At 41.0% G+C, this 72089-nt stretch overlaps 2 protein-coding genes and 1 long non-coding RNA gene across 3 annotated transcripts in view; 1 reads left to right on the plus strand and 2 right to left on the minus strand.

Moving 5' to 3' along the window:
• Positions 1 to 17887: 17887 nt before the first annotated feature.
• LOC113887022 lies at positions 17888 to 49414 on the minus strand. The gene is made up of 4 exons (XR_003509633.1): positions 48361 to 49414; positions 24697 to 24845; positions 22504 to 22581; positions 17888 to 18954 (listed from the first exon to the last, which is right to left on the minus strand). It is a non-coding gene; the product is annotated as an uncharacterized LOC113887022 (long non-coding RNA).
• On the plus strand, positions 31372 to 39087 carry ARL13A (ADP ribosylation factor like GTPase 13A). Its single transcript, XM_027533808.1, has 6 exons — positions 31372 to 31515; positions 31886 to 31956; positions 35748 to 36003; positions 36862 to 36967; positions 37468 to 37652; positions 38533 to 39087. The coding sequence occupies exons 1-6, from the start codon at positions 31457 to 31459 to the stop codon at positions 39065 to 39067; spliced, it is 1212 nt and encodes a 403-aa protein (XP_027389609.1). The 5' UTR covers positions 31372 to 31456; the 3' UTR covers positions 39068 to 39087.
• Positions 49415 to 60714: 11300 nt separating the features above from the next.
• Positions 60715 to 72089, minus strand: part of TRMT2B (tRNA methyltransferase 2 homolog B) — a 53000-nt gene continuing 41625 nt past the window's right edge. The window contains 1 exon segment of the mRNA XM_027535431.1: positions 60715 to 61651. Within this exon segment, the coding sequence (XP_027391232.1) occupies positions 61474 to 61651 (178 nt within the window). The 3' untranslated portion in view covers positions 60715 to 61473.

The raw sequence follows: 72089 nt of genomic DNA on the forward strand, positions 1-72089 counted from the left end.
ACACTGAGCAACACCAGACACTAGAAGAGACCCACAACACTGAGCCACACACACAATGAGACAGAGACACACACATGGAGATAGAGACACACTGGGAGACACAAACAGAAACACTGTGAGAGTCACAGTGAGTAACACACAGAGACACACACACTGAAAGGGACACACACACACTGAGAGTTAGTAATGCACACTGAGATAGACAAACACACACACACACTGAGAAAGACACACATGAGAAAGATACACTGTGAAAGAGTGAACACACAACATACAGAGAAACACACACTGAGAGACACACACTGAGAGACACAAACACTCAGAGATATACACATAGAGATAGACACACACACACACACTCTAAGAACCAGACACACACACAAAGAGGGAGACACACACACTGAGAAAGACACACACACTGAGAGATAGAAAAAAAAATCACACTGAGGGACACACATACTGAGAGACACACACAGAGACAAATAGTGACAGGCAGACTAGAGGCACACACACACTGAGGGAGACAGCCTCATCCAGAAAGAGACACACACTCCTGAGAGCAAGATCTACACACCCACACTGAGGGAGAGAAACTTAAACAAGGATAGCAAGACACACACTCACACACTCAGACACACAAACACTGAGAGAGAGACACACACTGAGAGAGACACACACTGAGAGACAAAAGTACACAGAGAGACACACACAGAGACACACAGAGACATGCAAACTGAGAGGGACACACACACTGAGAGACATACACATACGGAGACAGACACATACACAAAGAACCAGATACGCTCACAATGACAGTGACACACTGAGAGAGAGAGAAAAACACAGTGAGAGACACACATATTGAGAGACACACTCAGAGACACACAGACACATTCAAACTGAAAGGGACACACACACTGAGAGAGACACCCTCATCCAGGAAGAGACACACACGCTTGAGAGCGAGATACACACACACACTGAGGCAGAGAAACTTAAACAAGGAGAGCGAGTCACACACTGAGAGAGACACTAACACTGAGAGAGACACACACACTAACAGAGAGACAAGAATATAAGGAGAGACACAGAAAGAGACACACAGAGACATGCAAATTGAGGACACACACACTGAGACAGACACACTCATCCAAGAAGAGACACACATTCCTGAGAGTGAGATAGATAGATAGATAGATGTATACACACACACACACACACACACACTGAGGGAGAGAAACTTAAACAAGGAGAGCGAGACCCACACTCACACACTGAGAGAGACACACAAACACTGAGAGACAGAGACACACACAACTTAGAGGGAGAGACACACACACTGAGAAACACACAGACACTAGAAGACACCCACAACACTGAGGCACACAAACAGTGAGACAGAAAGACACACATGGAGATAGAGACACACTGGGAGACACAAACAGAAACACCGTGAGAGTCACAGTTTGTAACAGACACACAGAGACACACACACTGAAAGGGACACACACACACTGAGAGTTAGCCATGCACACTGAGAGAGACAAACACACACACACACTGAGAAAGACACACACATGAGAAAGACACACACTGTGAAAGAGTGAACACACAACTTACAGAGAAACACACACTGAGAGAGACACACACGGAGAGAGAGACAAAAACACACTGAGAGACACACACAGAGACACAGAGACATGCAAACTGAGAGGGACACACACACCGAGAGATACACACACTGAGACATACATACAGAGACAGACACACACACACGCTAAGAACCAGATACACTCACAATGAGAGAGACACACACTGAGACAGACACACATACTGAGACATAAAAACACACTGAGAGACACACATACTAAGACACACACACAGAGACACACAGAGACAGGCAGACTAGAGGGACACACACACTGAGAGAGACAACCTCATCCAGGAAGAGACACACACTCCTGAGAGTTAGACACAAACACACACACTGAGGGAGACAAACTGAAACAAGGAGAGCGAGACACACATTCACACACTGAGAGAGACACACAAACACTGAGAGACAGACACACACAAGTTAGAGGGAGACACACACATTGAGGAACACACAGACACTACGAAAGAGATCCACTCCACTGATGCAGACACACAATGAGACAGAAACAAACACATGGAGAGTGAGACACACTGGGAGACACACGAACAGAGACACTGTGAGAGTCACAGAGAGACACACACACGCACATACACACACACTGAAAGGGACAGACAGACACTGAGAGTTAGCCACGCACACTGAGAGGGACAGACAAACACACACACACACAGTGAGAAATATAAACACATGAGATAGACACACACATGAGAAAGACACACACTGAGAAAGACTGAACACACAACATACAGAGAAACACAAACACACTGAGAGACACACACACTGAGACAGAGACAAAAACACATTGAGAGACACACAGAGACACATAGAGACATGCAAACTGAGAGGGACACACACACTGAGAGACACAAACACTGAGAGATATACATATACAGAGAGAGAGACACACACACACGCTAAGAACCAGACACACTCACAATGAGAGAGACACAGACTGAGAGAGACACACACACTGAGAGATAGAAAAAAACACACTGAAAGACACACATATTGAGAGACACACACAGAGACAAACAGAGACAGGCAGTCTAGAGGCATACACACACGGAAGGTGACACCCTCATTCAGGAAGAGACACACACTCCTGAGAGCGAGATCTACACACACACACTGAGGGAGAGAAACTTAAACAAGGAGAGCGAGACACACACTCACACACTCAGAGAGACACACACACACTGAGAGAGAGACACACACTGAGAGAGAGACAAAAGTACACAGAGAGACACACACAGAGACACACACAGACATGCAAAATGACAGGGACACACACACTCAGAGATATACACATACGGAGACAGACATATACACAAAGAACCAGATACACTCACAATGATAGTGACACACTGAGAGAGACACACACTGAGAGAGAGAGATAAACACAGTGAGAGACACACACACAGAGAGAGAAAAACACACTGAGAGACACACATATTGAGAGACACACTCAGAGACACACAGACACATTCAAACTGAAAGGGACACACACTGAGAGAGACACCCTCATCCAGGAAGAGACACACATGCCTGAGAGCGAGATACACACACACTAACCAGAGAAACTTAAACAAGGAGAGCGAGTCACACGCTGAGAGAGACACTAACACTGAGAGAGACACACACACTAACAGAGAGACTAGAATATAAGGAGAGACACAGAAAGAGACACACAGAGACATGCAAACTGAGAGGGACACACACACTGAGACAGACATCCTCATCCAAGAAGAGACACACACTCCTGAGAGTGAGATATATATATATATATATATATATATATATATATATATATATATATATACACACACATACACACACTGAGGGAGAGAAACTTAAAAAAGGAGAGCGAGACCCACACTCACACACTCAGAGAGACACACATACACTGAGAGAGAGACAAAAGTACATGGAGAGACACACACAGAGACATGCAAACTGACAGGGACACACACACTCAGAGACATACACATACGGAGAGAGACACATACACAAAGAACCAGATACACTCACAATGATAGTGACACACTGAGAGAGACACACACTGAGAGAGAGTGAAAAACACAGTGAGAGACACATACAGAAAGAGAGAGAAAAACACACAGAGAGACACACATATTGAGAGACACACTCAGAGACACACAGACACATTCAAACTGAAAGGGACACACACACTGAAACAGACACCCTCATCCAGGAAGAGACACACACTCCTGAGAGCTAGAACACACACACACACACACACTGAGGGAGAGAAACGTAAACAAGGAGAGTGAGACACACACTCACACCCTGAGAGAGACACACAAACACTGAGAGACAGCCACACACACAACTTAGAGGGAGACAAACACACATTGACCTACACACAGACACTAAGAAGAGACGCACAACACTCAGGCAGACACACAATGAGACAGAAACACAAATGGAGAGAGAGACACACTGGGAGACACACAAACAGAGACACTGTGAGAGTCACAGAGAGAAACACACACACAGAGACACACACACTGAAATGAACACACACACACTGACAGTTAGCCATGCACACTGAGACAGACAAACACACACACACACTGAGAAAGAAACACACATGAGAAAGACACACACTGTGAAAGAGTGAACACACAACATACAGAGAGACACATACTGAGAGAGAGACAAAAACACAGAGTGACACACACAGAGACACACAGAGACATGCTGAGAGGGACACACACACAGAGACACACACACTGAGAGACACACATACTGAGACACATACACATACAGAGAGAGACACACACACAAGCTAAGAATCAGACACACTCACAATGAGAGAGACACACAGACTGAGAGAGACTCACACTGAGAGAGAGAAAAAAACACAGGGAGAGACACACATATTGAGAGACACACACAAAGACAAACAGAGACAGGCAGACTAGAGGCTCACACACACTGAGGGAAACACCCTCATCCAGGAAGAGACACACACTCCTGAGAGCGAGATATAGATATATAGATAGATAGATAGATAGATAGATATACATACACACACACACAAACACACACACACACACTGAGGCAGAGAAACTTAAACAAGGAGAGCGAGACACACACTCACACACTGAGAGAGGCACACAAAACTGAGAGAGATACACACACTGAGAGAGAGACAAAAGTACATGGAGAGACACAGACAGAGACACACAGAGACATGCAAACTGAGAGGGACACACACACTGAGAGAGACACCCTCATCCAGGAAGAGACACACACTCCTGAGAGCGACATATAAATATACACACACACTGAGGGAGAGAAACTTTTTTTTTTTAATTTTGTTTTATTTTTAAACTTTACAAATTGTATTAGTTTTGCCAAATACCAAAATGAATCCACCACAGGTATACATGTGTTCCCCATCCTGAACCCTCCTCCCTCCTCCCCCCTCCCTCCGAATACCATCCCTCTGGGTCGTCCCAGTACACCAGCCCCAAGCATCCAGTATCGTGCATCGAACCTGGACTGGCAACTCGTTTCATACATGGTATTACACATGTTTCAATGCCATTCTCCCAAATCTTCCTACCCTCTTCCTCTGCAACAGAGTCCACAAGACTGTTCTATACATCAGTGTCTCTTTTGCTGTCTCGTACACAGGGTTATTGTTAGCATCTTTCTAAATTCCATATATATGCGTTAGTATATTGTATTCGTGTTTTTCTTTCTGGCTTATTTCACTCTGTATAATAGGCTCCATTTTCATCCACCTCATTAGAACTGATTCAAATGTATTCTTCCTAATGGCTGAGTAATACTCCATAAACAAGGAGAGTGAGACCCACACTCACACAGTGAGAGAAACACACAAACACTGAGAGACAGAGAGACACACAACCTAGAAGGAGAGACACACACACTGAGCAACACACAGACACTAGAAGAGACCAACAACACTGAGCCACACACACAATGAGACAGAAACACACACATGGAGATACAGACACACTGGGAGACACAAACAGAAACACTGTGAGAGTCACAGTGAGTAACACACACACAGAGACACACACACTGAAAGGGACACACACACACACTGAGAGTTAGTAATGCACACTGAGAGAGACAGACACACACACACACACACTGAGAAAGACACACACATGAGAGAGACACACACTGTGAAAGAGTGAACACACAACATACAGAGAAACACACACTGAGAGACACACACGGAGAGAGAGACAAAAACACACTGAGAGATACACACAGAGACACACAGAGAGAGGCAACCTGAGAGGGACACACACACTGAGAGACACACACTGAGAGACACAAACACTGAGAGATATACATATACAGAGAGAGAAACACACACACACACTAAGAACCAGACACACTCACAATGAGAGAGACACACACACTGAGAGAGACACACACACTGAGAGAGAAAAAAATATACTGAGAGACACACATATTGAGAGACACACACAGAGACAAACAGAGACAGGGAGACTAGAGGCACACACACACTGAGGGAGACACCCTCATCCAGGAAGAGACACACACTCCTGAGAGTGACATATAAATATACACACACACACTGAGGGAGAGAAACTTAAACAAGGAGAGCGAGACACACACTCACACACTCAGAGAGACACACAAACACTGAGAGAGAGACACACAAACACTGAGAGAGAGACACACACTGAGAGAGAGACAAAAGTACACGGAGAGATACACACCGAGACACACAGAGACATGCAAACTGAGAGGGACACACACACACACAGACATACACATACAGAGACAGACACATACACACAGAACCAGATACACTCACAATGACAGTGACACACTGAGACACACACACAGAGAAAAACACAGTGAGAGACACACACAAAAAGAGAGAGAAAAACACACTGAGAGACACACATATTGAGAGACACACACAGAGACACACAGACACATTCAAACTGAAAGGGACACACACACTGAGAGAGACACCCTCATCCATGAAGAGACACACAGTCCTGAGAGCTAGACACACACACACACAAACTGAGGGAGAGAAACGTAAACAAGGAGAGTGAGACACACACTCACACCCTGAGAGAGACACACAAACACTGAGAGAGAGACACACACACACAACTTAGAGGGAGAGAAACATACATTGATCTACACACAGACACTAAGAAGAGACGCACAGCACTCAGGCAGACACACAATGAGACAGAAACACAAATGGAGAGAGAGACACACTGGGAGACACACAAACAGAGCCACTGTGAGAGTCACAGAGAGAAACACACACACAGAGACACACACTGAAAGGGACACACACACACACTGAGAGTTAGCCATGCACACTGAGACAGACAGACAAACACAGACACACACTGAGAAAGACACACATTGTGAAAGAGTGAACACACAACATACAGAGAAACACACACACTGAGAGACACACATACTGAGAGACAACACACTGAGAGACATACACATACAGAGAGAGACACAGACACACACAAGCTAAGAACCAGACACACTCACAATGAGAGAGACACACAGACTGAGAGAGATTCACACTGAGATAGAAAAAAACACACTGAGAGACCCACATATTGAGAGACACACACAGAGACAAACAGAAACAGGCAGACTAGAGGCACACACACACTGAGGGAGACACCCTAATCCAGGAAGAGACACACACTCCTGGGAGTGAGCTACACACACACACTAAGGCAGAGAAACTTAAACAAGGAGAGCGAGACACACATTCACACACTGAGAGAGAGACAAAAATATAAGGAGAGACACAGACAGAGACACACAGAGACATGCAAACTGAGAGGGACACACACGCTGAGAGAGACACCCTAATCCAGGAAGAGACACACACTCCTGGGAGTGAGATACACACACACACTAAGGCAGAGAAACTTAAACAAGGAGAGCGAGACACACATTCACACACTGAGAGAGAGACAAAAATATAAGGAGAGACACAGACAGAGACACACAGAGACATGCAAACTGAGAGGGACACACACACTGAGAGAGACACCCTCATCCAGGAAGAGACACACACTCCTGATAGCGCTCTCTCTCTCTCTCTCTCTCTCTCTCTCCCCCTCTCTCTCTCTCCCCCTCTATATATACATATATATATATACACACACACACGCACACACACACACTCAGGGAGAGAAACTTAAACAAGGAGAGCGAGACCCACACTCACACACTGAGAGAGACACACAAACACTGAGAGACAGAGAGACACACAACTTAGAGGGAGAGACACACACGTTGAGCAACACACAGACACTATGAAAGAGACCCACAACGCTGAGGCACACACGCAATGAGACAGAAAAAACACATGGAGATAGAGACACACTGGGAGACACAAACAGAAACACTGTGAGAGTCACAGTGAGTAATATACACACAGAAACACACACACTGAAAGGGACACACACACACTGAGAGTTAGCCATGCACACTGAGAGAGACAGACAAACACACACACACACTGAGAAAGACATACACGTGAGAAATACACACACTGTGAAAGAGTGAACACACAACATACAGAGAAACACAGACTGAGAGAGAGACAAAATCACACTGAGAGACACACACAGAGACATGCAAACTGAGAGGGACACACACCGAGAGACACACACACTGAGAGACATACACATACAGAGAGAGACACACATACACACCAAGAACCAGACACCCTCACAATGAGAGAAACACACACACTGAGACAGACACACATACTGAGACACAGAAACACACTGAGAGACACACATACTGAGAGACACACAGAGAGACACACAGAGACAGGCAGACTAGAGGGACACACACACTGAGAGACACAAACACTGAGAGATATACATATACAGAGAGAGACACACACACACACGCTAAGAACCAGACACACTCACAATGAGAGAGACACACAGACTGAGAGAGACACGCACACTGAGAGAGAGAAAAAAACACTGAGAGACACACATATGAGAGACACACACAGAGACAAACAGAGACAGGCAGACTAGAGGCACACACACACTGAGGGAGACACCCTCATCCAGGAAGAGACACACACTCCTGAGAGCGAGATCTACACACACACACTGAGGGAGAGAAACTTAAACAAGGAGAGCGAGACACACACTCACACACTGAGAGAGACACAAACACTGAGAGAGAGACACACACTGAGAGAGAGAGAAAAACACAGAGACACACACACACTGAGAGACACACACACACCAAGAGAGAGAAAAAAACACTGAGAGACACACATATGAGAGACACACACAGAGACACACACAGAAACAGGCAGACTAGAGGAACACACACATTGAGAGAGACACCCTCATCCAGGAAGAGACACACACTCCTGAGAGCATGAGATATACATATACACACACACACACACACACACACACACACACACACTGCGGCAGAGAAATTTAAACAAGGAGAGCGAGACACACACTCACACACTGAGAGAGGCACACAAAACTGAGAGAGAGACAGACACTGAGAGAGAGACAAAAGTACATGGAGAGACACAGACAGAGACACACAGAGACATGCAAACTGAGAGGGACACACACACTGAGAGAGACACCCTCATCCAGGAAGAGACACACACTCCTGAGAGCTAGACACACACACACGCACACACACACACACACACTGAGGGAGGGAAACTTAAACACAGTGAACGAGACAAACATTCACACACTGAGAGATACACACAAACACTGAGAGAGAGACACACACAACTTAGAGGGAGAGACACACACAACTTAGAGGGAGAGACACACACATTGAGCAACACACACAGACACCACAGAAGAGACCCACTACACAGAGGCAGACACACAATGAGACAGAAGCACACACATGGAGAGAGAGACACACTGGGAGATACACAAACAGAGACACTGTGAGAGTCACAGAGAGAAACACACACACAGGGACACACACACACTGAGAGTTAGCCCCGCACACGCAGAGAGACAAACACACACACATTGAGAAAGACACACACATGAGAAGACACACACTGTGAAAGAGTGAACACACAACCTAAAGACACCACCAGAAAATTACTAGAGCTAATCAATGAATATAGTAAAGTTGCAGGATATAAAATTAACACACAGAAATCCCTTGCATTTTTATATACTAACAATGAGAAAGCAGGAAGAGAAATTAAGGAAACAATCCCATTCACCATTGCAACAAAAAGAATAAAATACTTAGGAATAAATATACCTAAAGAAATAAAAGACCTATGTATAGAAAACCATAAAACACTGATAAAAAAAAAAACAAAAATGACACAAATAGATGGAGAAATATACCATGTTCATGGATAGGAAGAATCAATATAGCAAAATATTAATATAATATTAATATACTACCCAAAGCAATCTATAGATTCAATGCAATCCCTATCAAGCTACCAATGGTATTTTTTACAGAACTAAAACAAATAATTTCACAATTTGTATGGAAAAAAAAAAAAAACCTTGAATAGCCAAAGCAATCTTGAGAAAGAAGAATGGAACTGGAGGACTCAACCTGCCTGACTTCAGACTATACTACAAAGATACAGTCATTAAGACAGTATGGTACTGGCACAAAAAAGATCAATGGAACAAAATAGAAAGCCCAGAGATAAATCCATGCACCTATGGACATCTTATTTTTGACAAAGGAGGCAAAAATAAACAGTGGAGAAAAGACAATCTCTTTAACAAGTGGTGCTGGAAAAACTGGTCAACCACTTGTAAAAGAATGACACTAGAACATTTTCTAACACCATACACAAAAATAAATTCTAAATGGATTAAAGATCTAAATGTAAGACCAGAAACTATAAAATTCCTAGAGTAAAACATAGGCAAAACACTCTCTGATGTAAATCATAGCAGGATCCTCTATGACCCACCTCCCAGAGTAATGGAAATAAAAGCAAAAATAAACAAATGGGACCTAATTAAAATTAAAAGCTTTTGCACAATGAAGGACACTATAAGCAAGGTGAAAAGACAGCCTTCAGAATGGGGGAAAATAACAGCAAATGAAGCAATGGACAAAGAATTAATCTCAAAAATATACAAGCAGCTCCTACAGCTCAATTCCAGAAAAATAAATGACCCAATCAAAAAATTGGCCAAAGAACTAAACAGACATTTCTCCAAAGAAGACATACAGATGACTAACAAACACATGAAAAGATACTCAACATCACTTGTTATCAGAGAAATGCAAATCAAAACCACAATGAGGTACCATCTCATGCCAGTCAGAATGGTTGCTATCAAAAAGTCTACAAACAATAAATGCTAGAGAGGGTGTGGAGAAAAGGGAACACTCTTACACTGTTGGTGGGAATGAAAACTAGTATAGTCACTATGAGGAACAGTGTGGAGATTCCTTAAAAAACTGGGAATAGAACTGCCATATGACCCAGCAATCCCACTGCTGGGCATACACACTGAGGAAATCAGAATTGAAAGAGACACGTATATCCTAATGTTCACCGCAGCACAGTTTACAATAGCTTGGACATGGAAGCAACCTAGATGCCCATCGGCAGACGAATGGATAAGAAATCTGTGGTACATATACACAATGGAAAATTACTCAGCTATTAAAAAGAATGCATTTGAATTAGTTCTAATGAGGTGGATGAAACTGGAGCCTATTATACAGAGTAAATTAAGTCAGAAAGAAAAACACCAATACAGTATATTAATGCATATTGGGGGCAAGAGGAGAAGGGGACAACAGAGGATGAGATGGCTGGATGGCATCACTGACTCGATGGACGTGAGTCTCAGTGAACTCCGGGAGTTGGTGATGGACAGGGAGGCCTGGCGTGCTGCGATTCATGGGGTCGCAAAGAGTCAGACACAACTGAGTGACTGATCTGATCTGATCTGATCTGATCTGATGGAATTTATAAAGGTGGTAATGATGACCCCATATGCGAGACAGCAAAAGAGACACAGATGTAAAAACAGACTTTTGGACTCTGTGGGAGAAAGCAAGGGTGGGATGATTTGAGAAAATAGCATTGAAACATGTATATTACCATATGTAAAACAGATCGCCAGTCCAGGTTCAATGCATGAGACAGGGTGCTCAGGGCTGGTGCACTGGGATGACCCTGAGGGATGGGTTAGGGAGGGAGGTGGGAGGGAGATTCAGGATGGGGAACACATGTACATCCATGGCTGATTCATATCAATGTATGGCAAAAACCACTACAATAGAGTCGCCAGTCCAGGTTCGATGCATGGTACTGGATGCTTGGGGCTGGTGCACTGGGACGACCCAGAGGGAGGGTGGGGGGGGGAGGAGGTAGGAGGGTTCAGGATGGGGAGCGCGGGTATACCTGTGGCAGATTCATTTCGATGTTTGGCAAAACTAATACAATATTGTAAAGTTTAAAAATAAAACAAAATTTAAAAAAAATAGTCAATATTAGCACATATAGTACTTTAAAAAAAAAACCACTACAATATTATAAAGTAATTAGCCTCCAATTGAAATTAATTAATTAATTTAAAAAATCTATACACGTGTTAAAATTGCCCAGAATTTTATGGACAACTGGATATCCACCTGCAAAAGAATGAATTGGACCACTTGCTCATACCATTCATGAAAATTAATTTTAAATGTTTGAACCTAAGTATAAGGGATGAAATTATACATTCTTCTAAGAAAATAGGCATAAATCTTCATGAACTTGGATTAAGCAGTGGTTTCTTAGATAAGATACCCAAAGCACAAAAAAACAAAAGGAATAACAGATAAATGGACTTCATCTACTTTTTAAAATTTTGCTGCAAAGGACACCATTAAGCAAGTAAAAACATGACTCATATGATGGGAGAAAATTTTGCAAGTCACATACCTGATAAAGTTCTTGAATCAGAAATGTATAAATAACTCTTACCACTAAACAATAAAAAGACAAGCAAACAAACTTTTAAAATTGATGGAAGATTTGAATAGATACTTCTCCAAAGAAGATATACAAATGGCCTATAAGTACATAAAAAGATGCCCAACATCATCAGACATCAGAGAAATGTAAATCAAAACCACAATGAGATATCTCATCACACACCACAGGATGGCTATAATCAGAAGGATAGATAATAAAAATACTATCAAAGAGTGGCAATGGTGGAACTTTCATACACTGATGGTGGAATTATAAATGGTGTAACTGCTTTGAGAAATAATCTGGCAGTTCCTTAACAATTTGTTTCCCATATAACTCAGCAATTCCATGCCTAGGTGTATGATTAAGAGAAATAAAAGATAGGCCCATACAAAATTTTGAACATCATGTCATCACAGCAGTATTCCTAAGAGCCAAAAAAATAAAAACAACCCAAAATCTGCATCAGCTGACAAATGGATAAACAAATGTTGCATATTCAATGCAATTAAATATTATTTAGCAATAAAAAGAAATGAAATACTAATACATGCTACAACATGGATGAGTCTTCCAAATATTATGCTAAGTGTAAGAAGCCTTTCACAAGAGATTACATATTATATGATTCCATTTACATTAAATGTACAGAATAGGCAATCAATAGAAAGTAAATTAGTGGTCACCTAAGACTAGGGGTAGGAAGGAAAGATGAGTGAATTCCAACAAGGAATGCTCTACACAGCAAACTTTAGATTAGAATTGAAGGAGAGATTCAAAATTTTCTAGACAAGCAAAAGGTAAAGGAGCTCATCAGCACTAGATCAGCCTGATAAAAAAATGTTTAAGAGACTTCTTTAAGCCAAAACAAAAGGGCACCAATTAGTAACAGGAAAACATATGAAAGAAAAATTTCATTGGTAAGGGTAAATATATAGTAAAATTCATAAAATCTAATATTGTAAAGGGGCTGGATTAATCACTTATAAAGCTAGTATGAAGGTTAAAAGACGTAGTAAAAATAACTATAGCCATAATAATTTGTCAATGGATACACAAGACAAAAAGATGGAAATTGTGACATCATGAACATGGGGAGGGAAGTAAAAATATAGAGTTCTGGAATAAATTCATACTTAAGTTGTGATCATATTAAAATAGTTTGCTATAGGACTCAGGGAACTCAAACCAAGGCTCTGTAACAACCCAGAGGGGTGGAATGGGGAGGGGGAGGGAGATTTAAGAGAAAGGGGACATATGTAGACCTAAAGCTGATTCATGTTGATATTTGGAAGAAACCAACACAATACTGTAAAGCAATTATCCTTCAATTAAAAATAAATTTAAAAAGACAGTTATAAGTTATTATATGTAAACCTCATGGTAACCACAAAGCAGAAACTTATACACAAAACATATAGAGAAAGGGTGACAGAAAATCATCAAATCACAAAGGAAGAGAGCAAGAGAAGAGGAACTACAGTCAGCCAGGGAAAACAATGAACAAATCTGCAATAAGTACACACCTACCAAAATTACTTTAAATGTACATGCACTAAATTCTCCAGTCAAAAGACACAGAGTGGTTTGAATGTACATATACAAAAAAAAAGACCCATATATATGCTGCGTGCATCACACTGAAACTGAAAGATGGGGAAATATATTCCATGCAAATGAAAACCAAAAGAAAACTAGAATAACTATACTTATATCAGACAATATAGACTTTAAGATAAAGACTGTAAAAGGAGAAAAAGTCATTATATCATGATAAAAGGGTCAACCCATGAAGGGGATATAACATTTATAAATATTTATGCACCTAACATAAGAGCATCTAAATAGATAAAGCAAATAATAACAGACCTAAAGTGAGAAACAACAACAACACAAGAGAAGACTCTACACATGGACATCACCAGATGGTCAACACCGAAATCAGGTTGATTATATCCTTTGTAGCCAAAGATGGAGAAGCTTTATACAATCAGCAAAAACAAGACCAGGAGCTGACTGTGGCTCAGATCATGAACTCCTTATTGCCAAATTCAGACTTACATTGAAAAAAGCAGGGAAAACCACTAGACCATTCAGGTATGACCTAAATCAAATCCCTTATGATTACACAGTGGAAGTGAGAAATAGATTCAAGGGATTGAATCTGACAGAGTGCCTGAAGAACTATGGACAGAGGTTCATGACATTGTTCAGGAGGCAGGGATCAAGACCATCCCCAAGAAAAAGAAATGTAAAAAGGCAAAATGGTTGTCTGAGGAGGCCTTACAAATAGCTGTTAAAAGGAGAGAAGCAAAAGGCAAAGGAGAAAAGGAAAGATGTATCAATTTGAATGCATATTTCCAAAGAATGGCAGGGAGAGATAAGAAAGCCTTCCTCAGCGATCAATGCAAAGAAATAGAGGAAAACAACAGAATGGGAAAGACTAGAGATCTCTTCAAGACAATTAGAGATACCAAGGGAACATTTCATGCAAAGATGAGCTCAATAAAGGACAGAAATGGTATGGACCTAACAGAAGCAGAAGATATTAAGAAGAGGTGGCAAGAATACACAGAAGAACTGTACAAAAAAGATATTCATGACCCAGATAATCATGATGGTATGATCACTCACCTAGAGCCAGACAACCTGGAATGAGAAGTCAAGTGGGCCTTAGGAAGCATCATGACATACAAAGCTAGTGGAGGTGATGGAATTCCAGTTGGGCTATTTCAAATCCTAAAAGATGATGCTGTGGAAGCGCTGCACTCAATAGACCAGAAAATTCAGAAAACGCAGCAGTGGCCACAGGACTGGAAAAGGTCAGTTTACATTCCAATCCCCAAAAAAGGCAATGCCAAGAATGCTCAAACTATTGCACAATTGTACTCATCTCACACACTAGTAATGTAATGCTCAAAATTCTCCAAGCCAGGCTTCAACAATATGTGAACTGTGAACTTCCAGATGTTCAAGCTCATTTTAGAAAAGGGAGAGCAACCAGAGGTCAAATTTCCAACATCTGTTGGATCATCAAAAAAGCAAGAGAGTTCCAGAAAAACACCTACTTCAGTTTTACTGACTATGCCAAAGCCTTTGACTGTGTGGATCAGAACAAACCGTGGACAATTCTTAAAGAGATGGGAATACCAGAGCACCTTACCTGACTCCTGAGAAATCTGTATGCAGGTCAGGAAGAAACAGTTAGAACTTGACATGGAACAATAGAATGGTTTCAATTAGGGAAAGGAGTATGTCAAGGCTGTATATTGTCACCCTGCTTAGTTAACTTATATGCACAGTACATCATGAGAAACGCTGGGCTAGAAGAAGCACAAGATGGAATCAAGATTGCTGGGAGAAATATCAATAACCTCAGATAGGCAGATGACACCACCCTTTTGGCAGAAAAGGAAGAACTAAAGAATCTCTTGATGAAAGTGAAAGAGGAGAGTGAAAAAGTTGGCTTAAAGCTCAACATTCATAAAACTAAAATCATGGCATCTGGTCCCATCACTTCATGGCAAATAGATGGGGAAACAGTGTCAGACTTTATTTTTTGGGGCTCCAAAATCACTGCAGATGGTGACTGCAGCCATGAAATTAAAAGATGCTTGCTCCTTGGAAGAAAAGTTATGACCAACCCCTAGACAACCTATTTAAAAAGCACAGACATTACTTTGCCAACGGAGGTCCATCTAGTCAAGGCTATGGTTTTTCCAGTAGTCATGTATGGATGTGAGAGTTGGACTATAAAGAAAGCTGAGCGCTAAAGAATTGATGCTTTTGAACTGTGGTGTTAGAGAAGATTCTTGAGAGTCCCTTGGACTGCAAGGAGATCAAACCAGTCCATCCTAAAGGAAATCAGTCCTGAATATTCATTGGAAGGACTGATGCTGAAACTGACACTCCAATACTTTGGCCACCTGATGCAAAGAACTGACTCATCTGAAAAGACCCTGATGCTGGGAAAGATTGAAGGTGGGTGGAGAAGGGGACGACAGAGGATGAGATGGTTGGATGGCATCAATGACTCAATGGACATGAGTTTGTAAACACCGGGAGTTGTTGATGGACAAGGAGGCCTGGCGTGCTGCAGTCCATGGGGTCACAAAGAGTTGGACATGACCAAGCGACTGAACTGAACTGAAAGTGAGAAACAGACAACAATACAACAATTTTAGGGGACTTTAATACCCCAGTTTTACCAATGGCTATATCATCCAGACAGAAAATCAATAAGAAAACAATGGCCTTAAACAACACATTAGACCAGATGGGCTTATATATGCACACACACACACACACACACACACACACACAATGGAATATTAATCAGACATAAAAAATGAACATTTGACACATGCAATAATGTGGATGTCCCTGGACCTGATGGCTCAGCAGGTAAAGAATCCACCTTCAGTGCAGGAGATGCAGAAGACATAGATTCAATCCCTGGGTCAGGAAGATCCTCTGGAGGAGGGAATGGCAACCCACTCCAGTATTCTTGCCTGAAAAATCACATGGACAGAGGAACCTTGCAGGCTACAGTCCAAAGAGTCCCAAAGAGTTAGACACGACTGAGAAGCTGAGCATGCATACGCAGATGGACCTGGAGAGTATTATGCTTAGTGAAATAAGTCAGACAGAGAAAGACAAATACTGTATTGCATCAGTTACATGTAGAATCTAAAAAAAAAAAAATAGTGAATATAACAAAAAAGAAATAGACTCACAGATATAGAGAACAAACTAGTGTTCCCAGTGAGGAGAGGGAAGGGGGGATGAGCAAGAGATGGGTAGGGAATTAAGAAGTACAAACTACTATGCATAAAATAAGGTACAACAATATATTGTACAGCACAGGGAAAATAGTCAATATTTTATAACAACTATAAATGGAATATAATCTAGAAAAATTTTGAATCACCATGTTGTACAACTGGAATTAATATAATATTATACATCATGTCCGATTCTTTGTGACCTCATGGACTGTAGCCTGTCAGGCTCCTCTGTCCATGGGATTTTCCAGGCAAGAATACTGGAGTGGGTTGCCATTTCCTTCTCCAGGGGATCTTCCTGACCCAAGGATCAAACCTGGGTCTCCTGCATTGCAGCCAGAGTCATTACCATCTGAACCACCAGGGAACCACATTATACATCAACTACACCTCAATTTTAAAATATAATTAAATAAACATCCAAACTATTAAACAAAATCCTGAATATAAATGTTTATTCTAGCTCTATTTGAGTAATCCAAATGCTACTCAAAAGATAGAATAAATATACTGTGGTACATCCACACAATGGAATACTATTTAGCAATAAAGAGAAACCAAGTATTTAATAAACACAAGTACTTGGATGCATTTCGATGGCATTAGGCTGATACTAAAAAAGCCAGTTTTAATCACAAATGTATGATTCCATATATATAACATTCTCCAAATGACAAAACTATAATGACAGAGAACAGATTATTAGTTGCCAGAGGTTAGTGGTAGGGGGGAGGTTGAGGTAGAGGTGAAACTATAAAGGGATAACAACAGAGAGTTTTTTGGGGTGACAGAACTATTCTGTATATAGATGGTGGTGGTGGATACATCAATCTATGTGTCTTAAAACTGTATAGATGCAGGTTTTTAAAGTTTATGTTAATGTATGATGAACTTTAAAAAGAGAAGAAAAAAGAAAGGAATAGAACATAAACATGTAGATTAAATAAGATAATGGTTACTAGGGTGTTCACTTTATAGTAACGCTTTAAGCTAAGTTTTGTGTAGTTTTCTGTATCTTTACTTTAATTAAATGTTTAAAATAAAAATAAAAGGGATGAAAGGGGAAAGGAGAACAGCCTGAGTTAGGGAAGGCTTCTTTTGAGGAGGTGACAAGAAGACGAGAGAATTGAGAGATGACAATAAAGCATGAAAGTGAACAATGGGAGGAGAGTATTTGAGGCAGAGAACGGAGGCAAGAGATAAGAGATAATATAGAAGGAGGTCCTGCTGCAAGAACAGATAGCTGTTCTATCCCAGCAATAGGATATCTGTGTGTGTGTGTGTGTGTGTTTAGATTTATTACAAGGTATTGGTTTATACATTTATACAGTCTGGCAAGCCCCAAGATCAGCAGGATGAATTGGCAGGCTAGAGATCCAGAAGAGTCAATTGTTTAGTTCCAGGAGGAGTCCTAAGGCCTGAGAACCAGAACAGCAGATGGTGTAGTTCCAGTCCAAAGACCAGCAGGCTCACAATCCAGGAAGATCCATTGTTTCACTTTGAGTCTGTAGGCAGGAAAGAAGTCAATGATCCAGTTCAAAAGCAGTCAGACTTCTGCCTGACATTTTCCTCTCTTACTTGGTGAAGGGTCAGCTTTTTTGATTTTAGTCATGCCTCCAACTGATTTTTAGTAGCTCAATCATGTCCAACTCTTTGCAACCCAGTGGACTATAGCCCACCAGGCTCCTGTGTCTGTGGAATTCTCCAGGCAAGAATACTGGAGTGTGTAGCCAATCCCTTCTCCAGGAGCTCTCCCCTACCCAGGGATCAAACCCAGGTCTCCTTCATTGCAAACAGAATCTTTATCATATGAGCCACTGAGGATGAGGTCAAATTAGGGAGGGCAATTTGCTTTCCTGAGTCCCAAAAATAAATAAATAAATAAATAAAAGTTGCTACTGCTGCTGCTGCTAAGTTGCTTTAGTCGTGTCCGACTCTGTGCAACCCCATGGACGGCAGCCCACCAGGCTCCTCCGTCCATGGGATTTTCCAGGCAAGAGTATTGGAGTGGGGTGCCATTGCCTTCTCTGCTATTTAAAAGTTAATCTCACCTAAAAACACTCACAGAAACACCCAAAATTATGTTTGGCCAAATATCTGGGCACACCGCAGCCCTGTCAAGTTGACACACAAAATTAACTTATTACAGAATGTGTATTATGAATGTACAAAACAACTTCATTGAAGGAGGCAGGGTTAAGAGTGTTGACCCAACTAACTTTGGAAGTAAGTGGAGTCTGGGACACTAATGGCAAAAGCAACTTCACTAAGGAAATGTGACTGAGGTATGTTCTTTAGTTAGTAATAATGTATCAATTCATTAGAAAAGACTGATGCTGCAAAAGATAGAAGGCAAAAGGAGATGGGGCAGCAGAGGATGAGATGGTTAGATAGTATCACTGACTCAACCGACACATCAATTTGAGCAAACTGACGGAGAAGGCAATGGCACCCCACTCCAGTACTCTTGCCTGGAAAATCCCATGGACGGAGGAGCCTGGTAGGCTCCAGTCCATGGGGTTGCTAAGAGTCGGACACGACTGAGCAACTTCACTTTCACTTTTCACTTTCATGCACTGGAGAAGGAAATGGCAACACACTCCAGTGTTCTTGCCTGGAGAATCCCAGGGACAGAGGAGCCTAGTGGGCTGCCGTCTGTGGGGTAGCACAGAGTCGGACACGACTGAAGCAACTTAGCAGCAGCAGCAGCAGCTGAAGATACTATAGCACAGGGAAGCTTGGCGTGCTGCACTCCATGGGGTCACAAAGAGTCAGACACGACTTAGCAGCTGCACAACAACAGCAACAACAATGCATCGATTCTGGTTCTTTAATTTTAACAAATGTACCATACTAGTGTGAGATGTTACAGAAATGAATAACAGAAACCTCAAATAAAAAAGTCAACAAGTCAGAGGAGGAGCTCTCACATCTTAGGACAATAGCAGCCCGGAACAGGAAGAAGAAAGAAAAACTTCATTGTTTCGCCTGGCAAGAGTTTAGCCAATGAGAGATTGCCACAACTCAGCCAATAAAAAGCCACTATACTTGGAACTCTCAATTCATCCAATGATCTGTCTGCTTATTAGACTTTGCAACTTCCTTTCCGTAACAGTCTTTTTCGGCTGAGGCGGAGGGCTTTGTTTGTGGCAGCCATAGTTGGAGACCCTAGGGTATAATTGTTTGCTGATTCTGAGTAAATCGGTTTTTACTGGAGAAGTAACTGGCAAACTGTTTAAGGTGAACATTTTGGTGTCCAGTGCAGGGATTCAGAGAAGACCCCACAACGACTCTGAGGCCAGTAAGCAGATAGGTAAGTTACCTAAAAAGTCCACTGAAATTTTTTTTTTTCAATCACCAGCTCTGAGGCTTGAGGGTAAATTTTTCTCCTGGAGGTTTATTCGGATTAAAGCCTTATTCTGTCTGTGAGTTAAGCACTTTGGCCTGCTATTCCAAATGAAACTATGCTAGCCTTTAGCTGAATTTCTTTTGGAACAGGAGCTGTTTCATTGAAACTGTGCTGTTCAGTCTTCAGCCTGCCTCGTTCAGGATTAGGCTGTGCTGAGCAGCCTTTGTCCTGGCTCCTTTAAAACTAAACTGTTCCCTTAGAACTTGCTGATACAGGCCTGCAGGGTGTTTGAGTCCATTTAAGCTGTTTAGGCTGTTTGAAAATTACTGTTTTACTCTAAAGAAAAACCTCTGAGAAATGTGATTCCAATTAGCTAAATACTTTGAGGGTGCCCTTACAAGAATTCTGACTGATTTTATGTTTAAAAATCTGTAGTCCTTCCTCATTCACATTTCTAAGTAAATGGACCAACCTAACCAAAGGCAATTGAGAACATGAATGGGGATTATGGAGAAATACTGAAATCCCAAACTTACTTTTCTTAAAACAAAATTGGACAGCCATATCTGTAAAATTTCCAAAACTGAATGGAATGCCTATTTCTATATTTCATTATTTCCTGATAATGCATTATCAGGAGCCTAAAATTTCATCTCTGCAATGTAAGATTTTAAGATCAACTGAAGCAAGCAAAGACAAAATGGCTGCCAAAGCCTCATGTTCCTTGTCCCTGGCTTCTGTATCTCGGATACTGTCTCCAGTGTCATCTTGTTCCTTTCCTCTGACTCTGCCTCTGGCATCATCCTCCTTCTTCCCTTGAGAGTCTCTTGGACTGCAAGGAGATCCAACCAGTCCATTCGAAGGAGATCAGCCCTGGGATTTCTTTGGAAGGAATGATGCTAAAGCTGAAACTCCAGTACTTTGGCCACCTCATGCGGAGAGTTGACTCATTGGAAAAGACTCTGATGCTGGGAGGGACTGGGGGCAGGAGGAGAAGGGGACGACAGAGGATGAGATGGCTGAATGGCATCACTGACTTGATGGACGTGAGTCTGAGTGAACTCCAGGAGTTGGTGATGGACAGGGAGGCCTGGCGTGCTGAGATTCATGGGGTCACAAAGAGTCGGACACAACTGAGCGACTGATCTGATCTGATCTGATCTGATACCTCATCTATAACTCTCAGTTCCCCCATACTAATTCTCTTGCCAAACTTTCCCTTTTCTCTGAAACTCCCCTGTGCCATTTCCTCTGAACTTATCAGAACCCGTCTCTTTAAAATTAAGCCTTCAGAGGATCCAGAGGCTATACTCTTAATTATTTTACATCTCCTGGACTAAAGTGGAACTGCAAAGCCATAGTCAAAGATTTTCCCAAAGTAACTGAAATCCTTACAGATTTGGTGAGGAATATAATATAGTTATTCAAACTTATCGACTCTGACTTAGATTAGTTAGTTCATATGCCTGTCAGTGAAGACCAGGCCTAAATTTGGATGAAAATTCACAACTGGGGAAATCCTGAGAGCTCTCTAGAATTATAACTGGGAGATTAGGCGATCACTAAGTGATTTCCAAGAGCAATTCATAAGGCTTTCTGAAAGCCTGTTAACTAGAACAAAATTCAGACTTGCACACAAAAATCTGATGAACCTATTCATGAGTATTATGATCAACTTCAGAATGTATTTAAAGAAAATTCTTACCTTCCTTCAGATGTTGATTCCACTTGGGTAGCTTGCAACTGTATTTTTATTAGTGGGCTAAAACAGGATCTTTCTCTTCTAGTAAAAAGGAACAAGATTGAATGGGAAACTTTGTCCACTCCAGATTTAGTTAATCTGGCAACCCAGGTCTCTCACACTCTAGCTTAGTCATGTAAAAGGAAAACTGCTAAAATTCTTAATGTTCAATTCAAGCAAATGGAGGTCCCTAAACAAAAACAAAACCCTCCTAGTTTCTGCTATTATTGCAAAGAGCCAGGATATTAGAAAAGAGATTGTTACCAATTTTCACACTTTGGGTGCCTGCAGCCTTCTAAGTTGTCTTTCCAACATCCCCCTAATTCTCAATAACAAGAGTCAAAGGAACTATAAGAGCTATTCCCAATCCCTCCCTTTTGATTATCTTGAATAACATTTCTCCATATTAAGGGTAAATTTTTTCCAGTCCTAAGTGACACCAGAGCCACATTCTTTGGTGTTCAATTCCACTACAATAAACAGTCTCTGCCTTGGAGTACTAAGATAGTTCAAATACTAGGGTTCTCTAATGAACTTCCAAAGGTTCCTATCTCTGAAGCCATTCTTTTCTCTAGGCCCTTTGAGAAACACACAACATTTTCTCCTCAGTTCCTCCACCCCTACCTATTTATTTGACCAAGACTTCTTAGGGAAGTATCATGCCAGAATTTTTCTCTCCCATGAGGAGGAAATAATTCTACAACTTGACAGTAGTCATCAAAGCAGTCAATCAGGTAAATTAAATGACCCTTTGACATATTTTATTTCTTCTGTCTTTGATGGTACTACAGCTGATTCTGGACACACTGATCATTTGTTCCTACTGGGTCAGATACCACCCTCCTTATGGGCAAAATCTCCAACTGATATTGGTAAAATTCACAGTGCACATCCCATCAAGATCCAAATAAATACCCCCAAATTTCTCTCCAGAATGAATCAACACCCTGTAAGGAAAGAAGGCCTTCGAGATAAAAAGCCTATAATAGAAGATAACAAGTCATCATTATCCCTATACTAATCCCTATAATCCCCTGATTTTACCATCGAGAAACCTAAGGGCTGAGGGTGGAAGTTTGTCCAGGATTTCTGAGCAATAAACAAGACTCTTATCCCTCAACACCCTTTATTCCTAACTCACACACTACTAACATCCATTTCCAACAGAAGCAAATTCTTTACTATAATTGATGTATGTGGTGCATTCTAACCAATACCTTTTTGGCCTCATTTGGAAAACAAAACAATGCATCCGTACAGTAATGCCTTGGGGTTTTACTGAGAGCCTTTATTTCTCAGAAATCCTGAAGGCTGATCTGGATGATACAAAGTTCCTTAGGGGTTCTGCTTTGGTGCATTTTGTGGATGATTTGCTTCTTTGTTCTCCTTCTCAAGCCTTCTCACAGGAAAGCAGCATCCACTTGCTAAAGTTATTAGCCTTAGAGGGACATACGGTTGCCAAGGGAAGATTGCAGTTTTCCCAAACCACTTCAATATTTAGGACACCTGATACCAGAAAAAGGGCTATACCTGAATCCAGAAGGCTTCATAATGTCCTAAGCTTCCAAAAATCCAAAATGAAGTGCCAAATGTGAGGTTCTCTCGGGCTAGTTGGATATTACTCAAACTGGATTCCAAATTTCTCTCTTATGGCCAAATCTCTGTATATTTTACTAAAGAGCAACCTCAACCCAATTTTATGGGAAGAACCAGACAAAATAGTCTTTAAGGCCTTAAAGGAGAGTTTGATGCACCTACACACTCTTGGGCATCCAATGATCAGGTTCTCTTTTCCGGTTTTATATATGAAAAGGAATATAATGCGTTTGGGATACTCACCCAAAAACATGAGAACCACCATCTATCCACAGAGTATCAAAGCCAGCAACTGTACACTGTGGCACAGGTCTACCCTGCTATTATTGCAAAGAGCCAGGATATTAGAAAAAAGATTGTTACCAATTAAGCACCTTGGGTGCCTGCAGCCTTCTAAGTTGTCTTTCTAACTTGCCTTAGAGCCATTACTGCCACTGCCTTTTTGGTTAAGGTCATCAAAAAGATTGAGGTGGGATTCCTTTCAACCATTTTTGTACCTCATGCAGTAGAAGCCCTTCTGAATTCTCACCACACTCAATATTTCTCAGTCAGCCACCTCACCTCCTAAGAAGTCCTTTTGTTAAGTTCCTCACGTAACTCTTTTAGGTTGTAATAACCTTAATCCTGCTGCTCTTCTGCCCTCCATCACCAGTGACGTCTCTCACCACTACTTAATGCTGATGGATCATATCCTGATGCCTTGTGATGACCTGCAAGAAAATAATTTGGGTAATGCTGACTTCTCAAAGTTCACTGATAGTTCTTATCTAAAAGGTGATCATGGTAAATACTGTGCTGGGTATGCTATAGCAACTCCTTTCATTGTTTTTGAGGCAGCATCTTTACCAATGGCTACTTCAGCCCCAAAGTCTGAATTATGTGATCTTACACAAGCTCATACTTTACCCAAGTACAAAACTGCCAGAATTTATACTGATAGTAGATATGGTTTCGGAGAAGCTCATGATTTGGGAATGTTGTGGAAGCAACATGGCTTCCTAACTTTCAGTAGAGATAAAATTTAAAATGGCTCCTATGTTCAAACATTAGTGAATGCAGTACTTTTACCTGCCACTTAAGCTTAAAATTCCAGGGCATTTTTATCTTGACTCCCTGGAAGCTAAAGGAAATTACCTTGCTGACAGTTCCATAAGGAACGCTGCACTTAAAGGAATCAAAAGCAGTCAAACTTCTGTCATGATACAAAGGGGTATTTCCCCAAATGATAACTTAGAAAAACTGGCTGGAGAAGCCCAACAATTGGTCTCAAAAAAGAAAAAAGACTGGAAATTCAACTCTTGGTTTGATAAAAAGAGAAAGCTCTGATTCAGATCAAATAACAACTCAGTCCTACTAGAGATTGCAAAATTTATACTCCTAACCGTTGTACATGCATTAGATCATTGGTCTACTGACAAAATTCCATCTTTCATGAATCAATATTGGTGGGGAAACATTTACAAAGTTGCAAAAATTGCCTACCTCACTTGCCCCACTAACCCAAAGGACAACCCAGGGAAGCCTGTTCTTACTGCTTCCAAACATTTTAAACTGTCTTAACGGACCATGCAAGGTCTGGCAATTGGATTTAATACCACTTTCCCCATCTCAGGGATATAAATATATTTTGGTCATGGTGTGAATATTTTCACACTGGACTTAAGCCTTCCCTTGCAGACAGGCTACTGCTTTTTCTATGGCTGGTCTTTCTGGAAAATATTATCCCTACCTGGGGAAATCCTCCCACAATTCATAACGATCAAGGGACCCATTTTACTGGTCAGATATTTTGATACCTGTGCTGTTTGGCCAGTTTTACAACACTTTTACTGCATTTAGCATCCTCAATCCTCTGGTTTAGTCAAATGCACTAATGGAATTATTAAAACTCAATTGGCAAAATTTGTATGGGCCCTCCAAATATATTGGCCAAAAGCACTGCCACTGATCCTTCTAAATCTTATATCCATCCCTTGTGGAATTCAAACTCTCACCCTTTGAAATAGTCACAGGACACTCAATGCACTTGGCTCTTGCACTGTTTAACCTGCAGCTGATGAAACGAGAAATATTCCAGTGTTGCAAAGGCCTAATTGCCTCTATTAAAAATAACCATGTTTTGCTAGAGCAGTGTTTTCACAGTGCACTCTCCGAAGATGAAGACCTTAAGCACCCTTGGAACCTGGAGATTTCATATACTGGAAAAGACACCTTCAGAAGGATTCTCTTTAACTTCACTGGAGAGACCCCTATCAGGTACTGCTAACCAACCCTTGTGCCATGAAACTCCAGGCAACAGACTCTTGGATTCATGTGACACACGGAGAGAAAGCACCACACCCTGAGTGGACCTGCACATCATCTGGTGACCTGACAGTAAATAGCTCCCAGAATTGAAGCACACAACATCTGATAGAACAGCTTTCCCAAGAGAGTTAGATCAGGCTTGTCAGAAGTTTGTCTGCAAAATCTTTCATATGATCTCCAATGTTTATGATCTTGACTATATATGGACTTTAAGTTCAGTTCAGTTCAGTTGCTCAGTCGTGTCCGACTCTTTGCGACCCCATGAATCGCAGCACGCCAGGCCTCCCTGTCTATCACCAACTCCCGGAGTTCACTCAAACTCATGTCCATCAAGTTGGTGATGCCATCCAGCCATCTCATCCTCTGTTGTCCCCTTATCCTCCTGCCCCCAATCCCCCCCAGCATCAGGGTCTTTTCCAGTGAGTCAACTCTTCACATAACGTGGCCAAAGTATTGGAGTTTCAGCTTCAGCATCAGTCCTTCCTATAAACACCCAGGACTGATCTCCTTTAGGATGGACTGGTTGGACCTCCTTGCAGTCCAAGGGACTCTCAAGAGTAAGTGGCCTCAGAGTTGTCCCTTCTACCCTTCCTTGTTACTCAAATGTGACCTCAGTAGGTTTCCAGTGTGTATGCTTTCCCTCCATCATTGAATACCACACCCAGGAAAGGTCGTTTCTGGCACTGAGGGACAAAAAGTCACTGAAACCAGAAAACCCAAGTCTTAACCAGCACTGCTTTCAGAGGAAGATCATCTGGAGAGTGTGCTCAGTTGTGTCCAACTCTGCTACCCCATGGACTATAGCCCACCAGGCTATTCTGTCTGGATTTCCCAGGCAAGAATATTGGAGTGGGCTGTAATTTCCTTCTCCAGGGGATCTTCCCTACCCAGGGATCGAACCCACGTCTCCTGTGTCTCCTGCACTGCAGGCAGATTCCTCACTCACTGAGCCATCAGGGAAGCCCTTTCAGAGAAAGATCAAGATCAAAAGGAGGAAATGTAAAAATTAATAAAAAAATCACAATTAGAATAGGAGATCAGAAAGAGGAGCTCTCACACCCTATGACAACAGCAGAGCCCAACAGGAAGACTTCCATTTCTTGCCTGGCCAGAGCTCAGCCAGTGAGAGATTGCTACAGCTCAGCCAATGAGAGATTGCCACAACTCAGCCAATGAAAAGCCACTATACTTCAAGCTCTGCTGCTGCTGCTGCTAAGTTGCTTCAGTCGTGTCTGACTCTGTGCGACCCCAGAGACGGCAACCCACTAGGCACCTCTGTCCCTGGGATTCTCCAGGCAAGAATACTGGAGTGGGTTGCCATTTCCTTCTCCAATGCGTGAAAATGAAAAGTAAAAGTGAAGTTGCTCAGTCGTGCCTGACTCTTGGCGACCCCATGGACTGGAGCCTACCAGGCTCCTCCGTCCATGGGATTTTCCAGGCAAGAGTACTAGAGTGGGGTGCGATTGCCTTCTCTGACTTCAAGCTCTAAATTCCCCCAATAGACTCTTTTGTTTAGTATAGCCCAACCAACTACCTTTCCCCCTCCTTGCTGTGAGGGGTACTTGTGTGTGACTTGCTATGATGGCAGACCCCAAATTGTAATTCTTTGTTGATTCCAAATAAACCCATTGTTGCTGGAAAAATAACTGGTAGTCTATATGTGTTAGATCAATACTATTAATAAAGGGGGAAAACAGGTGCAGGGTATAATGTGAACTCTCTGTACTGTCTTTGAACTTTTCTGTATATCTAAAACTGTTCTTATAAAAGTTTATTTTAACGTTGACTTAAAAAGGAGTACAATACAGTTTGTCCAGAAAAGATGGAAAGGCCCAGAGCTGCGGTAGTTTCTCTGGCCCCTGAAAATCTCATTCACACAGCCTGTGAGACCCTTAATACACAGTCTCTGAAACTAGACCACCTGGCTTTGAATTCTGGGCATTACCACTTACTAAATGGGTACATTTGGGCAAATTACTTAACCTTTTTGTGAATGATGGCCCCTACTTTTTGCCATGTTATTAGGACTAAATGAGTTTAGTATGTATAGATTGCTTAAATGAGTGCTGACACACTGTAAGTTCTATGTAGATACTTTGTAAACTTAAAAACGTGATGACTAAAAATTCAGTAATTTAGTAATTAGCTATATAATCAGACAAGGTAGGGAGATATGAGTTTGGTTGCTATAAACCAAGCAGTGGTTACCATGGATATGTCAGAACCTTGACAGCCAGCATAAGGGGGCAACTGAGCTGTGTTACTCTGGCAAGAAAGCTAGAAGGCGCAACACATCCATTTTAAGTCCTCTCAAAAAGAACCAACTTCTAATCAGATACATAATTAACCACCTCAAGGTAAGCAAAATATATCATTATCTCCATTCTGTAGATAAGAATTCTGAAAATGGTAGGTTTAATTTAGATGATTTCATCCTAGAGTACCCAGGAGAGGTGCTGGAAGTGAAAGGACCTGATAATCCCTAGTCCAATTATTTTCCTTCTTGGTTATCCTACTTATCCTTCTTTAAGATATGTTCTTAAGGAAGAATTTGTGTGATGCCAGTTGGACCTCTCTTAGTGGTACTAACAAATACAGACTGTCTGAGATCAAGCTAGGAAGCTCTGCAATTATCAGGAAACAGACATGAAGCTGCTACTTCTGTCTTAAAGGGAGATGGCTACCATGGAACCCAGACAATCAGACAGTGGTGTTTCAGGCTCCTGGTCTTATCAGCATCATGAGCAAAGCTGGAATAAGGCTGGTTTTGATCACAGGCCACATATCAGGTTTTCCTTTGGAAGGGCGTAAGCCAGACCTATTTTCCAGGAGGTCCTTATGGGAATCTGAATGATTTCCTAGGGAATGAACAATGCTCTAATAAGAAATGCTATGAAATGCGAGTCTCTATTTGGGGATAGCAGTTCTCTAAAACAGTGGGTGATTCTGCAGAATCCTGCTAAGTTATCCATTGATAAGCAGATACATACTCACCACATAATCATCAGAGAGCTAACCAAAGCCCATCTGAGTATCAGCCTAAGTACTTTGGTAACCCAACCAGAGCTTCCCCCAGCTCTGGGCCCCATACATAGACATTCAGTTCAGTTCAGTCACTCAGTTGTATCTGACTCTTTGTGACCCGTGAATTGCAGCACGCCAGGCTTCCCTGTCCATCACCAACTCCTGGAGTTCACTCAAACTCAAGTCCATCGAGTCGGTGATGCCACCCAGCCATCTCATCCTCTGTCATCCCCTTCTCTTCCTGCCCCCAATCCCTCCCAGGATCAGAGTCTTTTCCAATGAGTCAGCTCTTCGCATGAGGTGGCCAAAGTATTGGAGTTTCAGCTTTAGCATCAGTCCTTCCAAAGAACACCCAGGACTGATCTCCTTTAAAATGGACTGGTTGGATCTCCTTGCAGTCCAGGGGACTCTCAAGAGTCTTCTCCAACACCACAGTTCAAAAGCATCAATTCTTAGGCGCTCAGCTTTCTTCACAGTCCAAGTCTCATATCCATACATGACTACTGGAAAAACCATAGCCTCGACTAGACGGACCTTTGTTGACAAAGTAATGTCTATGCTTTTGAATACGCTATCTAGGTTGGTCATAACTTTCCTTCCAAGGAGTAAGTGTCTTTTAATTTCATGGCTGCAATCACCATCTGAAGTGATTTGGGAGCCCCCAAAAATAAAGGCTGACACTGTTTCCACTGTTTCCCCATCTATTTCCCATGAAGTGATGGGACCAGATGCCATGATCTTTGTTTTTTGAATGTTGAGCTTTAAGCCAACTTTTTCACTCTCCTCTTTCACTTTCATCAAGAGGTTTTTTAGTTCCTCTTCACTTTCTGCCATAGGGTGGTGTCATCTGCATATCTGAGGTTATTGATATTTCTCCCAGCAATCCTGATTGCAGCTTGTGCTTCATCCAGCCCAGGGTTTCTCATGATGTACTCTGCATATAAGTTAAATAAGCAGGGTGACAATATACAGCCTTGACGTACTCCTTTTCCTATTTGGAACCAGTCTGTTGTTCCATGTCCAGTTCTAACTGTTGCTTCCTGATCTGCATACAGGTTTGTCAGGAGGCAGGTCAGGTGGTCTGGTATTCCCATCTCTTTCAGAATTTTCCACAGTTTATTATGATCCACACAGTCAATCAAAACCACAATCATTAGGTTAGCCAAAAGGTTTATTTGGGTTTTTCTTAAGATCTCATGGACTTTTTGACCAGCCCAATAGACAAACACTTCACACCCACTAATATTAAACAAAAAGACAATGACGGTTGATGAGGATGTGGAGAAATTAGAACCATCCGGAACTGCTGGTAGGAATGTAAAATATAGAAACAATCTGGCACTTTCTGAAAATGTTAAACACAAAGTTATATGACCCAGCAATTACACTCCTAGGTATATACTCAAGAGAACCGAAACCATATGTCCATATAAAACTTATACAATCCTACACACACACACATATATATAGCAGGATTATTCATAAGAATCAAAAAGTAGAAACAATCCAAACATCTTATCAATTGATGAATGGATAAACAAAATGTGGTATATCCGTACAATGGAATGTTATTTAGCTATAGAAGGGAATGAAATATTAATACATGCTATAACATGGATTAACCGTGAAGCAATTGTCTAAAGTACCCTTTTTACTTAGGCAATGCATTTCTCCACCCTATCCCCAATTCCAAGGTTGAATAAAGATATTCCTAACAGGGATGAACTATGGCTGAAGGGATAGGCCACACCTAATGCCATCATGCTGGTGTAGGTTGCATTCCTAACAAGAAATCACTGTTTTGCCACTAGAGTTGATAATCGGTTCCCCTGCACCATGACATAAACAAGGTTGGACAGAATGAAATAATGGACTTTTGACGGTCCCAGTCTGTTTATCAGTTTCTGTGTATTCATAAGCTAATTTAGGTTCAGAGTTAACCATGGGATGATTTCTTATTTCCCTTAATATTAAAGAACTAAGCTGAATCATGTTCCGGCTTCTGACCTCCTGCTGGTGTCATCTAAAGACAACTGAAAAGACCCAAAGGTAATACTGTAATTATTTCCTTAGACCTGTTCCACCATTTCCTCCAATGTACCTAGCCATAGTCCCTCACAGGACAAATCCTTATGATATATATTATTAGGGGGCATGACTAGGTAGTGTCTACAAGATTAGGGGCAGGGTTGGGGGAGGATGGCCAGTTCTACAAGTCAAGTGAATCAGGGAAGCAAAGTGTCCTTGGAGGCTTTGGGGAGTAGTTCCCACTCCACCTTCTACCACCTGGCTGTGCCTTTATGACTGCATTGGGACTACTGCAGGCAGAGCCCCAAACACCAAGAATATAATTCTTTCTTTAGACTGAGAACTAACAGTACTTTTAAGGCTTTGACTCATTTTTCTTTTCCATTTCTAGACATGTAGCCATCATCATCATTGGACTGCACAACTCAGGCAAAACTGATCTTGTGGAGGCCTTCCGGAGACGTAAGGAACTGAGAGCATTAGATACTAGTTTAGGTCTCCCCTGGGTCCCAGTGAACAATGAAATATCATTCCTTCCTACCCTTACTTCATGGCACTCAAGTTACCTCATTTGAAGGTAAACACTTCCCAACACACACGAACAAGACACACACACACACACACACACACAGAGACACCATATACTCCTCTCCTCAGGTGTTACCAGCCTGTTTATGTAATGTCTGTTACCTGCTCCCTTTACAAGATACCCTAATTGAAGGTCTTTTCGTAGTGTCAGTATGAATGAACTGTGACTATGCAAAGCACTGTAGTTGATAAGGAAGGATAGCAAGTTTGAAACAGTGTCTAGTGTCAGAGCTCAATTAAAGTGGAATTTGGTCTAGATAAGAGAGACAAGTGTGGGATGATGAACAATTTTAATAACGTGAAACTCTTTTTGACAGTTCATATAGAGGGTTGGAGCTTGAGAAATGGTGTCAGTTCAGAGACAGGCAAGTTTAATACCAAATCTCCAGTTTAATACCTTGACATTTCAGCCAGTGGTTCAGCCTGGTATTCCACCTTACAGGCAGCAAACTTGATTCTGCCTCTCCCAAATCTCTGATTGGCAGAAATGATAATTTAAAAAAAAAAAAAAAAAGGTAAGCAGCAGCAAGAAAATCAAGGAACCAAGATAAATCACAAGGTTACTGATAAAGGGAATAATTTTTAAAGCCCAATTCAGCACCACCCCTAGATTCCCATCCAGTCTGGGTGGGGCCTGGGAATATATTAAGAACACCCCAGGCCTTTCTAATAGCCATCTTAGGGAAGCACTCAACTGTAATTAGCCGTATGCTATTTTGCCTATGAGAATAGCATGTGCTTTCCATTCTAATTCCTAGAAGATAGAGCTTGCAGTCTAATTTGTTACTGTTTAACTTGCCTTGTGGTTGATGAATAACTTGGGGCTGATTCATAAACTTCATTCACAGAGATGTTTTTATGGCTAAGAAGCAAATTTCCACTAATGTCACATTCTGAAGAATTATCTCAGGCTACCTCTGTCCATGTAAGACTTCCAGAGACTAGTAGACTCCTCTGTACCCAAAATGCAATAGCTTGCCCCCTATAAGCTCCTGCAAATGTTTATAATTGCTGAAAACAGATGATAGCCTAGGGAGGAAGTTCCAATCTATAAGCAGTAACTTGTGTAAACATTTGAAGACACTGGCTATAAAATATTTTGGGACATAAGCCATTATTATCAACAACATCATTCACTATAACTGTTTTGTCCGGCATGGTCATATGGGGCAAGTGAGGGCGTTTAAAGCAGTTTCAAACCTAGATATATATTTCGAACTTTAAAAGAAAATGCTGTCTTAGCCCCACCCCAGATCTCTCTCAAAGAATGAGGCCTAGTGTCATAGGTTTTAAGAGCTCCACAGGTGATCCTGGTGTGCAGAGTGGGTACTGAGAGCCAAAAATCAGAATCAGACCAACTCACAGGGGACCTGAAGGTTCAGATTTGGGCCTGGAGAAGGCCCAGGGAATCAAAAATCTTAACAGGTGCACCAGTAAGTCTGAGACAGGCATAAATTCTACTGCTCTTTAAGGCAGTGAGTCTCAAAATATAAGGTGAGAAGAATCACCTAGGGATTTTGTTAAACATAGGAGTTTGCTAAACATACAGATGCTTGTGTCCCAAATGTATGGATTCTTATTCATTTGGCACAGGGGGGGACTTAACCATCACCCCCATGTAACTCTAAAGCAGATGATCCCCAAACTATGCTTTATGTAGCATTCTGCTAGGGATATAGAGATGGATTTGACTCAGTACCTGTCCTCAGAGTGTTTATAAATTAATAGAGGAAATAAGAGAAATGTACATTGTCAGAGAGCAAGTTCTGATGGTTTTTAGGGTTTGCCAACAATAGATTGAATTATTGGAGAATTGGTAAGGTTGCAAATACAAAGAAATAACAGGGAAAAAACATAAAGTTTGCTTTGATATAGAAAACATGATTTAAAAATTACCTTTAGAGTTTTAACCTATTCACTTATTATTTTTAAGTAGTCTAATATAGACATAACAAATAACATAAAATTGTGAATGAAAATTATATGTTCTGTGAAAGCTATAATTAAATCATTGACTAACATAAAATCAGAAGAGGACACTATGAGATGATAGTAAAATGTAATAATATGTACATATACACACATATAGAGGCATATTATGTATACACACACATGTGTGTATAGTCATACATTTCCAAAGATCTGAAAGCATCCTGTTAACTTCTCAGCTAAGCAGCTTATTCTAGCAATCCTATAGAAAATGTCCCATGTAAATCTGAAACTAGAGATAAGAAGCTACTGATTCTGGTCTTAGAACTCCCAGGTATGAGTGTAGAGAATCTGTAAAATCATCTTGCTACTAACGTGGGCAGAGAGCTAAGCCAGGCTGTCGGTTTAATAGACTGGAATGTGTCTAGAGAAATGCTGAACTGCATTTCTCTGGGGGCTGAGTGAGAGGTGGAATGCCCTGTGGGACTGTATGGTCTGGCCATAGCCTTGAAAGGGCAAAGGTGTCTGAGTTTGGCATGGTTTCTAGGAGATATGAGAGGAAGAGGACTTCATACTCTCCTCCACAGTAACAGGCCCCATAAACATTTACTGAACACCTACTATGTGTAAGGGAATGCAGAGCCCCTCCCTCACAGAGCTTATATTTTCACTGGGGAGGCAGGATATGCACAGAATGAGGTGAAGGACCAGTTTAACACATCATGTGCTTAACTAGAGATCGAAGTGAGAGCTGGGCCAGTCAGCGAGGCTTCCTAAAGAAAGTGGTACTTGAGCTGGGCCTTAAAGAAAGGATGGGAAAGAAGAGTTTCATCAGATGCATTCAACAAATATTTATTGAACACCCGTCTGCCAGTTTCTGTGCTTGACATTGTGAATATATAATAGCAAATACTGAAGGGGTTTCTATCCTGTTGCAGTTTATAACCCAGATAAATAAATCACAGAATTTATAACACTGTAACATGGGCTTCCCTGGTGGCTCAGACAGTAAAAGATCCGCCTGCAATGCAGGAGACCTGGGTTCAGTCCCTGAGTTGGGAAGATCCCTTGGAGGACAGCATGGCAACACACACCAGTATTCTTGCCTGGGGAATCCCCATGGAAAGAGGAACCTAGCAGGCTACAGTCCATGGAGTCACAAAGAGTCAGACATGACTGAGCGACTAAGCATACATGTGCTGTGGTAGTGGTAAGCCCAGAAGAAAGGCACCTTATCCGGACTTGGGGATGGTAGTGTGAGTTAAGAAAATTTTCTAGAAGAAACAAGATCTGAATTGACCTTTTAAAAACAAAATAGGTTTTAACCAAGCAGAGTAGTGGGAAAGTGTTCTAACCAGTAGGACTAGTATCTTGTGAAGGCCCGGGGCAAGGGAGAGCCTGACATGCATGTGGAATGGGGGACAGGGAGGCACACGAGTCAAGAAGCAGAGGGAGGAAGAGGCTGGGTACCAGAGACCCTGGATACCAGTCAGGGAAGAAATGGATCTGGCAGGTTAGGAGGTAAAAGAGTTTGTATTCTGTCTTCAGAGCAACAGGCACTCAAGGAAGGTTACTGAGCCAGGATAGGGTAGTGTGGGCAAAGTGCTAGTTTAGGAAGATGAATCAGCATGAGCAGGATGCCAGGACACCTCCATAGGATTTCTGAGGGCAGGCTGTAATCAAGGTCCAGATAATCATTTAACAAATTATTTCATCCTCTCTTCCCCTATGCATAGAACTCCCTAGTAGGAGTAGGATGGACAGTTGTTCAAGCTCTGAACCAACCACACTCCTGGTGGATAATTATGAAGTTTCCATCTATGACCTAAAAGGAGACATGCAGGGCCGCAAAATCTGGCCAAACTACTATGCTCAGGCACATGGGCTTGTCTTTGTCCTCGATTCCAGTGACTTGGAGCGCATGCAGGAAGTGAAGGTCATCTTACCCAACATGCTGTCTGATGAAAGAGTGGCTGGGAAACCCATCCTACTGTAAGACTCTACCTTTGTGTCCAATTTCCCCTTCCATTCTGAGCCTTTAGAAGAGAAGTAGACAGAGGAAGGGCTAGGTGGTCCCTCTATCACATCCAATTAGACCGCCTCTCCTCTTTGGCTGAGGGGTAGTGGACCAGTCCTCTATGGGCTGTTTTCAAGAGCCACTTTCTACCAGACACTGCCATGGGGGAACCTATTATCTAATTGTGCAAAGGTAATTTTGAAGGCAGTCATCAAAGGGAAATGCACACACCCTCCTCACTCATTTGTCAACTCTTCCTGAAGACTGCCTCCCTACATTTGCTTCTCTTTTCTGGCTTCAGTCTCTGACCCTGAGATGAAGGCAGAAAACTCCTGTGTTGTATATTCAATGCCAGTGGCCTGCTCCCTTGGCAGAGTGCCCGAGACTTATGCCACTACCTCTTATTCCAGGGTGATATTTCAGGCGGCCTGTCAATCCTCCCCATGCCCTTTTAGCCTTTTTTATTCCTTGTTAGCACCCCCAGCTCAAGCATGAACAGAGTTTAGGGAAGGGTGTAAAAGCTCCAAATTTGTTCCTATCCCAGTTAGAAATTCTAATTAAAGTTTGATGGTGTAGTGTAGAAGTCAGAAATGAGGCTTGGGGATTATTTCAGATTCAAATTATTTGTGCTATTCTTTCCTCCATTGAGAGCTGGCTAGAAAAATGTCTGGATCACCTTACTGGGTATGGCTTAAAAGCTAGTCCCTGGATATGGAGCAACTGTACCAGAATTGGATATCCCCCTCTTTCCTTTTTTTTCTTGCCCTTGGTCTCTATCTCAGTTTCACTCATCCTCTCTTCTTCCCTAAAAATCTTCCAATGCCTGGTTTTAGCCTGGCCAACAAGCAGGATAAGATGGATGCCCTGCCACCTGGTGATATCATTGAATATCTGCTGCTGGAGAGACTAATGAATGAGAACAAGTCTCCGTGCCGAGTGGTAAGTGTCCTGCCCTCCCTTCCCTTGTCCTCTCAACCAAGGCTGATGCCTTCCACAGCCCATAATCAGTCTCCTTTGCCAGATCTCAGGCAAAGCCTCTCCCTGACACAAGTATGGTAATGATTTCTGACTCAACTGTGATAATAAGTACCACCCTCTCACAGCACTTTTGCATCTGTTTTCTCATTAGGCCTGTAAAACAGCTCTTTAAAGCTGGAAGTTTCAGTAGTCTCATTTTATGGTTAAGAAAGCCAAGGCTCAGAGACCCTGTGTGCCTTGTCCAAGGTTATACATCCAAGACGTGACACTTGATTAAAGGACCTAGCTTTTGTACCTTTCATTTACCTTCTCAGGAGTAAATGTTGAGTATCTCTTAGGAAGTCTTAAGAGCCTCTCTAGGTACAACAGAGCTTCTGTGTACCTGTGTGCTGAGGGTGATTGAGACTATGGGCCCCAGAGGTCCCAAGCTCCTGGGCTGGAGTCTTCTCTTTTTGTCACAGGAACCTTGTTCAGTTGTCAAAGAACTTCAAAGGCGCCGTCAACCTATAATTGATGGCCTGCACTGGCTGTTATCTGCCATTGGGGAGAAATATGAAGAGCTGTGTACTCGCCAACAGCCACTGCCACCAACCATTGCAGCCTCCAGTAGCACTAGAGGATTTGAGGAAAGATCCCCAGCAGACAGGTACCGAGCTGTCTCTGTTAGGTGTACTGATAAGAATAGATGCGGGAGTTAATCTTCAATATAAGCAGGGAGTTCTGGGAGGAGCATGAATTCTGTGAGGTGCTGAGCAAGTCTCTCAAGATCAGTTGGCCCAAATGGGGTGAAGGCAGTGACCACAAACATCCCAACACTGTTAGGTACATCCTCCCCTAGGCACAATTTGAGTGGGATGAGTTAAATCATCAGTAGTAGAGTTTCTTCAAAACAGGGTTTCTTTTTTTTTTTTTTTGAACTGTATATATTTTATTTTTTTAATTTAAATTTATTTTAATTGGAGGCTAATTACTTTACAATATTGTATTGGTTTTGCCATACATCAACATGAATCCGCCACGGGTGTACACGTGTTCCCAATCCTGAACCCCTCCTCTCACCTCCCTCCCCGTACTATCCCTCTGGGTCATCCCAGTGCACCAGCACCAAGCATCCTGTATCCTGCATCGAACCTGGACTGGTGATTCATTTCTTATATGATATTATACATGTTTCAATGCCATATTCTCTGGTTTGTTACACAGAGGAGAAAAGGAACACAGGCCCCTTAAGGAGCTTATTGGCAATATTCTATGGATAACTATCCTGGAGCTGCTCCACATTCTCTGCTTCCCATTCTCTGATCATTCCAATAATACAGCAAGGTGGGACAGAACAGGAATATAGAAAAGAAGAATAAAAAGAGGAGGTGATCAAGGTTTTGAGGAATAAAAAGACTAAATGTCCTCTTCCTCTGTTGTTCCTCTAATTGTCTGAAGACACATGGTAGGGATGGGGGGATAGTTGAATTTGATTAAGGAGCTCGCATCTGTTTTCACTATGGCTTTATCCTCTCTATCTTCTCCAGCTTTGCTACCCAGATGGGAATGTCCAAAGAAAACAGACAGCATGTAGGACAACACTCAATGGAACCTAAGCCTCTGAAGTCAATCCTGCTAGTAAGTGGCTCATTAAATGTTATTACCTCAGGGACCAATCTCCAAACTCTTTGGGCACCAATTGACTTTCTCCTCCATCTTGCTGATATACAGAAAGAAGGTGTAATAATAAGACCCAAGAAGAACGTATCAGTAACCTTTGCCTTAGATGAACCCATGGAGGAAGGTGAATATTCTGGGGAAAATGGATCTCATAACACTGCTGGACTGCGTAACACCAGTGGAGCTCATAACACAGCTGGAGCTGGTAACACTGCTGGAGCTAGTAACACTGCTGGGGCTCGTATCACCGCTGGGGCTCTTATCATCGCTGGGACTCGTATCATCGCTGGAGCTTTTAACACCCCCGAGCTTCGCTATGGTCCAAGTGATGACTTTCATCCCCCAGCCCCATATACTGAGGATGATCTTTTTGAAGGTAAGGCTGGAACATTGATTAGTTAAGGTAGAAAAGATATAAAGGCCTTTCCTCACAATTTAAAGTGAGGAGTGAGTTTTGAGCCCCAAACTCTTTTTTCATGCTGTGGTTGGTGATCAGGAGAGAAGCAGATGAAGTGCTTGGAGAGTACCATCTGGCAGCCCAGTACGATGCTCCAGGATCTTTGTCTGGATGGCTGTAGGGTTATCTTAAAGGTTATGATTTCCAGTGGTAGACGTACAAATTGGTACAATCTTTAGAGAGAGTAGTTTGGTTGTCTGTCTCCCTCCTACTCTCCATCTCTCTTTCTCTATGTGTGTGTGTGTGTGTGCGTGCCTGTGTGTGTACATGTGCACATGCTCAGTTATGTCCAACTCTTTGCAACCCCATGGACTGTAGCCTGCAAGGCTCCTCTGTCCATGGGATTTCCCAGGCAAGAATACTGGCGTGGGTAGCCATTTCCTACTCCAGGGGATTTTCACGACCCAAGGATTAAATCTGTGTCTCTTGTGCCATATATATATATCTTGGAGAAGGAAATGGCAACCCACTCTAGTATCTGTGCCTGGGAAATTCCATGGACAAAGGAGCCTGGTGGGCTACAGTCCATGGCATCGTGAAAGAGTGGGACATAACTTAGCAACTGAACAACAAGAACAGCATGTATATATATATATATATATATATATAGAGAGAGAGAGAGAGAGAGAGAGAGAGAGAAAGAGAGAGAGAACTTTAAAATTGTGGAAACCATATGAGCCAATCATTTTATGTCTTGAATTGTAGCCAAAGATAATTACACAAGTACACAAAAAAGAATGCTCATAGTTGTTCAATCACAGCATTGTGCATAACAGCTAAAAGCTGAAAACAAGCTAAAGGTCTAACAGTGGTGAATGGCTAAATAAGTTATGGTGCACCAATACAATGGAATACTATGCAGACCTTAAAAGGGCTAATGTTGACATATTGACTGGCATGGAAAGTTTTCCACAACCGTTGGTGTTTTGTTGGAGAAAATAAAGTCAGAGCACAGCATGTACAGCATGATATATATATGTCCATAGACTATCTGGAGGGAAATCACCAAACATGAGCAGTGGTTTTCTCTAAGGGTAAGATTCTAGGTGATTTTTAGAAGAGCCAAGGTACCTTTTTTAGGATTTTTGTATTATCAGAAATTTTTTAATAATCATATATGATTTTTCCCAATACACTAAAGGCACTAAAAAAAGAAAGCTGTGAGGATTTAAAGGCCCATTGTTGTTAATGGCTACTCCATCTCAAATGTTCCTTGGCCGCAGTTTCCATGATGGTAAACTGTCAATTTTATAATGTCACCTTTGCTCTCCAAAGAATCTGCCCTTCAGGCTACCTCAGAGCCTTGGGTTGTTATACCTACACAGAGGAGCTGTTAGTTCTGTCTGTTAATACCTCCACAGTCCCCCTATAATTCCACCTACTCCAACATAATATCCCTTAGAACTCCCGTTGTGCCCATACATCAATCTTCGAGCCATCAAATGAATCTTATCCCCATCAAGAGGCTCAAAAATAGTTAAGGGGAATAAATAGTTTGAAATAGTTTAAGAATGAAGACAACCTGGACAGGAACACTGAGGACAGAGGTGCTGCTCTGGGAAGGAGGATGAAAGTTGAGTGGCAGGAATACAGCAGAAGAGTGGAAGAAGTGTCTTTCTGGATGTCTGATTCTACTCCTAAGTCTGTGTCCAAAACTGAAACCCATTTTTCATTTCTATAACCTCAGAGCCAAGGGCAAAAAGGAGAATGGGCACCTGGGACTCAGAGGACATGTTACTGGACAATCCCTGATGAAGCCTTTGAAGCCTTTGATGTGGTTAGTATTCCTTAGGTGAAGGGAAGAGAGCAAGAGGGAGAGCAAGTATGAGGTCAGGGCAGAGGGGGACACCTGGTGGGATGCAGTCTACACCCCTTGGAAAGTAGGCAACACCCTCCTCACCTGGAAGGACAGGAAGCCTTGTGCCTAGCTTCGTTTGCAGTGATGCCTGTTTTCTTTCTCTTTTAGCAGACTTTTAACAGAGAGCTAAAGAGAAAAATGAAGGAACGTCCAAAGAAATATCTCATATCCCTCCTTTGGTAAATGGGTTCATCTACAGAACCATTAGAATTTTTCAGTTTTCAAATTTCTGTCTGTTAATACCTCCACAGTCCCCCTATAATTCCACCTACTCTAACATTATATCCCTTAGAACTCCTGTTGTGCCCATACATCAATCTTCGAGCCATCAAATAAATCTTATCCCCACCAAGGGGCTCAAAAATAGTTAGGGGGAATGAATAGTTTGAAATAGTTTAAGAATGAAGATGACCCTGGCAAAGAAGATCAGAAGATCTTTGTACCCTAATGCTCCTGATGAAGTCTGTGAGCAACATATCAAGGGTAACCAACTGCAATTGAGTCTTAGAAGTATAGGGTCAGTTTAGAACTACATTTTCTCCCCTTGTGTTCTTGGGTGGAAGGGGACTGGCATAAGTAAAGTATTCTGCTGAGAATTATGCTCTACGGAATCATTTTTAGTCACGCCTCCGAAAACAACTCGGTTTTAAATTCCCAGCCATTGTCTGTGAAGCCTGGCAACAATTCTTCTGCTGTCCCTTCAGGAATAGCAACTGATGTCTCTCCTAACATTTAGGTTAGGTGTGCAAAAACTGTACGAGCTTAAAAACATTCAACTGTCCATTCCAGAGAGGGCAGTGTTAGTGGTGGGAATCATCATTCACTATGACTACAGCTGCTACTTTCACCATCAGTACCACAGCCCCCATTTCCTGAGTGCCTTCTGGTTGTCAGACATAGCACTAAGCTCTTCACGTTCATTATTTTATTCACAACAACCCATGGGTGTAGGCAGCGTATTTGTTTTTGTTTTACAGATGAAGAAATTAAGGGGCAGAGAAAAATAACTTACCTAAGGTCCCAGAGGCTGTAAGATGCAGAACAAGGAACCAAACCCAGATCTGACTCTGAAGCTACTTTAGGCCAGAAAGATCTTCTTAAGCTTTTCTCAAACTTTACCCAGAAGAGAAAGCTATATCCAGGGAAAATGTTGAAGCTTCATCATGCCCATGTTAGAAGAATTAGGTTGACTGCAGTAAGCACACTGATGGTAGTGGCAGACCCAGGTGAGCTATGACTTCCATTCTGCCAGACACTAGGCTAAGTGGTTTACGTACATTACTGCCTTTCATCTTCACAAGGCTTTGAGGTCAGTCCTACCATCATCTTACAGAGGCAGAAACTGATGTTTAAAGAGGTCAAACAATTTGTCCCAAGGCACCCATTAGGAAATGACAGAACTGCTCTTCAGACTAAACCAAGTTCCAACTCCATAACTCATGGTCTTAACTCCTACCTATATGGTCTCACCAGGAAGTATAAACCAACTAGCCTATAACTGTTTCTGAGAAAGAGAAACCTGGCACATAATAAGCATCAGTCTCACAACCCCATCTGGAGGGCCAGACACTGTCTAAGGCTGCAGCATTTGCTGTTATGCCTTATTATGGCTTTAAGTCCAAGGGGACCACCTCAGGCACTTTGTGGGTCTTTGACAGGATTCTAAGGTTCGGCTTAAGTCATGGCGCTGGAAGCAATCTTGAAGAACATCTAGTCCAATGCCAATTGTTATACAGATTAGGCATTTGGTACAGAGAGGTTAAGTGACTTGCTGAAGGCTGCAGAACTGATCACTGACAGACATGCTCCTGAAATCCAGATCTCCTGTGTGCCTGAGCCAATGTGCTATCTTCCCTGCCCCAATATACTACACCCTCTCTGGGTCTTCTCTGGACACTCTTGACCCATCTGTACTTGTGCTTGCATAATTGCTAAGTTGCTTTAGTCATGTCCAACTCTGTGCAACCCTATAGACTATAGCCCACCAGGCTCCTCTGTCCATGGGATTCTCTGGGGAAGAATACTGGAGTTGGTTGCCATGCCATCCTCCAGGGGATCTTCCCAATCCAGGTATCGAACCCACATCTCTTCCATCTCCTGCACTGGGAGGTGGTTGCCATGCTGTCCTCCAGGGGATCTTCCCAATCCAGGTATTGAACCCACATCTCTTCCACATCTTCTGCATTGGGAGGTGGGTTCTTTACCACTAGCACCACCTGGGAAGCCCATCTTGACCCCACCTACATTCCCTTCAATTTGTCCAATAAATATTACTGGAAAATTCTGCTGACAATCATTCCAACCCAGGGATATATCAAATGTCTCTACTGAAGAGGAGTTTACCAGACAGGAGACTATAATTCAACAAACCAAGGTTCTTCACTCATGTTGCTCTTTACAGCATTATGTCTGAGGCAGGCATACCTTCTCGGCCAAGAGGGGAAGAAAGTATGGCTAAAAGGAATTAGGAGTGCTATCTATGAGTATGAGCAGGGTGGAGAATTTAGGTTGAAACAACCTCTGACATAACTGAATTTCAATATATTGGCATACTTTCCTTTCTACAATATACATGTTCCTGGGTGTCAACCAAATTTTCCTACAGAAAGTCTATTAATCAAAAATATTTAAAGAATATCCCCTCAATACAGCCAGGAAAACCTTATTTATTTTGAGTGAATAATTTGGTTGCTGCAGGGTGTTGCCATACTTTCCAAACTCCTTATCAAGCTGAATGACCTGGCAATTACCCCCAGTGAAGACAAGAAGAAGAGCACATACCTCACAGGCTTATTTTGAGGATCAAAGAGGACAAGCCAGGGCCAAAATGCTAGGCAGAGTGCCTGGCACATAATAAGTAGCTCATGAAATGTTACCGACTATTATTATGATTAGGGGAGGATCTTAGATCATCAGATAGCTATACTTCCATACTGGGAGAAGTATCCTCTTTTCTGCAAAGGATAACCCAAGGAGAGATGTCTTAGATTCTAAAGTACAAAGAGTATAGGGAATCGAGGGTAATTATAGGGCTTCCCTGGTAGCACAGCTGATAAAGAATCCACCTGCAATGCAGGAGACCCCGGTTCGATTCCTGGGTTGAGAGGATCCCCTGGAGAAAGGATAGGCTATCCACTCCAATATTCATGGGCTTCCCTGGTGGCTCAGACAGTAAAGAATCCACTTGCAAGACCTGGGTTTGATCCCTGGGTTGGGAAGAACTCCTGGAGAAGGGCATGACAAGCCACTCCAGCATTCTTGCATGGAGAATCCCCATGAACAGAGGAGCCTGATGGGCAACAGTCCATGGGATCACAAAGAGTCAGACATGACTGAGCGATTGAGTATATAGCACAGCACAGGGTGACTATAACCACTGCCAACCACCACTTCCCAGAGCCTCGTCTTTGAGAATCCTAAAATCTGCCAAAAAACAAAGGTCTTACAAACTGTCTCAGTGTGGCAGCTCAGGGACCAAGATTAATGAGAGCTTCTTGAGCCTTGGGGGCAAATATTCTTTCAGGCAAATGGTTGCCTTGGAGTTTCTCTCCTTTCATTGTCAAGGTCTTGGCCTGCCTCCTCCAAGACTTTTAAAGTCTAGCTCCTGTCAGAGACACTTTAAATATATGACCCTGGCTCATCATTCAACAAGCCCTATGTGGCTCTGGGTACTTGTCCATTTCGTCTTGCAAGACAGGCCTGGGCTTTTGGATTAGAGAATTCCATGTGTATAGGTAGAGATGCTGTGTTCTGAATGGTTTTTACTCCTGAAATCTTGTCACCACTCTTCATATGCTGTTACTACCCATCCTAGTGTGCAATCAGTAGGGTTGGTATCCAGTATGATCTGCAGAACATGGGTCAGAGATTCAGGATACTGTTAAGAGTTAAGGAAGAATTGTGATGATTTGGGATTGGATATGGAAACCAAGAACAGGTAAGTGAAAGTGAAGTCACTCAGTCGTGTCCGACTCTTAGCGACCCCATGGACTGCAGCCTACCAGGCTCCGCCATCCATGGGATTTTCCAGGCAAGAGTACTGGAGTGGGGTGCCATTGCCTTCCCCAGATTATATGTATAGTAGAGCTTTCGAACTTACAAATAACATGAAATACCAAAATAGGTTGTTACTTTTCCTTTCTCCACCTCTCTCGTTCTCTCTCTTTCTCTCTCTCACACACACACACAGACACATACTTTTTAGTGTTAAGACAATTGTATGAAAAACAGGTAATACATTTTTTACATAACATCTCAATATTCAAACAAAACTGTACTTCATGTATGTAAAACAAAAACACATAAATTATGCATTGGTTTCTCTATATTTGATATTATTGAATAATGTTATAATTGAAATTTTTGTTTTTAATGGGGTTTTTAACTTTGAAATCCTTGCTTCAGACTTACTGAAAGTAGAATTAACAGGGTTTTTTTGACCTCCTACTTTTAGATTTGGGGAGTGATGGTTCAGAATCAGATGCATTCACAGTAATGGATGCTACTTCCACCAATCCTGATTGAAGGGGTTCCAGTGATACCTGAATAACAACAGGTAACCTAGTCACAAATCCCCTGGAAATTTGAGCTTCTGGTGCTTGAACCATCCCAGTTGTGTTTCAAATATCACTCTTTCCTCCCAGTATCCTATTAAAACCACTCATCTTCAAGGCAGTTGCAACTGGTAAGACTTAAATACACCACTCAGGAGAATTTTGCCAACTAGCATTCTTAACTATAAAACACCATTGGCTATGGGTGGGGTAGGGCTCAAGTCGGGATTCACTGCTTTGGCATTCACCCCTGTAAATTCTTTATTGGATAGCCCAAACTTGGATTTCTGACAGGAAAGGGTGTAGAGAATAGAGGTGTTCTATCGCCCACCATCCCACCATCCCACTTCATTTTCACAGGTGCGCCTAAAAGAACTATAGCCATGGCACCTCTGACCCATGCCTATTCCTTTAACTATAATAATCCTTGGCTTTTTCTCTTATATCAAGCTCTATGGGAAACACAGGTGGAGTTATCCCAGGCGAGAGAGAAAGCAGCAGAAACTTCCTGCTGTTGGGAGGGAGACCATATCGGCTTAGGGCTGTGGGAGTCAGGGGGCTTGTACTTCCACTCCAGTGCTCCTGGAGTGCCTGGCTCAGGTCCCAGGAGCCCAGGAGGCTCTGCTGGTTGGTGGTGGACAAAGCGATGTTAACAAAGTGCTCAAACTGCTGGGCGATGATGACTCAAGAATCCCACGCAATCCCACGCTCCTGCTAGTCACCACTTCCAGGAATTAAAATAGACCTCTGGTGCTAAGAGACAGCAGGCCTTTTATATCTGCTCAAAAAAATGAGCCCAGCCTTAAGGACTATCCTGCTATTTGATACAATGGAATATTACACAGCCATTAAAGATGCCAATTATGTGCACTGTGCAGGTGGGAACCAGAATGTGAAATAATGTTACACAAAAACAGCACAATAGGAAATAGGTACACATGCTGATCAGAACTATGGAAAACACACATTGAATAATTCATCCCTAAAGTACCAAAGAGAATGAAGAGCACCACAGTCCTTTGAGTTTCCACCCCTACCCCCAACAACACCTTGTATTATAATACACTTTTTAAAATTGTTGTGCTGGTCATGCTAGGTTACTAAGACATCTGCCTTTTAAGTGACACAGGAGTTAACTCTGCAGATTATTTGATTCAGGGAATAAATAAGAATTTAACGCTAAGGGGGCTGATGCTTTAAAATGGGCTTCCCAGGTGGCACAGTGGTAAACAACCTGCCTGCCAATGCAGGAGACGAAAAAAGACATGGGTTTGATCCCTGGGTTGCGAAGATCCCCTGGAGTAGGAAATGGCAACCTACTCCTGTATTCTTGGCTGGGAAATTCCACAGAGGAGCCTGGTGGGCTCCAGTCCATGAAGTCACAAAGAGTCGGACATGGCTGAGTGACTGAGCACATATACGCCATTTCAGGTTTAGCACTCCAATGAAAAATTCCTTCAAAACACCTAGTCCACAAAGCTCCAATATGGGAGTTTAAGGAAACATGTGTTTGGACCTCTTTTAAGTGGGATTGCTGTGTTTTGAACTAAGCTAGCTTATAAGGAGAGAAAGAAACTATTTTTGGATAGGCTTCCAGAAATCCCTCATTGAAGAAGAATTGCTAAATGCTTTCCCCCAGCCCCACCCTTGTCTCCGGTAGTGCTTATTACACTTAGCCAAACATCTAGCACATATATGGGTATCTGGGTAAGCACTATTCTCCTTCTGGAGCCCTGGCCTCAAGCCCTGCCCAGACTTGGGTTTTTTTAGAATTAGCTTTCAATCAGTACATCTAGTTTTTAAAAGACTATGTGTAGTCTTTTCTTTATTAAAAAAAAAACTTTGTATTCTGAAATTTTAGATTTATGGAAGATTTGTAAATATAGTATGAAGAGTTCCCATAAACCCCTCACCCAACTTCCCCTAACATTAAGATGCATATAACTCTGGTAGATTGATCAAAACTATGATATTAACATTAGCACAATACTATTTATTAAACTATAGACTTAATTCAGATTTCACCAGTTTCTCCAATAATGTCCTTTTTCTGTGCAGGGTCTAATCCAGGATCCTATGCAGTGATTATAATAGTTTAGTTTAAAAAAAAAAAAAAAAAACCTAGAAACTATTCTCCTTTTAGGAGGTGAAACAGGTAAGCCAGTAAGTGTCTGGCCAATTTATGATCCTGAGCTATTCTAAGAAACTCATGAGGGAACTCTATTACTTCTGTACCCAAGCTCTGAATTTGTGACACCTCTCATCATGGTTATTTTCAGAAAACATGTCTTACATCAGCACTTCTCACAGTAGTACAAAGGGATTTGACAAGTGGGTTATTTTAGCAACCAATATTATGAGGGTAACAAAATGAGCGGATGGCCTTATCTGTTTCCTATGTGTCATTTTTCTTCAAATTGTAGTTAAACGTCTAACTAGAAGCTGTAATATTTGACTGTAACATAAATGCTGAGAAACACCCACACCAGCACAGAAGGGACTCTCTCCGATGTGTGTTTGGTTTTGTTTGCCTGAAATGAAGTACTGAAATCTTAAAGAAACCAAATTGAATAGGTTATTTTGACTCTTTGCTAATCTCAAGAGAGGAAAGGGAAATGAGGCTATGATATCCATTTATTCCTTCAACGAATAATTGGATTATTAAGAATAATTCCCCCCTTAATCCATGCAAACTAGGTGCCAGGCAATTTGCAAAGTGCTTCACAAATACTGTTTCACTGAATAAATCACAACAATCTCATGAAGAAAGTACCATTACCATTCTTTTACAGATAGAGGAGCAGGGAACAGAGGTTAAGTAACTCACCCAAAGTCATACAGCATGTAAAAGTGATGCAGCCAGAATTCAAGACTAGGTCAGCCTGATTCCACAGCTGGTCATCTTGGCCAGTATGCTATATTGTTGCTCTGAGCACCTGCAGCATTTCATATACTGGCTTGGGTGCTGGACAGAAATAGAATAGTGAACGGTCCTTATTCCCTCAAATCTTATTCTAGTTGAAGGAGAGGGACCCTAAAATAGCTAAATAACAGCGCTCTCTTCTCCTTAGGTATTCCTTGGATTGGTTACAAGGTGAGCAGTAAATGCAAACAGTGAATCCCAACACCTTTATATATTTAAATTCCCTCCGTGTACCCTGAGGATCTCTGACAGAAATGGACTAGAGGATATTGACATATTCTTCCATTTTGTGGCTCTGGGCTAGGTGTCAGCATCCCTCCCCACCCACTTAGTCTCCTTTGATGAAAAACATATATGCAAATGCATATAACGATGAAATCAAATCAGCTGATGGAAATTTTTAGGTCTGGTACATAATAATTATACTCCATTTCAACTGTCCTTTGCACTTGCAATAATTGGTGAGCTCTAAGGCGGCTTCAATTGGTTCATGACTGTACTTTATGGCATGCCATTTTGAAATATATTTCTCAGAAAAATGACAATGATGACCCTGTAAATTATAAACTGGAAATGTGATTTTAAAAATGAAGGGCTGAAAGTCTTAAATCTCAGCAAATGACAATTATTCTCTCCTCTCTCCCAACATCCAAACATCAAATATCCTAACCCTGTGGTTTTCAATCCTGGCTGCATATGGCACTGCATATGCATATGGGACTCATTGGGAAAACTTTGAAATTTCTAATGCCTGTGTCCATCCTGAGATTGAATTGATTTAATTATCTGGGGTGTGGCTTGGGTTTTGGAAGTTTTAAAAGAGCCCCAGGGGATTTTAATGTGCAGACAAATTTGGGAACAATGGCCCTTTTTGGAAGATCACAACCCTGGCTGCAGACTTTCCAGGTGGCTCTAGTGGTAAAGAACCCACATACCAATGCAGGTAGACAGAAGAGACACAGGTTCGAATCTTAGGTCGGGAAGATCCCCTGGAGGAGGGCACAGCAACCCACTCCAGTATTCGTGCCTGGAGAATCCCACAGACAGAGGAGCCTGGCAGGCTGCAGTCCATTGGGTCGCACAGTCAGATATGACTGATGCAACTTAGCACACACATGCAATCCTGGCTGTGGGCTTCCTCTGTGGCTCAGCAGTAAAGAATCCATCCACAATGTGGGAGATGTAAGAGATGCGGATTCGATCCCTGGGTCAAGAAGATCTCCTGGAGGAGGGCATGGCAACCCATACCAGTATTCTTGCCTGGAGAATCCCATGGACAGGGGATCCTGGTGGGCTACAGTCCACAGGGTCACAAAGAGTTGGACAGGACTGAAGTAACTTAGAAAGCAAGCAAGCAAGTAAGCAACACTGGCTTCACATTAGAATCACGTTCAGGGAATATTTTAAAAATTGTGATGCTTGGGCCACATCCCAGACTAATTAAATTAGAAGATCTAGGGGTAGCGCCCAAGTCCCAGAAACCAGGATTTTCTGAAAAGCTCCCAGAAGTAGTTCAATGTGCAGCCAAGACTGGGAAGCATGGTTGTGGGTGCAACTTCACAGCTGTAATAAAGGCGATGGTAAAATTTGCACTCAGAGGTTCAGTAACTCTAAGATGAGCCTAATGAGAAGCCAGTTCTAGACACCAGGTAGGAAGCAGGCTGAGGACAAACTCTTAGAATAATTGTCCTATTTTAATATCAATAAAATGAGCTCACCTTTTCTTGTCATGTATGCGAGTCAACTTTAAGGCTTATCTAGGACCACTAGCAACTGAAGGTTCTATGCCTGACTCCCTATCACACCTACCAAAATAACTGCAGAGAGAATGGGAAAGGAAGTGCTTTAAAGGGATGAAAACCTTTGCAAAGGACTGAAAACCAGTGCTCAGAGACCCTGCATGGATATAGACAAGGAGAAACCACAAAAGCAAGTTATTTGGCCTACACATTACCCAACTAGTTAGATTTAAAAAATTTTTTTATTGGAGTATAGTTGATTTACAATGTTGTGTTAGTTTCTGCTGCACAACAAAGTGAATCTGTTATACATATACATCAACTAGTTAGTTTTTATCTGCAACTTGATGTGCATTTTTACTCATCAAGCCAAATGCTGGGCTTGGAGGGGGAAAAAAAAGAAACCCTAGCACATGATTCTCATCCTTACCTACACATTAGAGCCATATGAGAAGGTTTTAAAACAATGATGCTAGGGCCACACCCAAAGTGAATTAAATCAGAATCTCTGAGGGGATGACACCCAGAAATCTGTTTTAAAATGTCTCCGGGTGGAAAGGTGAGGGAGAGGGATAAATTAGGAGGTTGGGATTAACATATACACACTGTATATTTATACTATATGTAAAATAGATAATCAACAAAAACCTATTGTATAGCAGAGGGAACTCTATATTCTGTAATAACCTATATGGGAAAAGATTCTGAAAAAGAATATATATGTGTGTGTGTGTGCGTGTGTATGGGCTTCCCTTGTGGCTCAGCTGGTAAAGAATCCACCTGCAATTCAAGAGACCTGGGTTTGATCCCTGGGTTGGGAAGATCACCTGGAGAAGAGAAAGGCAACCCACTCCAGTATTCTGGCCTGGAGAATTCCATGGACTGTATAGTAATTGGGGTCGCAGAGTCAGACACGACTGAGCAACTTTCACTTTCACATATGTATGTGTATATATATGTGTGTGTGTGTGTAACTTAATCACTTTGCTTTACACCTGAAACTAACACAACATTGTAAACCAACTACTCTCCAATAAAAATAAAAATTAAAACACATACCTTGGTTAAAAATACTTTTAAAAGTAAAAATTGCTTTAAAAAAAAAAAACGGTCCCCAGATGATTCTAATGTTGCAACCATAAAACAAAGAATGTTGCCCACCATCCATCCTAAAGTACCCCTCAAGGAATTCAGGGCAAAGGTCAGGAATGAGGCACTCTGTGCTCCTGAAAAAAAGGAGATACAGTTAGATATTCTCAGGAAAAAATTTTATGTCCTCAGGTTTTTGCATCTTCCCATACCCATAAAAGCACTAAAATCATTAACTGAGATATCTGTTCCTCATGACAAGCAGCAACCTTCTACTGGGATGTGTGCTTGATCACTCATACCCCCTCCTCCATAATTACATACAATGCTGACTTCTCCCCGGCCACCTCATTAGAGCAGTTCCTCGGAGCTATCTGAGAGGCTCTCTCTTGGGCTATAGCCCTCAGTAAGTCCCCAAATAAAACTGAACTCACAGCTCACAGGTTGTGTGTTTTTATTTCAGTTGACACAACCAAGGCTGCAAACTGTCATTCTAAACCAGTGGTTCTCAAACTTGAGTGTACATTAGAATCACACACATTCAGTAAAACACAGAAAGTTGGGTCTCACCCTCAGAGGTTCTAATCCAGTTAGGGTGGAACCTGGAAGTCTGCATTTCAAACAAGCTCCTAGGTGATGCCAATGCTATTGGTCTAGGGACCATACCTTGAAAGGCAGAGCCCCATATGGACCACTGGTTCTCAGCCTTGGCTGCACATGAGAATTACCGGGGGTGGGGGGTTCATTTTAAAAATACAGATGCCTGAGTCCCCCCCCTAAACCAATTAAACTGGAATATCTGAGGTCCAGGGATCAGTATTTTTAAAGGTGATACTAATGTGCACTGAAGTTTGTTATCCTAGACCTAGATATTTTACAGTTGCAAGAGATCATTTAGTATAAACCCTTGAATTTCCTGAGAATTTAGAGGTACTTTAGCTACTACTGGTCCACAACCCCCAATTTCTACTATTCTCCCTTAATCTTTACTAGGTATTAACTACGTGAACTGTAAATCAACTATACTTCAAGAAAAAATAATAATAAAAATCAATGTGACCAATTTAGGGTGACCAACTTGTCCTGGTTTGCCTAGGATGCTCCTGGTTTTAGCACTGAAAATCCCAGATTCAAAGTAAATCAGGAGAGTTGGTCATTACAGTTACATTTTGCAGCTCACAGACTGGAATACAATACTATTAGATTTTGCTTTTAACATCCAGCATCCAGATCTTGGTTTCTAAATACCATTCTCTAATAAAAGGGATCAGGGCTCCTTGGAAACGGCTGATTTCAGGACTAAGGCAGAGAAATGTATGACAAACCCAGGAACTGTCTGTCAGAATTTAAGTTAGTGATCAAAGACTCACGGAAGCATGTCTAAAGGACTAAAGGGACTCCCATTGGCCAAACCGGAGAAAATTTGAGCATTACAAAGAAAATGACAGAACTGGATGGAAAACATTAAATTTAAGTAACACTGAATTAAGTGATATCCAAAAAAACAAATAAATCTACCTCTCCACTACTGAAAGTAACTATTATATCAACTTGCTCTGAAAATTGGTATTTGAGGGGAAAGAATCTGGCTTTTACCTGGCCCTTTTGGGTGATATCCTGTGGATAAGAAAAAGCTCATCTTTACAGAAGAATCCCAGCTAACAAATGTAGACTGGATGACTGAATTAGAAAGACATCATTTTGTAACCCCAATTAAATCAGAAAATAGATTTTAAAAATTAGAAGAAAAAATTACTGAGTCAGGAAACAATAATGCTGAATTTTTTAGGTGAGAGGTAACTGAGGAACAGGACAGTCACATGGTACCAAAGTAAGCCCAGATTTATTGTTAATTAGGAAGAGAAAATTAAAATTACATACAGAGTTCTGAGGGCCACGACCTTAACCACCACCTTTACTATGAGTGGACAGTTGTCAGTGTACCTCTTAATGGGAGGCTACATGAAGTATGCAGAATATTTATGAAGCATTCTTATCAAAACTGAATCTAGTGAGGTAGATAAACCTAGATCCTGTTATACAGAGTGAACTAAGTCAGAAAGGGAAAAAAAAATCATCTGCTGTGCTTAGTCACTCAGTTGTGTCCGACTCTTTGTGACACCATGGACTGTAGCCCACCAGTCTCCTCTGTCCATAGGGATTCTTTCCAGGCAAGAACACTGGAGTGAGTTGTCATGCCCTCCTCCAGGGGATCTTCCCAACCCAGGCATTGAACCCAGGTCTCCTGCATTGCAATCAGATTCTTTACTGTCTGAGCCACCAGGGAAGCTCAAGAATACTGGAGTTGGTAGCCTATCCCTTCTCCAGGGGATCTTCCCGACCCAGGAACCAAACTGGGATGTCCTACATTGTAGGCAGATTCTTTACCAGCTGAGATATTAATGCATATATATGGAATCTAGGAAAATGGTACTGATGAATCTATTTGCAGGGAAGGAACAGCAACACAAACGTAGAAAACAGACTTGTGAATACAGTAGGGGAAGGAGAGGGTAGGATGAATTGAGAAACTAGAATCAACATATACACACTATCAGGTGTAAAATAGTTAATGGAAAAGCTACTACATAACACAGAGAGCCCAGCCTGGCACTCTGTCACAACCTAGAGGGGTGGGATGGGAAGGGGGAGGGAGATTCATGAGGAGGGGATATATATATATAATTATGGCTAATTCACATTGTTGTACAGCAGAAACATTGTAAACACAACATTGTAAAGCAATTATCCTCCATTTAAAAATAAATTAAAAAAAAAAAACTGGATCCAATCAAGCCTCTAAATCCAACAATTTCCAGTTTATAGGAAATTCAGGGGCTGGAAGGGAAAGCTAAACACTTTAGTTTTTCTTAAGAAAACAAACCATCCTGGTTTGCCCAGGACTGAGGACTCTCCAGGATGTAGGATCAGTGTTAAACCAGGAGAATCCTAGGCAAACCAGGACGGTTGGGCACACACACTACAATCAGACAGATTCATAAGTGGGGTAGACCTGGTCTCTAAAAGTCCATGCCATTAACAAAAAGTGGGCAAACTGTTTTAGATTAAAAGACACTAAAGAGAGACCATACTCAAATGCAACATGTGAACCGACCATAAAAGACATTCGGTGGACAGCTGGGGAAATCTGAATATAGAGCAGTACTACTCAGGCAGCCCAGAGATGTAAGTGAACCATGTCACTAAGCACAGTATTTAATCTGCCTGACATATTTCTGGAAATGAAACTTCCTCAATGAAGGATGTGGTGCACTGATACACACTTGGTGCAAGATCCTTATCTTAGCAAAATGCTAACATTTGTTGAATCCTGGTGGTGGGTATACTGCCGTTCATTGTATTCAGATCAGTTCAGTCACTCAGTGGTGTCTCTCTGCAACCCCATGGACTACAGTGTACCAGACTTGGCCAAAAAGTTCATCCAGGTTTTTTCATAAGATATTCCAGAAAGACCCAAACAAATTTTTTGGCCAACCCAATACTTATTCTTTTAACTTTCCTGTATGTTTAAAAGTTTGCATTATAAAAATGATGAAAGCACAAATTCTAAAATCATATTACTTACACAATGTATACTAACACAATTAGCACAAAGCTGATTATCTACAACTAATCCTGTATTTATTCATTAGATATTCCTCAGGGAATAGCTAAGTTAAAAACAGAAAAATGAGTTAGCCAAAAGAAAAAAGCACATTCCATGCTGAGGAAACAGTAGTAGGACCAGAATGGAAGAAATTTGTTTTTTTCAAGGAAAGGAACTCAATGTATATAGAAAAATGAGGCTACCCAGATGAAGAAAGGGCTGTGAGGCTCTATGAAGAAGGGTCTTTATTTTATTTAGGACTTTATTTTAAAAACAAGAAGCCCATGACAGACAGATTTCAAGCACTGGAGAAACAATGAGAATGGCATTTTAGAAAACTCACTCTGGTTACAGAGAATGGAATGGATGGGGCAAGCATGAATACAGCAGCACAAGTTGGGAAGATGGCCCTTTCAATAATAACCTGGTGCAAGATGATGTAACCTGCAGGATGGAGACTTGGTGGCCAGCTGCATGTAGGCAGAGGGTACAGGAAAAGGACTCAGATGTAATTCCCAGGCTTCTAGCTTGAGTGACTGAGTAGATTGTTATATTCATCAAGATTGAAAATACAGAAGCAAGAACGGGTTTGGAGGAAAGATGTAAAGTACATAAATTAGATACTTTGAGTTCAGAGTACCTAGAAGATATCCAGGTAGAATCTACCTTGTAGGCACTTGAATATGAGAATGAGAAAGATAACTCTGACTTCCAGTTTACATTTAGCAGATAGGGAACAAAGAAGGAGAAAATAAGTAAACTGGAAGTCAGAGTTATCTTTCTCATTCTCATATTCAACTGCCTACAAGGTAGATTCTACCTGGATATCTTCTAGGTAATCTGAACTCAAAGTGTCTAATTTATGTACTTTACATCTTTCCTCCAAACCCGTTCTTGCTTCTGTATTTTCAATCTTGATGAATATAACAATCTACTCAGTCACTCAAGCTAGAAAGCAGAACTGAAAGAGACACGTGTACCCCAATGTTCATCACAGCACTGTCTATGATAGCCAGGACATGAAAGCAACCTAGATGTCCATCAGCAGATGAATGGATAAGAAAGCTGTTGTACATATACACAATGGAGTATTACGCAGCCATTAAAAAGAAGACATTTGAATCAGTTCTAATGAGGTGGATGAAACTGGAGCCTATTATACAGAGTGAAGTAAGCCAGAAAGAAAAACACCAATACAGTATACTAATGCGTATACATGGAATTTAGAAAGATGGTAATGATAACCCTGTAAGCAAGACAGCAAAAGAGACATAGATGTATAGAACAGTCTTTTGGCTCTGGGAGAGGGAGAGGGTGGGATGATTTGGGAGAATGGCATTGAAATATGTATAATATCATATATGAAATGAATCGCCAGTCCAGGTTCGATGCATGATACTGGATTCTTGGGGCTGGTGCACTGGGACGACCCAGAGGGATGGTACGGGGAGGGAGGAGGGAGGGGGGTCAGGATGGGGAACACGTGTACACCTGTGGTGGATTCATGTTGATGTATGGCAAAACCAATACAATATTGTACAGTAATTAACCTCCAATTAAAATAAATAAATTTATAAAAAAAACAAAGAGGAAAGATATCACCTCCAAAATAAACAACTGGGGAAAATTTTTTTAAAAAAGAAATAATATACTAATATTATTTACATAAAATAAAAATGGGGAAATGGAAATATATGCCTATAATATATAAACATATATTATTTTCATAAAATGAGAAATAGGGAAATGGAAATAAAACTTATTTGACTACCATTAGTCAACACTCTTTATCATTTGAGACTACTTCCTTCTTACATTTTTATATGGATATTCATACAATGGGGCTTCCCTTGTGGCTCAACTGTTAAAGAATCCGCCTGCAATGCAGGAGACCTCGGTTTGATCCCTGGGTTGGGAAGATCCCCTGGAGAAGGGAAAGGCTACCCACTCCAGTATTCTGGCCTGGAGAATTCCACAGACTGTATAGTCCATGGGGTTGCAAAGAGTCGGACACGACTGAGTGACTTTCGCTTTTTCCTTTCACACAGTAGCTTTAAAAGCCGTATTTTTATTACAAAGAGGCTTCTCTAGAGGTATTTACAGTTGACAAGAATTAGAAACACTAGGTGACCTGATATCACTTTGTAAATCAGACAGTGCTTGCTAAGTTACATGTCCTTAGGCTGTTAAGACACAAAACATAATGTAACTATTTTTAAATTATTAAATTTAATTAAATTAGGCTGTTAAGATTCAAAACATAATTTTCCTATTTTTCTGAAACTCTTCCAAAAAATTGCAGAGAAAGGAACACTTCCAAACTCACTCTATGAGACCACAAACACCCTGATACCAAAACCAGGCAAAGAAAACACAAAAAAAGAAAATTACAGGCCAATATCACTGATGAACATAGATGCAAAAATCCTCAACAAAATTATAGCAAACAGAATTCAACAACACATTAAAAAGTTCATACATCATGATCAAGTTGGGTTTATTCCAGGGATGCAAGGACTCTTCAAGATACACAAATCAATCAATGTGATACACCATATTAACAAACTGAAAGATAAAAAGCATATGATCATCTCAATAGATGCAGAAAAAGACTTTGACAAAATTCAGCATCCATTATGATAAAAAAACGCTTCAAAAAATGGGCATAAAATGAACCTACCTCAACATAGTAAAGGCCATACATGAAAAGCCCACAGCAAATATTATTCTCAATGATGAAAAACTAAAAGCATTCCCTCTAAAATCAGGGACAAGACCAGGGTGTCCACTCTCACCACTATTAGTCAACATAGTTTTGGAAGTTCTAGCTATGGCAACTAGAGAAGAAAAAGAAATAAAGTGAATCCAGATCAGAAAAGATGAAGTAAAACTCACTGTTTGCAGATGACATGACACTATACATAAAAAACACAAAAGAAACTATTAGAAAATTACTAGAGCTAATCAGTGAATACAGCAAAGTCACGGGATACAAGGTTAATACACAGAAATCACTTGCATTGTTAGTATATAGGATATATACTAACAATGAAAAATCAGAAAGAGAAATTAAGGAATCAATCCCATTCACCATTGCAACAAAGAGAAATATCTAGGAATAAATCTACCTAGGGAGACAAAAGACTTGTATATGTAAAACTATAAGACACTGATCAAAGAAATAAAAAAAAATGACATAAACAGATGGAGAAACATTCCATGTTCCTGGGTAGGAAGAAACAATATTGTGAAAATGACTATACTACCAAATGCAATCTACAAATTCAATGTGAATTCTATCAAATTACCAATGTCATTTTTCACAGAACTAGAACAAAAAATTTCACAATTCATATGGAAACACAAAAGACCCCGGATAGCCAAAGCAGTCTTGAGAAAGAAGAACGGAGCTGGACTTCAGGTTATACCACAAGGCTACAGTCATCAAGACAGTATGGTACTGGCACAAAAACAGAAATACAGACCAATGGAACAAGATAGAGAACCCAGAGATAAACCCATGCACCTATGGGTACCTGATTTTTTACAAAGGAGGTAAGAATATACAATGTGGCAAAGACAGTCTCTTCAATAAGTGGTGCTGGAAAAACTGTACAGCCACGTGCAAAATAATGAAATTAGATCACTACCTAACACCATACACAAAGATAAACTCAAAATGGATTAAAGACCTAAATGTAAGACCAGAAACTATTAAACTCTTAGAAGAGAACATAGGCAGAACACTCGATGACAGAAATCAAAGCATGATCTTCTATGACCCGCCTCCTAGAGTAATGGGAATAAAAACAAAAATAAACAACTGGGACCTAATTAAACTTAAAAGCTTTTGCACAGCAAAGGAAACTACAAACAAGGTGAAAACACAACCCTTAGAATGGGAGAAAATAACAGCAAATGAAACAACTGACAAAGGATTCATTTCCAAAATATACAAGTAGCTCATACAACTCAATGCCAGAAAAGCAAACAACCCAATCAAAAAGTGGGAAAGGGACATGAAAAGACATTTCTTCTAAGAAGACATACAGATGGCTAACAAGCACATGAAAAGATGCTCAACATCACTCATTATTAGAGAAATGCAAATCAAAACTATAATGAGATACCACCTTACATTAGTCAGAATACTGCTACTGCTAAGTCACTTCAGTCGTGTCTGACTCTGTGCGACCCCATAGACGGCAGCCCACCAGGCTCCCCTGTCCCTGCGATTCTCCAGGCAAGAACACTGGAGTGGGTTGTCATTTCCTTCTCCAATGCATGACAGTGAAAAGTGAAAGTGAAGTCGCTCAGTCGTGTCCGACTCTTAGCGACCCCATGGACTGTAGCCCACCAGGCTCCTCCATCCATGGGATTTTCCAGGCAGGAGCACTGGAGTGGGGTGCCATTGCCTTCTCCATACATCAGTCAGAATGGCCACCGTCAAAAAGTCTACAAACAATAAATGCTGGAGAGGGTGTAGAGAAAAGGGAACACTCTTGCATTGCTTGTGGGAATGTAAATTGATACAGCCACTATGGAAGACAGTATGGAGACTCCTTAAAAAGCTAGAAATAAAACCACCGTATGACCCAGCAATCCCACTCTGAGGCATATACCCTAAGGAAACAAAAATTGAAAAAGACACATGTATCCCAATATTCACTACAGCACTATTAACAATAGCTAGAACATGGAAGCAACCTAGCAGATGAATGGATAAAGAAGCAGTGGTACACATATACAATGGAATACTGCTCAGCCGTAAAAAGGAATGCATTTGAACCAGTTCCAATGAGGTGGACGAACCTAGAGCCTATTATACAGTGAAGTAAGTCAGAAAGAGAAATATATATACTGTATGCTGCTGCTGCTGCTAAGCTGCTTCAGTCGTGTCCGACTCTGTATAACCCCATAGACGGCAGCCAACCAGGCTCCCCTGTCCCTGGGATTCTCCAGGCAAGAACACTGGAGTGGGTTGCCATTTCCTCCTCCAATGCATGAAAGTGAAAGTGAAAGTCAAGTCGCTCAGTCGTGTCTGACTCTTCGCAACCCCATGGACTGCAGCCTACCAGGCTCCTCCATCCATGGGATTTTCCAGGCAAGAGTACTGGAGTGGGGTGCCATTGCCTGACACATATATATGGAATCTAAAGCGATAGCACTGATGAATTTATTCTCAGGGCAGCAATGGAGAAACAGACATAGAGAACAGATCTATGGACATGGGGGGAGGAGAGGAGGAAGAAGGGGAGATGTATGGAGAAAGTAACATAGAAATTTACAATACCATATGTAAATAGCCAATGGGAATTTGCTGTATGACTCAGGGAACTCAAACAGGGGCTCTAACAGGCTGAAGGGTAGGATAGCGAGGGAGATGGGAGGGAGGTCTTGGAGGGAGGGAACATGGGTGTACCTATGGCTGATTCTTGTTGATGTATGACAGAAAACCACAAAATTCTGTAATAACCCTGTGTACGAGACTGCAAAAGAGACACCAATGTATAGATCAGTTTTATGGACTCTGTGGGAGAGGGAGAGGGTCGGGAGATTTGGGAGAATAGCATTGAAACATGTATAATATCATGTATGAAACGAGTCGCCAGTCCAGGTTCGATGCACGGTACTGGATGCTTGGGGCTGGTGCACTGGGACGACCCAGAGGGAGGTGGGGGGGGAGGAGGGAGGAGGGTTCAGGATGGGGAGCGCGGGTATACCTGTGGCGGATTCATTTCGATATTTGGCAAAACTAATACAATATTGTAAAGTTTAAAAATAAAATAAAATTTAAAAAATAAACATTAAAAAAAATTTTTTTTTTAAATTGTTGGGCACATATCCAAGATCAAGTCCAGAGTTGAAGAAATCATGACTAGAGAATGTCAGTTTCAATATCCAGTTTGTTATAGTATATACTGGATCATTAGGGGGTTCTGGAACTTTCTGCCTCCATACTACATAGCACAATTATAGGTATTCAGTTTCTTCTTTGAAGCTCTCCTTCCCCATAGGGTCTCTACTACAATCACTTCTCCTTCCATAGGTGAGAGGTAATTGGGGGTATTGCTCTTAAGGGTAAACACACTTTTAAAGGCTGTTCTAGCCTAAAAAACCCAAAGGAATGAAGCTCTACTGAGATCACACAGCCACTCTGCAATCACTTCATAGCTTACTCTGCTTTTTGAAAAAGCTAGACTTGTTTCTAATTCTAATCCACAGCTACCTCATGAATGCAGAACACATCTATCTGAGTCAATGTGAAATTATGACCACATACAGAGAAAAGCTCAATTGTCACCCCACCACAGGCAGAACCAGACGGAGGAGACAGGCTATAAACTGGGATCAAGCAAGCCATGACAGGCTGACAGCAAAAGGAAGGAATAGTCCAGATCCACATCCAAAGAATGGTCACAACCAGGCAAATTTGCATGAGAGCCAGTTAACCTGAAAACTAAGGTTATAAATCTGCCTCGGGAAGGAGGCCCACTTATTCTTCCTGCTCAAGATCCAAAGATTGGTTTCCTCAGTAATGTTTTCAGGGTCTGTGATGTCACAATATGCCAAACCTGGAAGTTACTGACACTTCAACCTTAACAAAGAGCCGACAGGCTTGTAAGAGGCTGCGTATCGAGTGAAGAGAAGCACCAGTTCGCAGTGAGGGGTGTGGGGGAATAGATCCACAGGCACAGCTTGTCTCAGGATGAAAGGCTTGCCAAGGAGCTTCTTAGTGGAGTCTGGAGGACAGCACAAGCTATAGAAAGCAATCCTAGTATCAGTTTAATAAACCAAGGAGAAACTACAGGAATCCAATTGCTTATAATTTAAGCCCTTGCTCTGTGTTCCCACAGCCCCATGTTTCTCTCTATAATAGCACTTATCATATTTAATGTAACTACCTGGGTTTGTTTTTTCTTAACCATCTTCCTCATGGGAGTGTATAATCTTTTTAAGGGTAGAAATGAGGCCAAAACTGCTTATTATTCATCTCTGTGTTCTTAGTGTGTAACACAAAGTAGGGGTTCAATGGTAAATGGAGCATCACACATTTTTGTATAATCTGCAAACACTATGTAATTAATATATATTACTGACTTACTCTATTGAAAATTTAGAACAAAAATTCACCTATAAGCTCACCATTCAGTGAAGAATAACTGCTGCTAAATTTTTAGGATATATCTTCCCAAGTATGTACATTTAAATTGGTGTCTTAAAGTGGAATCACACTCTACATATTATACATATTGCTTTACAACAATTTCTTCAAGTAATAATGTATCATGAGCATCTTTCCACTATATTATATGTAGTTACCTCTTATTTATTGGCTATATGGTATTTCATTAAATAAATGTAATGTAGCTTATTTATCTAATTCCTTGCCACTGGAAATATAAGTTGTTTCTAACCTTTTGCTATTTCAAAAAATCTCTTCATCAATACTCTGACAGTAAAATTTTTGCATACATTTTTAGTTATGTAGTAGAACTGTATGTTTTTAAGTAGAGTCTGTATGTTTTTAAGGCCCTAAGATATGTATGACCAAACAGTTGTTTAAAAATGTTTTATTAGACTTCCCTGGTGGTCCAGTGGTTAAGAATCTGCCTGTCAATGCAGGAGACATGGATTCGATCCCTGGTCTGGGAAAATTTCACAGGCTCTGAAGCAACTAAGCCCACGTGCCACAACTACTGAGCCTGCACAATGAAACTACAGAAGCCTGCACCCTAGAGCCTTGTGCTCTGCAACAAGAGAAGCCATCACAATGAGAAGCCCACACATCACAAATAGAGAGTAGCCCCTACTTGCTCCAGCTAGAGAAAGCCTGCACGGCAATGAAGACTCAGCACAGCCAAAATCAATCAATAAATAACAATTGCAAATGTTGTACTAATTTACACTCAAACCAACAAAGAAGAAGAGTTCTGGTTTCCCTGGCTAACACTCAGTAGTTTCAAGCACTGCCTATTAAAATAAGGAACAAGACAAGATATGCACTATCATTCCTACATGGGAACATCTTCTATCCAATATAATGAGGGGGAAAAAAGTATTTGAAGGAAAGAGACAAAACTGTTTTTATAAGGTAATCATGACCAGCTACCAAGAATATGCAAGAGAATCAACTGGAAAATGTATAAAGCAAATAAAAGAATAGGTAGCTTGACCCAAAATCTCCAATAACCAGTTAGCAAATATTCATGAAAAAGGTCCCTTTCATAATAGCATGAAAAACTTTACAGTGTCATATTAAACTTAAGAAAAAAGACCTATATTGGAAAAAAATTTCAAGAATCACATAAGCCTACAGTAATTTAAGAGACAGGTCACATATCTGAACAGAAAAAATACTGTAAAAATTTCAATTCTCCTTAAATGAATTAATTACTTCGGTGTACTTCCAATCACAAGCACAAGAATATTTTTGATAAGTTGATTCTAGAGCTCTGTTAGAAAATACATGAAAATGTTAACAGTATATATCCTTTAACCCAGACATTCCACATCAGGAATTTATCTCAAATATATATATATCATCACATACACTTATTCATCCAATATATACAGTCATTGCACAAATACACAAACATATATGTACAAGGACATTCACTAACATTATGATAACAATAAAGTAGAAACAACCTTAAAATTAATTAGCAACAGACAAGTTAAATGACATATTTATGGAAGTTTTTTTTTTCAATTGGAATACATTTTATTTTTATTTTTTTTTAATTTTATTTTATTTTTAAACTTTACAAAATTGTATTAGTTTTGCCAAATATCAAAATGAATCCACCACAGGTATACATGTGTTCCCCATCCTGAACCCTCCTCCCTCCTCCCTCCCCATACCATCCTTCTGGGTCATCCCAGTGCACTAGCCCCAAGCATCCAGTATCGTGCATCAAACCTGGACTGGCAACTTGTTTCTTACATGATATTTTACATGTTTCAATGCCATTCTCCCAAATCTTCCCACCCTCTCCCTCTCCCTCAGAGTCCATAAGACTGTTCTATACATCAGTGTCTCTTTTGCTGTCTCGTACACAGGGTTATTGTAACCATCTTTCTAAATTCCATATATATGCATTAGTATACTGTACTGGTGTTTTTCCTTCTGGCTTACTTCACTCTGTATAATAGGCTCCAGTTTCATCCACCTCATTAGAACTGATTCAAATGTATTATTTTTAATGGCTGAGTAATACTCCATTGTGTATATGTACCATAGCTTTCTTATCCATTCTTCTGCTGATGGACATCTAGGTTGTTTCCATGTCCTGGCTATTATAAACAGTGCTGCGATGAACATTGGGGTACATGTGTCTCTTTCAATTCTGGTTTCCTCAGTGTGCATGCCCAGCAGTGGGATTGCTGGATCATAAGGCAGTTCTATTTCCAGTTTTTTAAGGAATCTCCACACTGTTATCCATAGTGGCTGTACTAGTTTGCATTCCCACCAACAGTGTAAGAGGGTTCCCTTTTCTCCACACCCTCTCCAGCATTTATTATTTGTAGACTTTTGGATCACAGAGCTAGAACAAATAATTTCACAATTTGTATGGAAATACAAAAAACCTCAAATAGCCAAAGCGATCTTGAGAAAGAAAAATGGAACTGGAGGAATCAACCTACCTGACTTCAGGCTCTACTACAATGCCACAGTTATCAAGACAGTATGGTACTGGCACAAAGACAGAAATATAGATCAATAGAACAAAATAGAAAGCCCAGAGATAAATCCACGCACATATGGACACCTTATCTTTGACAAAGGAGGCAAGAATATACAATGGATTAAAGACAATCTCTTTAACAAGTGGTGCTGGGAAATCTGGTCAACCACTTGTAAAAGAATGAAACTAGAACACTTTCTAACACCATACACAAAAATAAACTCAAAATGGATTAAAGATCTAAATGTAAGACCAGAAACTATAAAACTCCTAGAGGAGAACATAGGCAAAACACTCTCTGACATACATCACAGCAGGATCCTCTATGACCCACCTCCCAGAATATTGGAAATAAAAGCAAAAATAAACAAATGGGACCTAATTAACCTTAAAAGCTTCTGCACATCAAAGGAAACTATTAGCAAGTTGAAAAGACAGCCTTCAGAATGGGAGAAAATAATAGCAAATGAAGCAACTGACAAACAACTAATCTCAAAAATATACAAGCAACTCCTATAGCTCAACTCCAGAAAAATAAATGACCCAATCAAAAAATGGGCCAAAGAACTAAATAGACATTTCTCCAAAGAAGACATACAGATGGCTAACAAACACATGAAAAGATGCTCAACATCACTCATTATCAGAGAAATGCAAATCAAAACCACTATGAGGTACCATTTCACGCCAGTCAGAATGGCTGCGATCCATATTTATGGAAGTTAAAACTATATAGCCTATACTAAAAAATCCAGTAGACCTATAAGTACTGATATAGATTCTACATCATTGTAGAACAATCTCCAAAGTCTTTTGTTAAGTGGCAAGCATGGTGCAGAACAGTGGTTTTTAAAACTTTTTTAATTGAAGTATAGCTAATTTACAATATTGTGGTAGTTTCAGGTGTACAGCAAAGTGATTCAGTTATACATATATATTATATACAATATATATAATATAGATATTCTTTATAATATATAATATATATATATATATTCTTTTTAAAATTCTTTTCCATTAAAGGCTATTACAAGATAATGAATATAGTTCCCTGTGCTATACAGCAGGTCATTGCTGTTTATCTATTTTATTTATGTGCATGCTGTGTGCTAAGTCACTTCAGTTGCATCTGACTCTCTGGGACCCCATGGACTGTAGCCTGCCAGGCTTCTCTGTCCATGGGATTCTCCAGGCAAGAATACTGGAGTGCATTGCCATTCCCTCCTCCAGGGGATCTTCTCAACCCAGGGATCGAACCCACGTCTCTTTCATTTCCTGCACTGGTAAGCAGGTTCCTTACCACTAGTTCCACTTGGGAAGACCCATTTTATATATAGTAGTGTATACATGTTAATTCCAAATTCCTAATTTATCTCCCCACTAACCACTGCTAACCCCTTTGGTAACCATAATTTTGTTTTCTATGTCTGTGAGTCTATTTCTGTTTTGCAAATAAGTTTGTTTACATCACCTTTTTAGATTACACATATAAGTGATTTCATTGGATCATAGAAAAAGCAAGAGAATTCCAGAAAAACATCTACTTCTGCTTCATTGATTTACGCCAAAGCTTTTGACTGTGTGAGTGTGAAAGTCGCTCAGTCCTGTCTGACTCTTTGCAACCCCGTGAACTAAACAGTCCATGGAATTCTTTAAGCCAGAATACTAGAGTGGGTAGCCTTTCCCTTCTCCAGCAGATCTTCCCAACCTAGGGATCAAACCCAGGTCTCCCACATTACAGGCAGATTCTATACCAGCTGAGCCACAGGGGAAGCCCCACAGTTTGACTGTGTAGATCACAACAAACTATGGAAAATTCTTCAAGAGATGAGAATACCAGACCACCTGACCTGCCTCCTGAGAAACCTGTAAGCAGGTCAAGAAGCAAGAGTTAGAACCGGACATGGAACAATGAACTGGTTCCAAATTGGGAAAGGAGTATGTCAAGGCTGTGTATTGTCACCCTGCTTATTTAACTTATATGCAGAGTACATCATGTGAAATGCTAGGCTGGATGAAGCACAAGCTGGAATCAAGATTGTTGGGAGAAATACCAATAACCTCAGATATGCAGATGACACCACCCTTAGGGCAGAAAGTAAAGAAGAACTAAACAGCCTCTTGATGAAAGTGAAAGAGGAGAGTGAAAAAGCTGGCTTAAAACTCAACATTCAAAAAACTAAGATCATGGCATCTGGTCCCATCATTTCATGGCAAATAGATGGAGAAACAATGGAAACAGTGACAGATTTTATTATCTTGGGCTCCAAAATCATTGCAGATGGTGACTGCAGCCATGAAATTAAAAGACACTTGCTCCTTAGAAGAAAAGCCATGACCAACCTAGACAGCATATTAAAAAGCAGAGACATTACCTTGCCAACAAAGGTCCATCTCTTCAAAGCTATGGTTTTTCCAGTAGTCATGCATGGATGTGAGAGTTGGACTACAAAGAAAGCTAAGCACTGAAGAATTGATGCTTTTGAACTGTGGTGTTGGAGAAGACTCTTGAGAGTCCCTTGGATTGCAAAGAGATCAAACCAGTCACTCCTAAATGAAATCAGTCCTGAATATTCATTGGAAGGACTGATGCTGAAGCTGAAATTCCAATACTTTGGCCACCTGATGCGAATAACTGACTCATTGGAAAAGACCCTGATGCTGGGAAAGATTGAAGGCAGGAGGAGAAGGGGACAACAGAGGATGAGATGGCTGGATGCCATCACCAACTCAATGGATATGAGTTTGAGCAAGCTCTGGGAGTTGGTGATGGACAGGAAAGCCTAGTGTGCTACAGTCCATAGGGTTGCAAAGAGTTGGACATGACTGAGCAATTGAACTGACTGAAGTAAGGGATATCATATGATATTTGTCCTTCCCTGTATGACTTATTTCACTTAATATGATAATCTCTAGGTCCTTTAGAACAGTGTTTATAGTCTGTTTCCACTTGTTTCAAAAAGAGATAAAGAAGGATGTGTACACATACACACACACACACACACACAGAATATCTCTGGTAGGCTACACAAGAAACTAGTAAGAGTAGTGACATCTGAAGCACTAGGAGCCAGGAATAAAAAAGACTCATTAACTACATGCACAAGCACTTTTTTATATTGTTTTAATTTTTCTACCACGTGCACATACCATCTTTTCAAAATAAAATTTTCTTGCCTTTTTGATACCATGTTGCTTGTTTTACTCAGTCTGACCATTAGCAGAATCCAAGGCTTACTCTAAATCATTGCATTTTTAATCTGCTGTTTTGCAAAATATTTTCATTTTATTCAAAAGTGAAACAACATGCAAAGATATATAATGAAGTTTCTCCCTACCTCTGACTCCCATCCCTGTAGTTTTCCTCCACAGTAGGTAACTACTATTAGCAGTTTCTTTTTTTTCCCCCCTCCAGCCATGTGGCATGACATTTGGAATCTTAGTCCTCTGACCAGGGATCAAAACTGTGCCTCTTGCTGTGGAAATGCAGACTCTTAACCACTAGAATGCAGGGAAGTCCTTTTCATTTTAATTTTTTTCAATTATCAGTTTCTTATAAAACTTACCAATTTCTCTATGCATATACAGCAAATACAAATAAATATTCTGTTCATCTTTTGCCCTTTTTTACAAAAATATTATGAATACCTTGCTATTTCCACTTAGTAACATACCTTATAACCAAAATCAGAAGCCACAAAAGAAAAAACAGACTGGACATCATCATAATTAAATAATATTGTGCTTCAAAGGATAATGTCAAGAAAGTGAACAGACAACCCACACAATAGTAGAGAATTTTTGCAAATCATGTATCTGATAAGGAACTTGTATCTATAATTTTAAAAGAATTATTAAAACTCAATAATAAAAAGATGACCCAACTGAAAAATGGGCAAAACATCTAAATAAACAGGTCTCCAAAGAATATATACAAATGGACAACAAACATGAAAAAATGCTCAACACCATTAACCACAGGGAAATGCATGGTTAACATCATTAACCATGGGGAAATGCAATCAAAACCACAAGAAATACCACTTCTCACCCACTGGGATGTATATAACAAAAAACACAGACAGTAGACTTGACAAGAATATAGAGAAAGTGAAACATTCACATACTGCTTCTGGGAATATAACATGGGCTAGCTGCTTTGGAAATAGTCTGGCAGTTCCACAAAAGGTTAAAATAGGTATATATGACCCAGCAATTCTACTACTAGGTATCTTCCCAAGAGAAATGAAAATATATGTTCTCACAAAAATTTGCACATGAATATTCATAGCAATACTACTCATAATAGCCAAATAAGGAAACAACCTAAGTGCCCATCAACTCACGAGTGAATAAATAAAATGTGGTATATCTATAGAATGGAATATTATTCAGCCATAAAAAGGAATGAAGTACTGCTACATGCTACAACACAGATGAACCCTACAAATATCATGCTAAGAGAAAGAAGTCAGATACAAAGGACCACATTTGCAAAGAACTTCACTTGTATGAATTGTGCAGGATAGGCAAATCCATAAAGACAAAGTAGATTAGTGGTTACCTAGGGCCAGGATTTGATTTAGGTCATACCTGAATGCTCTAGTGGTTTTCCCTACTTTCTTCAATTTAAGTCTGAATTTGGCAATAAGGAGTTCATGATCTGAGCCACAGTCAGCTCCTGGTCTTGTTTTGGTTGACTGTATAGAGCTTCTCCATCTTTGGCTGCAAAGAATATAATCAATCTGATTTCAATGTCGACCATCTGGTGATGTCCACGTGTAGAGTCTTCTCTTGTGTTGTTGGAAGAGGGTGTTTGCTATGACCAGTGCATTTTCTTGGCAAAACTATATTAGTCTTTGCCCTGCTTCATTCCGTATTCCAAGGCCAAATTTGCCTGTTACTCCAGGTGTTTCTTGACTTCCTACTTTTGCATTCCAGTCCCCTATAATGAAAAGGACATATTTTTTGGGTGTTAGTTCTAAAAGGTCTTGTAGGTCTTCATAGAACTGTTCAACTTCAGCTTCTTCAGTGTTACTGGTTGGGGCATAGACTTGGATTACTGTGATATTGAATGGTTTGCCTTGGAAACGAACAGAGATCATTCTGTCGTTTTTGAGATTGCATCCAAGTACTGCATTTCGGACTCTTCTGTTGACCATGATGGCTACTCCATTTCTTCTGAGGGATTCTGCCCACAGTAATAGATATAATGGTCATCTGAGTTAAATTCACCCATTCCAGTCCATTTTAGTTCGCTGATTCCTAGAATGTCGACGTTAACTCTTGCCATCTCCTGTTTGACCACTTCCAATTTGCCTTGATTCATGGACCTGACATTCCAGGTTCCTATGCAATATTGCTCTTTACAGCATCAGACCTTTGCTTCTATCACCAGTCACATCCACAGCTGGGTATTGTTTTTGTTTTGGCTCCATCCCTTCATTCTTTCTGGAGTTATTTCTCCACTGATCTCCAGCAGCATATTGGGTACATACTGACCTGGGGAGTTCCTCTTTCAGTATCCTATCATTTTACCTTTTAATACTGTTCATGGGGTTCTCAAGGCAAGAATACTTAAGTGGTTTGCCATTCCCTTCTCCAGTGGACCACATTCTGTCAGCCCTCTCCACCATGACCCGCCCGTCTTGGGTGGCCCCACGGGAATGACTTAGTTTCATTGAGTTAGACAAGGCTGTGGTCCTAGTGTGATTAGATTGACTAGTTTTCTGTGATTATGGTTTCAGTGTGTCTGCCCTCTGATGCCCTCTTGTGAAAGTGCTGCTCTCAATATGCCAGCAAATTTGGAAAACTCAGCAGTGGCCACAGGACTGGAAAAGGTCAGTTTTCATTCCAATCCCAAAGAAAGGCAATGCCAAAGAATGCTCAAACTACCACACAATTGCACTCATCTCACACACTAGTAAAGTAATGCTCAAAATTCTCCAAGCCAGGCTTTAGCAATACGTGAACTGTGAACTTCCAGATGTTCAAGCTGGTTTTAGAAAAGGCAGAGGAACCAGAGATCAAATTGCCAAAATCTGCTGGATCATGGAAAAAGCAAGAGAGTTCCAGAAAAACATCTATTTCTGCTTTATTGACTATGCTAAAGCCTTTGACTATGTGGATCACAATAAACTGTGGAAAATTCTGAAAGAGATGGGAATACCAGACCACCTGACCTGCCTCTTGAGAAACCTATATGCAGGTCAGGAAACAACAGTTAGAACTGGACATGGAACAACAAACTGGTTCCAAATAGGAAAAGGAGTACGTCAAGGCTATATATTGTCACCCTGCTTATTTAACTTATGTGCAGAGTACATCATGAGAAACGCTGGGCTGGAAGAAGCACAAGCTTGAATCAAGATTGCCGGGAAAAATATCAATAACCTCAGATATGCAGATGACACCACCCTGATGGCAGAAAGTGAAGAGGAACTAAAAAGCCTCTTGATGAAAGTGAAAGTGGAGAGTGAAAAAGTTGGCTTAAAGCTCAACATTCAGAAAACTAATATCATGGCATCTGGTCCCATCACTTAATGGCAAATAGATGGGGAAACAGTGGAAACAGTGTCAGACTTTATTTTGGGGGGCTCCAAAATCACTGCAGATGGTGATTGCAGCCATGAAATTAAAAGATGCTTACTCCTTGGAAGAAAAGTTACGATCAACCTAGATAGCATATTGAAAAGCAGAGACATTACTTTGCCAAAAAAGGTCAGTCTAGTCAAGGCTATGGTTTTCCCAGTCGTCATGTATGGATGTGAGAGTTGGACTGTGAAGAAAGCTGAGCGCCAAAGAATTGATGCTTTTGAAGTGTGGTGTTGGAGAAGGCTCTTGAGAGTCCCTTGGACTGCAAGGAGATCCAACCCGTCCATTCTGAAGGAGATCAGCCCTGGGATTTCTTTGGAGGGAATGATGTTAAAGCTGAAACTCCAGTACTTTGGCCACCTCATGTGAAAAGTTGACTCACTGGAAAAGACTCTGATGCTGGGAGGGATTGGGGGCAGGAGGAGAAGGGGACGACAGAGGATGCGATGGCTGGATGGCATCACCAACTCGATGGACATGAGTCTGAGTAAACTCCGGCAATTGGTGATGGACAGGGAGGCCTGGCGTGCTGTGATTCATGGGGTCGCAAAGAGTCGGACATGACTGAGCAACTGAACTGAACTTAACTGAGGGCCAGGAAGTTAGGAAAAAATGGTATTCGATTGTATGGGATGTAGCATATTTAATTTAACTTAGTTCCTCACTGATGGGGCTTTTAGGCTATTTCATCATTTGCTGTTAACAATATTGCAATCAATCAATCAATGTATGTCAGTATATTTGTAGGACAAAGCCTCAGGAATGGAATTACTGTGTCAAAGGGTATGTACACATTTATAATTTTAATCCATATTGCTAAATTTCCCTCCATAGAGATAGTGCTAATTTACACCTTGATTGGTAAATTTTTAGGATTTGTGTTTCCCCACAGTACTGCCAACAGTACATTATCAA

This window comes from Bos indicus x Bos taurus, chromosome X, assembly GCF_003369695.1.
Source record: "Bos indicus x Bos taurus breed Angus x Brahman F1 hybrid chromosome X, Bos_hybrid_MaternalHap_v2.0, whole genome shotgun sequence".
Classification (NCBI taxonomy): Eukaryota; Metazoa; Chordata; class Mammalia; order Artiodactyla; family Bovidae; genus Bos; species Bos indicus x Bos taurus.

Coding starts and splice junctions, on each gene's coding strand:
- ARL13A (XM_027533808.1), top strand. CDS start 31,457: ATGTTCCGGCTTCTGACCTCCTGCTGGTGTCATCTAAAGACAACTGAA. Junction 31,516..31,885: donor ACAACTGAAAAGACCCAAAG/GTAATACTGTAA, acceptor TTCCATTTCTAG/ACATGTAGCCATCATCATCA. Junction 36,968..37,467: donor ACAAGTCTCCGTGCCGAGTG/GTAAGTGTCCTG, acceptor TTTTTGTCACAG/GAACCTTGTTCAGTTGTCAA.